The sequence below is a fragment of the Sorex araneus genome, chromosome 1, assembly GCF_027595985.1.
Source record: "Sorex araneus isolate mSorAra2 chromosome 1, mSorAra2.pri, whole genome shotgun sequence".
In the NCBI taxonomy this organism is placed as follows: Eukaryota; Metazoa; Chordata; class Mammalia; order Eulipotyphla; family Soricidae; genus Sorex; species Sorex araneus.
This window is the reverse complement of record NC_073302.1, coordinates 142,527,513-142,599,601: the sequence shown is the minus strand read 5'-3', so window position 1 is coordinate 142,599,601 and position 72,089 is coordinate 142,527,513.

Genomic DNA, 72,089 nt, shown 5'->3' with positions numbered 1-72,089 from the left:
AGTTTTTGAATTTTCTTTTTGGGTCACACCCAGTGATGCACAAGGGTTACTCCTGGCTCTGCACTCAGGAATTACTCCTGGCAGTGCTCAGGGGACCATATGGGATGCTGGGAATCAAACCCGGGTCAGCCACGTGCAAGACAAGTGTCCTACTCGCTATGCTATCGCTCCAGCCCCTGTGTTAACATTTATAATTTAGGCAAATAATATTATTGTACCATGCTTGCCACCAAAGTGCCAATAACCCCTTACCACTGTCCTTATGTCACTTCTGATTTGCTTACCTGCATCCCCCACCTCTGCCCCAAGTTGGCAAATTCAGTTCTGATGTCCAGAGAGAAGAGTTTGTCTTCATCGAGCATTATCTATTCTTCTGCTTTGTTACTTTTTTAGTCCACATAAGACTAAGAGCACCCAGCATTTGTCTTTCTCCTTTTACTTTATTGATTTTCTCATGACTCTTTCCAGCTGTTTATATCATAGCAAATGCAATATTCCATCTTTTTTTTCAAAACTGAGTATATAGCTTTTCCATTGTGTATATGTTCCATGATGTTTTCAACCACTCAGAGTTGTTGGAAATTTGACAAATCTACCAAATTTGACGAGTCTGGTGTGTGTGTGTGCGCGCGCGCGCACACACACACACACACACACACACACACACAGGTCTTACTGAGATGAGGATTGGAAATTCAATCCAGATCTTAATATTTGTAAACATACAAATGAGCCGTATGGTGAGTCAAATTAGAAGAACAATAAAAAATATAATAAATCAAGATTCACTATGCTCTCTGGGTAGCAGTCCAACAAATGGGCCAGGGAACTGTAATGACCTTTTGGTTGACCTAGTTCAGGGACAGGAATTATCACAATTAGTACTTGTTAATTTATTTTGTATCCGTGTGTGTGTGTGTGTGTGTATGTGTGTTTATGTCCACTTGTGTGTGTTTGGTTCGCTTGTTAGTTTAATTTCTGTTTAGAACTCAGCACAGAAAAGCCAAAAGGTCTTGGAATAAAAACCGAAAATCAATCAGAAAATAGCATAGCTAATTTGTTTAGAATGTACACCATGTGACATTTTCCCTGCTCTGTTTTCTTTTCTTGATTTCTTGTAAATGTTAGAACAGATTTTGACTGTGTGTACATTGTAGGCTCCCTCCTGCTCTGTGTATCACAGTCTTCTTTGTTTTTACTTTCAAAGCTCTCTGCTAAAAGTCCCCCTTCTACAAGTCACCTTATTTCTTTCCCCAGGGTGGGTCACCATGGAGCGTTACTCTGTGTATTTCCTTCTAACACACATTCTTTTACTAAAATCCTCCACGGAAAGAGTCTAGCTTTAATTCTCTCTGTAATACAAACTTACTTTTTCTACTTCATGAACTCCCTGGCTTTATATGAGACTACTGTCCTATCCCCACCCACCCCCATCCACGTTCTTATCTCTCTTTGACATACCAGAAAAATAATATGTGTATTTATTGAAAAAAACTGTAGTAAACCTGAATTTTGTTTTGAGATGTGTACAGAAGCCCATGGGATTTAAATAACCTTCCTGGGAAACAATAAATATGATTGCATCATTAAAATGATGAGGGATGGCATGAACCAGGGTTGCTTTCGACATACATGTGTGAAGAGACAGGAGTAGGGGTAATCTTTCTCTTCAGAAGGTTCTGTCACTGCCTTGACAGCGATGGAAAGTCATAGCTGGACATACGGATCTTTGTATTGCTTTACTGATTCACACAATAGCAAGGTTTTGGGATTCTTTAAATCCGATCGAATGCGGAATATCTGACAAGTTTGTTTTGGGATCCTCATTTATTTCTTCTTGTAAAGCCCAATACAGGAATAGGGATGCTGAGATCCATGAGATTTCTATTTATTTTCTTATATTCTTATAGCTCTTTTCTAGTTTTGAGATTCTGAATGCTGCTTTATTCTTCAAAATGTCGTTGATTTCTTCTGTGGATTTTTAATAAATAATTGCCTAAATCTTGTAATCATACTCTCAATCTTAACAAAAGAGTAGAAAAGTGCAGAGTATCACACTTATCACAGTATTAGGAAATAGAATTTTAAGTACTCAGTCGCCTAGGAATCAGTGGATACAATATGCCAGGCTACCATCAAACTGACTTGAAATCTGGAGTACTCATTAGCTATTATATAAAGAATCTTCTTCCAGACAAAACCACGAGCTCTTCTTTGTTGGTTCAGAATACCAGGCTTTTTGTTTGATGTAATTCTAATGGGGGAGTGGGGAAGATAAAGGACATCTCTCTCACACTCTATGTAGAAGAGGGCTTGGCTATTGTCATTCTGTATCTGTTATTCCCAAGTCTCTGTCCTTCAATCTTTTATGACCTTATAAATCAACGTTGGTTCTTGAAAAGGACTGGAACTGGTGCTTGCCTAATCTCTTGAGATGTTATTTTCTTGTTACTTTTTCATTTCTTATAACGTGATTTCTCTAACCAATCCCCCGCCATGAGAATAATGGTTTATTAAGACTTGTTATCTAGCTTCTATCAAGCAGTATCCACTTATTCATTTTTTGTTTACTAATTTTGATTTGGAGCCAAACCTGGCTATGTTCAGGGAATACTCCTGGATCTGCAATCATGAATCACTCCTGGCTGTGCTTGGGGTCCATATGGGATGCTGGGGATTGAACTCAAGTTGGATGCATGCAAGGCAAACACTTTACTCTCTGTACAATCTCACCAGCCCCATCCACTTATTATTAAAAATCAAATTTTGGAGTATCTTTGCTTCAAACAATATACTTGCTTCAAGTATATCTAATGGACTCACTATGTATATTGCTCCCATCTGGCTTCATGGGTTGTCCTTCTTTCTTTTATTTGGCATATCAACTTATACTATTGCTGGTTTCTGTAGACTCATATATTTGTCTCTCACACTCTCCTAGTAGTTGTGAACAAGCACTGTTCTTTATACTGGCACAATCAAGAAAAGAAAGAATACCTGAGAACGTATTTCTTATAAATTATATTCATTTAAAACTCAAAAAATGCTACTTTTATTTAATGTTATTTTATTAACATTATTTTATTTTATTTAACACCATTGGATAATTGTGGTACATCTGTGTCCCTCCTAAAATTTTGGAAATTACAAATTAACAAAGACTATACTTATGGGTCTTATTCTCATATTTTAGAATTTCCTGAAAATGTTCTAATTCTCAGTAGCCCACACCACACCTCTGGAGATCTGATTCAACCCAGTCTGGGGCTTAACCTTTTAGAATAACTGCAGGAATCACTGCAGGGAAATATCAAGCAATGATGAGGTTTGAACACATATCATTATTAAACAGAATACTTTGGAACTGGTTGATTTGTCTTTTTTGATTTCTCTCCTAAGATTTAATTACAAAATGTGGTTTATTTCATGGGGTTTCTTAATACTTCCAAACCATGATTTAAAAAAAAATTAAGAAGGAAAATATCATTTGAAAACAGAGAAATATTCACTAATGCCCTTTCTTTGAAATGTAAAATTCTCATCAGTAGTCTTTTCCTTTTTGACAGAATATAACGGGAGTTTATATTTTATTTAGAAAATGGTTCATCTGAATTTGGAGCATCTATAGAAATTAAAAAGAACATATTATGACCCAGTAGTTGCATTTCCTGGAATCTTTCTTGCATAAACATACATATGTGTGAGGATTTTTATGGGAACATTGAGGGCGATGCAAGAAGCTAGACCAAATGGCAACTAAAGTCAAAATGAGGAAAAATAAAAGTTATATAAGCATACAATATACTTAGAGAAAGTATATAACAAGATTCAACAGCCATTCATGATTTTTTAAAAAAAGCCTCTCAATAAAATAGGGATAGAAGGAAACTTCCACAATATTGCAAGAACCATTTATCATGAACCCACAGCAAACATCACACTGAATGGTGAGAAATTAAAAGCCTCCCCTCTAGGATCTGGCTCAAGACAAGATTGTCTACTATCACCACTATTATTCAACATAGTATTGAAAATCTTGACCATAGCAGTTAAGCAAGAGAGGCTTCCAGACTGGAAAAGAAGAAGTCAAACTATAATTATTTGCAGATAATGGAATACTATGCCTAGAATTCCTTAAAGATTCTACAAAAAAAATACTCTGGAAACAATATACTTGTATAGTATTATGACAGGACACAAAATCAACACACAGAAATTCACAGCATTTCAATATGCAAGCAATGAAATAAAATAAAGAGAAATTAAAAACATAATCCCATTCATAATTGTGCTTCCCCCAAAACCATGCATCTGAGAATTAGCTTAACAAGAGGTGAAAGATTTATAACAAAGGAAACTCTAAACCATTACTAAAAGAAGTAATAGAAGGCACAAGGTAATGGAAACCAATCCCTTGTTCAAGTATTGTATTGAAAATATTAATATTATCAAAATGTCAATCTTGTCATTAGCATTATACAGAATCAATGCAGTCACTATAAAAAATACGTTTTAAGAAAGACATAGATAAAATGATGTTGAAACTTACAGGGAGTAATAGAAGTTCCAGAATGATCAAAGATATCAGAGGGCAAAAATATGGGAGGTTTTTCTTTCCCCAATCTTAATAAATTATAGTAAAAAGTTATAGTAATTAAAACAGTGTGGAATTGGAATAAAGATAGACTCTCAGACCAAGGGAATGGAATTGAGAGCACAGAGACAGAACTCAATCCCCCTTTTCACACCAAGTTCAAAATTTAATTAAGTGCCTCACACTAGTGAGACTGACACACAACACAACAAACGAGACCTCAATATAAGTTATATTGAGGAAAATATAGAATTTTTATACACTTAATCTAGACATATTCAATGACTTGATGCTGTTGACCAAGCAATCAAAAGTAACAAATGGGACTCGGTCTACATCAAACTAAGAAGCTTCTGCACCACAAAAGAAACAGTTACCAGAATAAAATGGCATCCCACACACTGGCATACTATATTTACCTATCACTCATCTGACAAAGGGTTAGTATCCAAGATATAGAAATCATTGGTTGTACAAAACAAATAAAAACAAAAAATAATCAATTTTATAAAAAACTGAGGGTAAGAGATAAACAGAAACTTCCTCAAAGACATACAGATGGCAAATGAAAAAAATGTTCTGTATCATTTGTCATCAGAGAAATACAAATTGAAACAACAATGGATAACCTCACACTAGTGAGACTGGCACACAACACAACAAACAAGAGTAAGAAAGGGCTTCCATGTGTCACTATGTCACATCACAGTATTCTGAATAGGCTCTCACAATGGAGATGTTACTGGTGCCCGCTCTAGCAAATCGATGAGCAACGGGATGACAGTGATACAGTGATGTGATTAAAAACCAGAAGGAAAGGGCAAATACCAAAAGTAGAAACAAAGGTCCTTCAAGCTGTAGTCTCGGGTTGAATTCTCCTTCTCAATGCTCCTACAAAGGGAAAAATGCACCATAGGGCGCAGTGACTATGACCTGCAGAACTGCATCACTCCTCCAGACTCTCATTCCTTCTACTGCATTCCCTCCCACTGATTTGACGTCACAATTGCCCATCTGGCAGCCTGAGCAGCAGTTCTGCTTGTGGTGGCCTCTGGTGAGGGCGGTCCAGCACTGAGTACGGGCGGGGGAGCAGGAACTGGCTCTGTTGAGATGGACTCTGTTGGGTCAAAGGATGGATGAGCATCTCAGAAATTAAACTCTAGGTCACAGCTCAGATTAGGGCAGCGCTTGCTGTTGCCTCATTCATTGATGCAGGCATCAGACACCAATTTCCCAGAGAATTAACAGAGAAGAGCCTGATCCATCAATCTTAAGTCATTGATTTCATTCTCCATATATTCCACTGGCCAGTGGAATAGCTACTTTCCAAGGAATGTTTATTTCAGCTTATGTGGATCATTTAAATACTCACAACTATCTATAAAGTAAATAGTATTTGTTACTTCTCTTAGATAAGAAAATAGAGACACCGAGAGATTAAACAGTCTGCTTGTGTCTGACAAACAACAGCAAAATTGGGATTTGAATCCAAGTGCTCACACTTTCTTCATTCCAGACCCACTTCTTCACTCTGTTCCGCACCTCCCCCACCCCTTCCCACCCCTTCATTCAAATGATAAAGTTACTAAAGAAGATACAAAAGAAACTGCAGTAATGAATGCATGATTTCTTCCTTTAGGAGAAAAATGACTTAGAATTTAAGGCTAAGAAGATAATTACCTTGAATTAAGAATTAAAGGAATCTTTATTAAAATATATGAAGGCACACCCTCTTTCCTGAATTATAGTTTCATTGTCATTTGTTTTGATAATAAAATTTTCCTGGTTCTGTTGGAAACAGCCTCTCAAAAATGGCCAGCATGGTTTTTAGCACATGTAAGAGAAGCTGTGCAGGATGGGGATAATATTGGCAACTACAGCCAGACTTACAGAGCTTGAATTTTGTCCTTACTCTTCTGTGTGACCCAATGCAAGTGACTTCTCTGTGACTTGCCCCAGCTGGAAATTCTTTCTTCTATAAAATAGCAGTACCTGCCTCTTAGGGTTGTTAAGACAATCCAGTCAGGGGTATTGTGAAAGCACTTTAGGGCAGTGGCTGGCATACGGTAAGAGCACTTGTACTTGTTAAATAATTAGAGCAAATGTACTTGTTAAATAATTAAAATAACTAAGAATAAAGGAAAACACAACCAAACTATACACATATAACCCATTGATTAATTTTTTAAAAGGTGAATAAAAAAAGGAAACACACCCATATTTCTTCAATTTCTCCTTTGGCATCTAGGAACAGCTAGCATTAAATGTGGCCTTTAGAATTTCCAGGTAAGTGAAAATCTCCCTCTAATTTAAGCAGATGATCATGAGTCTCAAGAAATAGATTCTGGGTCCACAGAGAACTGGGCTTAATAACAAGCAGGAAACAGGCCCCAAAGACAGCGAGCTCTTAGCAAGGTCCTTGGGCTTCTGGGGTTTGGGGCTTGGGGACCCTGGAATTGGATGCTCGCTCAGAGTTGTTAATGTGGCTATTAGCCTCGAGACTTTCCTGCTGTTTCACACTATACATGTCTATGCTTTTCTCTTTTCACCCCTTTCCTCATTTCCTCTATGTCTCTTACTTTAGACCCTTACCTTGTGTTTCTTTTGTGCTTTGCATTCTGAGAGCAGGCATTACAGTTTTAGTGTCTTTAGGGCATTAAAATCTATATTTCACTGTAACAAACAGGAGCAAATCTTAAGATTTCTAGCTAGAATTCTTTGCAGCCTTTCCCCTATTGATGTTTGCAGTTTCATTTTGCTCTAATTGTCCCCCATGGTGCAAATAGGCAGGAACTCAGCCTTCACCAGTGGATGCTGAACTGACACCACCTGGAAAATGGAATGGATTATGTGGGCAAAGATTACCTGCTTTTTAACACTGAGCAGGGGTGGGGAAAAGAACTATAACGTCTAAATTTTGACTTCATCCATTGATCTTGCTACTGGCTTGCCTCTGCCGTGAATAAGTGGTTCCTTGAGAGGGAAGAAAGAGCAATGGCTACATGAAAGCAGTATAGCCACACACAGTGAGTTTGTAAAAACCCTTCAGGATCTCTCAGGCTACGAAGGAGCTATAAAATGTAAAATAGCATCGTTAATAATAATACTTTTATGGTCATAAAAGGAAACAAGTAAGATCAAGCTGCTGGTTCTCTGAGATTTTCATCCCCAAATAGCTAGGTTGCGGTGCCCTTCCTCTGCTTTCTCTTTATTGTTCATCTTGTATTCTCAAACATGGATCTCTGCAATTGCCATAAGCAAATCACTGAACCCAGTGGAATAATCCTGCGAAGGTGAGGTCGAGGCAAACAGAGCTGTGACTGTCAAGACAGTCACACCCAAATGCACAGACATTCAAAGAGGAGAACTTGCAAATACAAAGGGCCATACCATAGCCAATAACACGACTTATTGGGAATAGCAATAGGCACACAGAGCCCAAAGCACATTGGGGACTGTTTATTGGAAGTCTAGGCAAAATAAACCAGGTCAGGAGGAAGTGGAGAGTTAGAGTTCTGAGCTTGGTCTATGCAGCAGGATTTGGAGCACAGAGTCCTTTTGCCGGTGGTATTAGGACAAGTACTAGTGAGGGTGTTGGCCTGTGGTCTTAGGTTTGATGTAGTTTGTTGGAGTATTGACTAAGTTCTAATGGAAGGCAAAGAAAAAGGAGGTCCCTGAGAGAATGGCTATGCTTGCTGTGGTAAGCAGAATCTGCTCTCCCTCACCTCAGGCCCACAGAAGACTGCCTTTGCAACGCGCCCAGCATTCAGGGAGTAAGGTAAAAAAAAACTGTGGGATGACAGGAAGGGAACGAGTGTGAACTAGCAGCTCACAGCATTGCTGAGATCTCAGCTGTGGCTGCACAACTTACCTCTTGTGAAACCCAGATAAAGTTACCACTTCCTTGTGCCTCAGTTCCCTCTGTCAACACCTACCTCTTTATGGTACCTGAGAATTAAATGAGTAATACTAGTTCAAAACAAGAGCACCTCCTAGCACAGAGAAGCATTTGTTAGCAATTATACTTCTTATTCCCATCTTGTTTAGTTGTATTCATTGTTTGGGCCTCCCAAGAAGGGCTCAGGTGGCCCAAGGTCAGCCCTAGAGATTCTCTGGCTACCAGGCCAGATAGTTCAGTGCTTGATCTCAGTTATCAGGTACTGTTTGGGCCATTAGGGCCACACTCAGCAGGGCTCAGGGTCTCCAGGGTTACACCCAGGGGTGCTTGGGTCCCTGCACATGCCAGGCCTCTATATCTGATCTTTTTAAGTAGCTCCCTCGCCCCCTAAAATAGCCCTTTAGGAAATTTGAGTGTTGGTTTCAAGTGTCCCAAACAACCTATCTTATGAGACTAGAAGCATGATATAAAACCATCTCTCTCTCAGGGATTCCAAGTAACTGTCTTAGCTGTCCCTCTCAGCCAGTATTCACCTTCCCTGGTTCCGTGCTGTGGAATTTAGTCACCTTGGTGAAACTAGCACCTAGCCTGCTGCTAGAGCCAGAGCTTGGGCCCACTGCTAGGAGCAAGGGCCTGCATTTTGCTTAGGACAACACAGCCCCACGTTTCAGACACAGCAAACTTACGAAGTTGAAAGGTCTCTTGTCTCTTTTGTTTTGGGGCCACACCCAGTGATACTCTTGCTTAGTGATCACTCCTGGTGAGATTTGAGGACCATATGGGGTGCTAGGGATCAAGTCCAGGTCAGCATGTGTGGCAACTGTCCAGCCCACTGTATTATCTCTTCAGGACAGATTTTAAAGAAAATTCATCTTTATAGCTGCTTTTTCAGAGCATGGCATTGATCCAGAACCTCTGTTCTTTGAGTTTTAATTTTTTTTTTCTTTTTCGGTCACACCTGGCAATGCACGAGAGTTACTTCTGGCTTTGCACTCAGGAATTACTCCTGGTGGTGCTTGGGGGACCATATGGGATGCTGGGAATTGAACCTGGGTCAGCCAAGTGCAAGGCAAATGCTCTACCTGCTGTATTATCGCTCCAGCCCCAACTCTTTAATTTTACATCTCTTTTCCAGGTTGATTTTCTGCAGTTGTCTCATTGTTGTCACTGAGCCTTAATTTATGGAGTGAGGTTGGGAGGGGGGACACATCTAACAGCGTTCCATAATTAAATGACCAGAGAACAGCGTATGGGTTTGAACCATTTTGTCCCCCAAGAAAACCTGTAGTTTATAGAAATTTGTCTACTCATCCACAGTTCTGAATGTCTACAATTTGTTTTTCTGATAAAATAAAGTCTTGCCTTTCCAAGCACTTGCTGCACTCTATTTTTAAGGGTTTCTTTGCCTGATAGTAATTTTTATGGGTTTCTGGGAGTGAGCAAATGTTTTGAGAGCTGTCAGCTAAGTGTCAAGTAGAGTGAGTGAACAGCACCCATCATTTCCTTGTGACCTTTATTTGATTATGGATTTGAAGAACTCTGCTTTCTCAAGAGAAGGAAGAGAGGAAAAATACTTTTCAGGAAGAGGAAACATCTTTATCAACTACAGATATTTTTGAATGCCTCAATAGACTTTGAGTCAGAAATATTTTAAATGTTTTACACTACAGAGAATTTACATAGAGAAAGGTACACATGGTTGCCTTTCTTGGCTAATGCTTTTTGTATTTTACAAAACCTTAACTTTTTACCACCAATGGCCCACATCCAGGGACTTAAAACCACGCTCCTGGAAGAGAGCTGTTCAGAGAGTGTCTTGCCTGTCGGAGGTGGGCTCCAGCTTCCCTCCCCACCCCGAGCATCGCTGCCGAAGACCTCCGGAGCCTAGCCACAGCCATGCTCAAGGACCCTCTCCACATGTCCGGATGAGCCTCACACATAATGGTACTGGCAGAGGAACCCAGGTGTGTGGGACCCGGGCCTGAGACCTCCAAGCCTGCTTGGATCAGGACTGGGCCTCTTCCATCCAGATTTCCCATTTTCCAGTAGCTAGGCAGTCACACCCAGGGACTGCCCCCGGTGCCGTGTAATTCTATCAAGGGCCAACATCCAGAGCCTTAAAACCAAGCTCCCAGAATCAACATCTTATAGCCTAGTTCTTCCTCTGGGAGAACCTGGCAAACTACTGAGAGTTGCCTGCCCAGGTGGGAGAGCCTCACAAACTCCCCATGGTGTATTCATATGCCAAAACCGGTAACAATACTGGGTCTCATTCCCCTGACCCTGAAAGAGCCTCCAATGTGGCATTGTTGGGAAGGATTAGAGGCTTCTAAAATATCAGGGCTAGGACAAATGGAGACATTACTGAGACCACTCGAGAAATTCGACGATTAACGGGATGATAATGATAACTTTTCCAGGTCCTAGAGTTGCAGTTAATTGCTATTGTATAATGGACCAACCCCACACTGAATACCCAAAACAATTGTCTTAAGGTAATTATTTTATTTATATTGAAAAAATATTGCCTTGCAAGACTGTATAGTTTGAGTCTTCATTGACATTTATATTGCCATGTCAATATCCACCACCATAGTACCAATAGCTCATTCTACCACCATCCTTTGGACTTCACTTCCTCCACTTTTCAAACTCCCTCCTTCCTCCCATTCTGGTAACTTCAGTTTTATAGTCAGAATCCAAAGGTTTATTTTCATTTGATTTTATCTGCTCTTTCACTTCACATCTGTATATCCAGATATGAGTAAGGTCATTTGATACTGCCTATTTCTGGTTTATTTTGCTTATCATGACTCCCTCCATTTCTATCCTTGTTGTTGCTATGGTTCAGTTTTCATCTTTTCTCACAGATGAGTAGTATTCAATCCTGCACACACATCACAATTTTATTTGATGCTCATCTGTCACTGGAGACTTGGATTGTTTTAGGATCTTAGTTATTGCAAACAGAACTGTGATTAACATCGGTATGCATATTACTTTTTGAATTACTATTTTTGTGTTCTTTGGATAGTTGTGAAGGAGTAGTATTACTAGATCCTATGGTAGCTGTATTTATTGTTCTTTCAGTTCAACTCTATTAAAGTTAATGCAAATAATTCAGTACCTTACAAAAGTTAAAATTGAGATATTCCACTTGAGTTTATTATCCATTAGTAGATCATTTGTTTAAGATACTGACCGTCTTGCATCTGTCATCACACCAACCTTTGGGTTTTATTAACTTTATTTTCTGGTTTGTAGAGTGTCCATGACCTCCCAACCCGCAAACTATAAATGGAATAAAGATATAGACTTTTCCAGATAAAAAGAGTTGTTCTTTAGTAAAGTGTCTGGGATTGTTGCTAGATATGTTTTAATTTGGGGGGGAGAATCTCCATGCCTTTTTTTCATAGATGATAAATCCATTTACATCCTTACCAACAGCGAGTGAGGATTCATTCTTGTCTGCCCTCACCTCTCCTTCTCACACTCAAAAACATTGGCTATTTTTCATCACTCTGTAGACTGAGGGGGCTCAATTGGGAGCTGCTTTTCCATGTGATGTCAGCTGGGGCTGCTGCATCTTATAGCTTAGCTGGGCCCCAACATCCAAGATGCTTATTTTCCTCACTAGCAATTGATACTGGATGTTGATTGGCTTCTCAGTAGAGAGATGCCTTTGTCCCCCTCTCTGCAGTCTTTCCATATATTTTGAGTTTATCACAGCAAAGTACCTGGATTTCAACAGGACAAGCCCTAATGCACAAGCCTTTAGTATGCTACTGCTTTTATTTTGTGTGACAAAGTCCCCTTGTGGGTGGGGATTACAAAGGCCTGGATGCTGGACATTCATGTGGAGGTTTAGTAAATTAAAAGTCAGCCATACCCAGGAGTTCTTCTGAATTCCGACAGAACAAAATGGCAGTAGTCCTGGAACTTTGGAATTAGTGGGTTCTTAGAAAATTTAAAGTTCAACTTCTCAGTTTTATTGAAAAAGAGACCAAAGTCCAGAGAAAGTGACTTACTTTCTCAATGTGACCACCCAAAGCAGTATTGTCAATTTTAAAAGTGATCCTGAGCCAGGCCTTGGGGAAGGGCTACCTAACCTACTCCAGGCAGGTTCAGTCTCTGGCCCCACGGAGCTCAGTGCCCTCAGTGCACATCTGCTACTTAGATCTCCAAAGGCCCGATGCCAATTTTAACCATTGTACTCCACTGCCTTTCCATTGCTAATTAAGTGTGTAATGACTATATTAAAGTTAGTTTCAGGTTCTAATTTATGACAGAGCAGTTATATTTTAATGTACACTTTATGGTACATTGGAGTCCCTGAATAATCAATGTGTACTCCCTCTAATCCTGTCTCGTTTATAATAACTTGGAGAAAGTTTTATTATTTTAAACAGTGATCAGGATTTATAGTTCTTGAATCTTTGCTTTTGTGAAATATTTTTGTTCATGTCAACTATTTACATGAAGCCAAGTCCTTTGTCAGGAATACGGAGTCTAATTATAACGTTGTTCCTGTGGGAAAATGTAATTTGCTTTTCAATGATCCACTTTATGACATGGTCTCCAGGAATGTGCTGTTCTGCAATAAAAAGCAAGTAGAGACTGCATACTCCTGTAACTTCTTGCCAATTGCCTGGCACGGTAGGGCCAGTGTTTATAAAGTAGTTCTGTTTTTTTGTTGTTTTGACATGTGAGATCAGAGCTAGGAAATAATGACAAGATTCACTGAGATGGAGTGAGGACAGACAGGGAACAAAATAGAAAATGAGAAAGTTCTAGGGTTTTCTCTTCCCATCCTGTCAGCAACTAAGTCCAGTCTGTTGTTCACAATGTCTGTCCATCAGGAATAAATACTTTACAATAAGGAATGGTCCATGCAATAAGGGGGGACCCTTAAGGATGTTGAGGGATGACCAGAGAGGAACTGGTTAGAGTGGGTGGAATGAGGGCCAACAAAGGGCAGTGGGGTGAGTGAACCAAACATGGGACCCTCATGACTCTGGACATGACCCCCTGGACATGTGGGCACTGGGCCATCTCAGAGATGCCCCATTGGTGGGGTCTGGATACTGGGACGGGACCTGTGGAAGAGTAGACCCAACTGGAAATGTTGAGCAGAGGCAGAGGCTTGCTGGAGAAGCCTCCTTGCTGGAGGGTGAAGGGAGTCACAAGGGGCAGGTACTCATGGATGGAGCCTAGGAAAGGGATGATCTGTGGGAACAAGACCATGGATTGCTAGATCAAAGCTTAAGAATAGGCGGAAGCTCATTTAAGTGGGCTGTGAAATGGGGTAGGGGCTTGCGGGTGGTACCTGGGATCAGGGTCCAGTCTACCAGGGGTCTTTGAGAAACCCTCCATTTTCCCCAGTGCTTCAGAAAAGCAGGTGAAATAGCAGGAGTGGGACAAGCCTAGCAGAAGGGAGACCTGGATCTTTGAGGATGAGGGGCTGTTTCAGGGGGCCTCCAACTAATTTTCTATGATTGAGTCTATGATCCTCCTAGGTGAAGATTCAGAAAGATGGTTATCTATCTGAAAGGGGGGGAAATTATCAGTCATTGTGGGGTGTCTTCTTTTTCTCTCCCAAAAAAGCATTCACTGGGTTCCAACTTTGGGTCTCATATTATTTAGCATCAGAGGTGGGGGTGGAGGGGTAGATAGTCAGAACATTGACAGATGGAGTTCTCTTCCTCCTAGATTTCACAGGTAAGTTCATGTACTCCACTCATGAGGCACTCACTACTACATTCCAGGGCTGTGCTAGGTCCAGACAAGACCAGGATGCTCCATGAGGGTGCTATTCTCTGCCACCACCTCCAGAGTCACTGAATATGGATGTAGTTTCTGCTAGTTAAGGGCAGAGTCTACTCCGTAGACTGTAACATCACTTCCCAACACACACACACACACACACACACACACACACACACACACACACACTCTCACCCTACAGCTCCATTTACATATTTACATTTACATATGGTGCTCCAAAAATAACTAAAAGGTTAAATGAGTCTTGGGACCAGAGGGATAGTACAAAGAAAGAAGAAAAGAAAGAAAGAAAGAAAGAAAGAAAGAAAGAAAGAAAGAAAGAAAGAAAGAAAGAAAGAAAGAAAGAAAGAAAGAAAGGAAGGAAGGAAGGAAGGAAGGAAGGAAGGAAGAAGAAAGAAAGAAAGAAAGAAAGAAAGAAAGAAAGAAAGAAAGAAAGAAAGAAAGAAAGAAAGAAAGAAAGAAAGAAAGAAAGAAAGAAAGAAAGAAGGAAAGAAAGAAAGAAAGAAAGGAAGGAAGGAAGGAAGGAAGGAAGGAAGGAAGGAAGGAAGGAAGGAAAGAAGGAAGGGAGGGAGGAGAAAGAAAGAAAGAAAGAAAGAAAGAAAGAAAGAAAGAAAGGAAGGAAGGAAGGAAGGAAGGAAGGAGAAAAGAAGGGAAGAAGTAAAGAGAAAGAGAGAGAAAGAAAGAAAGAAAGAAAGAAAGAAAGAAAGAAAGAAAGAAAGAAAGAAAGAAAGAAAGAAAGAAAGAAAGAAAGAAGGGAGGGAGGAGGAAGGGAAGAGGAAGGGAGGGAGGGAGGATGGGAAGGAGGGAAGGAAGGAAGGGAGGAAGGAAGGAAGGAAGGAAGGAAGGAAGGAAGGAAGGAAGGAAGGAAGGAAGAGAAAAAAAGAAAAAAAACCCTTTTCATTGGAAAGGTAACATCTTTTATCAAGACCCAGATCCCATCTGCTATTCTGTTCTTCAGAATATGCTGGCTAAGCTTCTACTCCTTCTGATAGTCTTTGTCAGTTGACCCAAAACATAGCCTAGTCACTGATTTCCATCTTTCATATATGAGGAACCTGAACATCATTCTGTGGAGTAGCCCCTAATAACCAATGTGGTATCACAGTGGTTTTCAACCTTTTGTGCCTGTAGATCAGTGAAGACAAAAGTCCTGGTGGTTGAACATCACTGACCTAGATCACGCCTCATGATTAAAATTTATACTCCACTGAAAAACAAGAGATTGCAAAGAAAGGACAATACTTCCTTGAATATACATATGAATATATGACTATGATTAACTATGAATATGAGTTGTAAATCTTTCCAAGGCCAGAGGCCATGTCCTCTTACGGGACCCCCACTAGCACTTTCTCTTTAGTCCTTGGTCCGCATTAAAATGTTTTGCAATGCTCTGATGACCTTCCCTAATTAAGACAGGTTTAGCTGACCTCACCTTCTGGAGTTCAGACGACTATGCATAAGCCCTGCTAAGAGAGGATTGAAGAACTAGATTCCTTCTCATACCTGGTTTCCATCCGCTTGTTTCACTATAAACATATTTTGGGGACAAATTTGCTAAAAACAAAACAAAACTGACTTTTGTACAGCACAGACAGATCCTTGCTGGGGATTAGGTTCTAAAGGCAGCATGTAAGGCAAAACCTGACGTAAGGCAAAACCTGAGAGATTAATTTGGAGACTACTTAGAGGAGTCTCATAATGCTTCAAACCCCCTTTCACAGTAAGCCTGCTGACTTGCTATAGGTCACCGTTTCCTCAGCAGCATGCCAGTTTGTCATTTGACCTCTCTGGAACACTTCTGCTTTTAGTCCCTCACAGCCTTCATTCTTCCACCACTGACTCTTCCCAGCTTTCAATCCCTGGATTAGGACCTCCCTCTATACCACCCAACCACAATTTCCAATGGTCTCTTTTCCTTTCATTTATGGTACCACCCATGTCCTTAAGTCCGCCTAATTTTATATTGTGTCCTATGTATGTTTTAGGCACTGTTCCAAGAGTTAAAATTAGCATGTTTACTCCTTACAACAATAGGTGTTTTTTTTTTTTTTTTTTTGCTTTTTGGGTCACACCCAGCAATGCACAGGGGTCACTCCTGGCTCATGCACTCAGCTCAGGAATCACCCCTGGCAGTGCTCAGGGGACCATATGGGATGCTGGGATTTGAACCCGGGTCAGCCGCGTGCAAGGCAAACGCCCTACCCGCTGTGCTATCACTCCAGCCCCAACAATAGGTGTTTTTATGATCCCCATTTTACCAACGAGGAAACTGAGGTATCTACTATTAGTCAAATAATAACTTGTCTAAGATATCATGGCTGGTTAATAACAGGATTGGGATTTAGACTGAAAAAGTATGATGCCAAAGCCTGTTCACTATGTTATACTTCACATTTGATGCAAATGCTATTTCTTGTATTTTTATATGCCATGTCTATTTCTCACTTTGTTTATCACTGTATCACTCTCATCCCACTGATCATTGATTTGCTCTAGTGGGCACCAGTAACATCTCTGTTCTAGCTCTGAGATATTAGCAGCCTCTCTTTATTTGTTCTTCCCAGCAGTGCCACATTGGAGGCTCTTTCAAGGGTAAGGGGAATGAGATGCATCATAGTTATGTATTTGGCATGTCGAATACACCACAGAGAGCTTGCCAGGCTCTGCCATTCGGACAGGATGCTCTTGGTACCTTGCCAGGTTTTCTGAGAGGGAGAACTAGACTATAAGAGGTCTTCCATTGCTGGCACTCTGCTCAGGGCAGGGAGGGAAACTCAACCCGTCTCCTTCCGAGGGTCCCCAGTGAAGCAGCCAGGCATGAGGATAAGAGAGTCTGCAACTCTCTCTTCCGGGAGTTTTTTTTTTACAATCTTTGAATCTTGGCCCTTGATGGGATTACACATGCAGGGGCAGTTTGTGGGTGTGGCTGCCAAGCTACTGGAAAATGGTGGCTCTGGGTGGAGGAGTTCCAGTCCCGACCCTAGCAGGCTTGCAGGCTTGGAGATCTCAGCCCCAGGTCCTGCACACCTGGGTTCCTCTTCTGGTTCCTTCATGCATGAGGCTCATCTGAACATGTGGAGAGTGGCCTCGAGCATGGCTGTGGCTGGGTTCCGGAGGTCTTCCACTGCCAGGGCTTTGCTTAGGGAAGGAAACTCCTTTAAAGTACAATCTCCTTCCATAGCATTAAAGATTATGACTTGCATCAAAGAGAAACTCAATAAATATTTTTTTGACGAGAAAATGAACAAAAGCAAAGCACACATCCTTAAAAATGGTATGATTCTTTGAATATGTTTTGGGTTTACCAAAAGACATTTCATTTCTCATGAACATAGTAATGACAGTTTACAAAACATGTGAACATGAGTTGAACATCAAACACCAACATCATCTATGACATGGATAGAGCAGATATTATGCCCATTTCACTGTTAGAAAAATGGAGACAGACACAAAGAAGTTGACTTTCCTTGACACAGTCGGTGGTGAGCTGAGATCAGTGCTAAATAATCAAATTTCTTGTCCTTTAATATATTCCACCTCAAATTTTGATCAACTTTGGTCAAATCTAACACAGGTCCTGATGGCCTGGCTCTGGGTTTATCCACGAATGGAGCCTAGACAGTCTCTTGTAAATGTATATAAACAGGTATTATTGGGTGTATTCGAGCAAGGACACACTACATTTACACATAAACTCAGTCTATGGGGAGGAAAATATTCTCTGGAAGATCCTGGAAATAGGCTTCAATGAATGTCACAATTTATGGTGATAACTTAATTGATTACTTAAAAATTCAGTTGAAAATTAAGTGCTGAGAAATAGGTGAGGGCTAGAAAAAAAAAGAAAATTATTTTAGAGAAAGAAAAAAAGGTGGAGGGGCTGGAGTGAAAGTACAGTGGGGAGGGGGCTTGCCTGGCATGTGCCTGACTTGTGTTTGATCCAGACCCCCCAAAAGGTCCTTCAAGTTCATCTGTAGTGATCCCTGAGTGTTGATCCAGGAGTGAATCATGAGCTCTACCAGGTGTGACCCTACAAGAAAACAGAATAACAAAATAATAGGATTTAGTTTTAGAAATGTTTCCAGAATGGAACTCATAGGATTTTTACTATGGTGGGAAAAGGTAAGAAGAAAATATTTGTTCTAACAAGTGAAAATTCAAATTAAAGCCAAAATTTAAGCTGGCAGGCCTTGTTTGGAAATTCCTTTTGTTTATAATGTAGGTTTTTTTCCCCCTCTTTATGAAGCAGATGCTTATATAAGCATTACCAGTGTTGTCAATAATACTGTAACATTTGCCTTCCATCCCTTTGTTGCTCAGGGAACATGTTGGGTTTCGGCACATTTAGCTTTGCCATTTACTTCACAAATCGCAGCTGTGTAGTGCTACAACTAAGTCGATTTTACTGAGAATAAAAATTGAAGGGGAAAAAAAATCTCCTAACAACCTTTCCAGTAATCATAGGCCTGAAATACTTTGGAGTTTTTTTTTTTTTTCATAACTTGGTTTCAGTACAATGATGCTTCAATAAGAATCTTCTTGCAAATTTAATTCAAAAGGGAAGGCTTTGTTGTTATTAAACACAATGGCAGTTTGTACATCTCCACATCATTATGTTGCTTCTCATTATGGTAATTCATTTGCTTCTGCTTTGTATGGATATCAAATAAAAATCACTCTCGCTCCTGGCAAGTGATTGCCATTATGGAGACACTCTGGGATCCCAGCTAAGCGGTGCTTGGTGTCATAGCAAACACAATTAGCAAAATGGCATCCAGAGTGGCTTTATGGAGTTGCCCTGTGGTAGGTCTCTGCGATTTCTATTTAGCAGGCCTGTAGGTTACTAGGCTTTGCCATGTGTCTTCTCTATTTTCATCCTCATACTGTTTTCTATTCAAGTATAATAGCCTGAGGACTCGGTGTGAATTTTACCTTATCTCTCTCCTCCCTCCCTGTCTCTCTGATGGGGCAATTTTTCAGCACTTGCTGAGCTCTGAGTTATTTTACCTTCCAAGAATCCCCTGTTCTGGTCAGTGACACAGTGACAGCATCTACAAATATCATTGTGACTTTCTTTATTCCCTCCCCTTTTTTCTTCCCTTTCCTTTTTTGTTGTTATCTAGTACTACTTGGGAAGTCTTTGAAAGGTCCCAAGTTTTTATGAATGAAAAATAAAAGCACTGGAATAATCATTGTTAATTACCTTCAGATTCTACAAAAAAAAAAAACCCAACATTTATACTCTTTTATAGTGGAAGCATTTGCAGTGGGGCCTCTAGTATGGTTCAGAGGTCTCTGCCAAATTAGTCTAGAGGGCACCAGTCACATCTCTGCCTATAACAGACTAAATACAGATGTGCTTCATGGCTGAGCCAGGAAGAGAAAAAAATGTCTGGATTTTGTTGAAGAGATTCTTTCAAGCAGACACACAATATTGGGCCTATATTTCTGGTCCACTTGTACAATCATTTAGCACTTCTTTCTTGCCCTGGAAAACCTTTCCTGATGCCTCCAGACAGAAATGAAATGATTACTTTGCCTTTCAAGCCATTTGAGGCATAACTTATTGATTCTCAATGACCACTCTACTTTTCCTTTTTTCCTTCTTATCTTCCTTTTTCTCTTCCTTGATGCTTTACCTTCTGGATAAGAGACTTTGTATTTATGTGCTTTGGAAAAATAATAAATACCTTCCTTCCTTCCTTTCTTCCTTCCTTCCTCCCTCCCTCCCTTCCTTCCTCCCTCCCTCCCTCCCTTCCTTCCTTCCTCCCTCCCTCCCTCCCTCCCTCCCTCCCTCCCTCCCTTCCTTCCTTCCTTCCTTCCTCCCTCCCTTCCTTCCTCCCTCCCTCCCTCCCTCCCTCCCTCCCTCCCTCCCTCCCTCCCTCCCTCCCTTCCTTCCTTCCTTCCTTCCTTCCTTCCTCCCTTCCTCCCTCCCTCCCTCCCTCCCTCCCTCCCTCCCTCCCTCCCTTCCTTCCTTCCTTCCTTCCTTCCTTCCTTCCTTCCTTCCTTCCTTCCTTCCTTCCTTCCTTCCTTCCTTCCTTCCTTCCTTCCTTCCTTCCTTATTTTTATCGGGGGGCACACCTGGAAGTGTTCAGGAATCAATCCTGGCAGACTCAGGGAATCATGGATATGGAGTGCCAGAGATCAAACCCAGGCTGGTCATGTGCAAGGGAAGCACTGTATCTGCACACTCTCTCTCTAGCCCTCCTCTTTCATCTTTTAACTTTGCAGTGCCGGGAAAGGAATTCAGGACCTCACACATACAAGGGAAGTGCTCTATTACTGAGATACATCCTTGACTCTAGTTTTTCTGTCTTATTACAAAAAGACATATTAAGAGAAAACATTTTTTGGTGGGGGAGTGAGTGCAGCTGTGTAAGGGTGTGATACCTGAATGTGTGAAAACAGCCCTGTGACAATGAGTCAGTCTTGAGCTTAAGAATCAGCATGCTTGGTGCGGATGTGGGGAGAAAGGGACTTTCTTTCACTTTTTTGGAAAGCAATATGAACATTCCTCCAAAAACTAAAAGTTCCCATGTGACCCCACAATACCACTTCTGAGAATATATCCTGAGGATGCAAAAAAAGCACAATAGAAATGATATATGCACTTGTATGTTCATTGCAGCACTGTTTGCAATAGCCAGAATTTGGAAACAATCTGAGTACACGAGAACAGATGACTAGTCAAAGAAACTTTGATACATCTACACAATGGAGTACTATGCAGCTGTTAAGAAAGATGAAGTCATGAAATATGTTTATAAATGGATGGTCATGGAGAGTATCATGCTAAGTGAAATGAATCAGAAAGACAGGGACAGACATAGAATTAATATACTCATTTGTGGAATATAAAATAACATAATATGAGACTGACAACTAAGGACAGTAGACACAAGGGCTAGGAATATTGCTCCATAATTGGAAACCTGCCTCATGAGCTGGGGGAGAAGGCAGCTGGAATATAGAAGGGATCTCTAAATCAATTATGGTTGGAGGGAACTTTTGGAATGGTAGATGTGTGCTGAAAGTAAATAAAGGATCAAAAGTGATAGCCTCTCAGTATCTGTATTGCAAATCATAATGTCCAAAAGTAGAGAGAGAGTATGGGGGAAATTTTCTGCCATAGAGGCAGGGGGAGGACTGGGAATGGGTCAGGGATTCTGGGGACATTGGTGGTGGAGAATGTCCACTGGTGGAGGGATGAGTGTCCAATCATTGTATGACTGAAACTCAAACACGACAGCTTTGTTACTGTATCTCACGGTAATTCAACTAAAAAAAAAAGAATCACCATGCTGGAGGGCCAGAAAGATAGACCAGTGGAAAAGTAATTTGCCTTGCTTGTGTCCCACCTAGCTTCAATTTCCAGCACTGCATATGGTCCCTGAAGCACTGCCAGGAGTAAGCCCTGAGCAAATCAAATGTGGTTCATAAACCAAAAAGAAAAGAACCAAAATGAATAAACATGCTGAAAGTGGCCAAGTGGAAATATAGAAACAATCTCTTTTAAAATGATGTTCTTTTCTTTTTTCAGGCCACAAGGGTGATATTTAGGGGTGATTCCCAGAACTTTGCTAAAGGACTGCTCTCAGGAGTACTTGACTCCATAGGGCACTGGTTTGAACCAGTCTTCCTGCATGAAAAGCATGTTCATTAGCCCTTTGAGTTATTTTTCTCACCCAAATAAGTTTTTTAGTAATTCAGCTCACCCTTCATGAAGTATTTTTTTACTTTTAAATTTCTTTTAGTGGAGATAATAATATTAAAAAATTGAGTCTTAGTTAGGTTTTATCCCATTTATAACCAATACATGATTACTACTTTGTACTTTTAGAAATGGACTTAGTGGAGATGTTGTATTCCGTTTCTTGTCAAATTTCCTAACTAGATGGTAATTATTTGAATGTAGGTTTTCTTCCTTTAATATACTCCATGCCTAGCATAGAACCTGCTATGTATAGGTGCTGTACAAATGTTTGTTGGATAAACACTCTGCTAGTCATTAGACAATCTAGACTACTGGCTGAGCACATTTTCACGTTAATCCAGAGCTGTCAACAATGAAGAAAAGACAATTGAAAGTTTCTTGCACATAAATGCAGAAGTAACAGGTCAAGATGAGCTCAATCAAGGAACACTTTGCTTTTATTCCCTCTTCAGAAACTACATTCTTCAAGTTGTTTAAAAACACAAGTTTATTATGGTTCAGCCAATATTTAAAGGAATTCTGTGTGATTTTCTTCCCTAAGTAATAAAATACAAACAAGGGGAATCTAAAGAATTTTTAAAAAATTTATTAAGTGTGGACTTAATATCTCTATATTCTTAGCAATGGAGAACTATCAAATGCTTCCTGGGCAATAGGAATGTCTTTTTCTTTTTGGGGGGAAACCCCAGCAACGGTAGTGAGTTGTGTGTTGAAACATGGAATGTAATCGAGATAAAGCGTAAACGAAGTGAAACTTATCACTTACAAGGGTGGGGACTGGGGAGGTGGGAGGTGGCGGCAGATATACTGGGGGGGTTGGTGATGGAAGATGGGCACTGGTGAAGGGAAGGGTGTTTGAGTATTGTATAACTGACATAATCCTGAGAACTATGTAACCCTCCACTTGGTGATTCAATAAAAAAAAATTTAAAAAAATTTATTAAGTGTTCAAAATTTTGCTTATTTGGGCCGGAGCGATAGCACAGCGGGTAGGGCGTTTGCCTTGCACGCGGCCGACCCGGGTTCGATCCCCGGCATCCCATATGGTCCCCCAAGCACCGCCAGGAGTAGTTCCTGAGTGCAAAGCCAGGAGTAACCCCTGAGCATCGCTGGGTGTGACCCACCCAAAAAGCAAAAAAAAAAAAATTTTGCTTATTTACTTTTGGACATCTCAATCTCAAGTGGTACCTATGCAAATTTAGGACCAAGATGTAGAAGGGATATTGGGATGCACTGCTAGCATGATCCCAACCTGGGCTTGATTCCTGGTACACATGCTCCCCTGAGCATCACCAGGAGCTCCTGTGGAAGCACCCAACATTAGCGGGTCAGTACCACATCCATCCTCAGCACCACAAGTCCTGAGCAGCTCTACATCCTCAGGCCCTTGAACAGAACTGTAAGCCAGCAAGGTTCTTCTCTCCCTGACAGTAAAAATAAAAATGCTTCTCCAGATACATTCCTTTTTGGACAGGAAGGACAGAAAGTTTATTAGGTCTGTTTATTAGTTACAGACCCTGACTTTGTGTGTCTTCCTGCCTGGCATCTGCACAGTCAAAAGGTCTGGAGACCAAGTGAGTTCTCTCCTTCTCTGCTCCCATTTCTTGGAGTTTTCTTTAAAATTAAAAAAAAAATTAAAAAATATATTTTTTGTTAAACTTTTAAGTTTTGAGAATCTTTGTTTTAATCTGCTACTTTGGGTTGAATTTCCTTTTCATAGTGGCCTGGGTACCTGTCTTGTTTGCTGCATCATTGATATTCTGGACCATTTGGGGTGGACTTGCCAGGAGAGATGAGTGTGAGATGAAGGTAGGCCTGCCTTTTCTTCCTGGAGATAGCAGAAGTTTCTGTGTTTGAGCTTCTACATGCTGGCATCTCATCGTCCTCTTCTGTCTTCTCTTTGTCTCTCTCTCAGACTCTGCCTTTAACAGGCACATGAGATCCTCCTGGTATCCTGTATAGGATTCTCTCAAGAGCAGGTGAAGCTCTCTTCTTTTGAGTGCAATTAGAACATGGTCAGGGCTTGGGGTCCGGGTTGAGGCAGGACTGGCCTTCTCTTTCTCTACTGGTTCCCTTGCTCTCTCCTCTCAGTGGGTGATTGGAGGAATATGAGTGCTGCTGTGTGGACATGGGGCTGATGCAGGGCTTCTGAGCTGTGCATCTGTGTTCTTCATAAAGACTCTAGACTAAGTAAAATAGCGTGTGAGGTCAACATATAACTTTGTAATGTGCCCATCAAGCCAGATGTCTGACATTTCCCCATCTTCATTGGTTGGAAAACATGTGCATTTCCAAGGGAGAGAGTCTTGATGGCACATTATTGGCAATGACTAAGAATCTGAAGTTCATTACCCACCAGTTGCCTTCTTAACATCTTTAATTCTTAAAAACAAGCAAGTGAGTTCTTTTAATTTGGGAATCCCACAGAGCAGAGACTAGGTCTTAAATGAAGGAATAGTTGCCAGAAACAAGAAAAGGAGCAGGCAGGCGAGAGGAGAGCAGGATAAAAGCTCTATTGTGTGTGTTATTGAGTTTGTCAAGATGGGCCATGGCATGCAATTCCTGAGCGACACAGAGAATTCGTACAGTGACCACTGGCAGGATGGGCCATTGGGGCATCTGTTCTCCAGCTCCTGCTTTCCACTGGTTGACAGTCATTGTGAGAGCTGCTAATCCCTGGCTCACAAGGATGGTGATTCTGAACAGGCTCCGGAGACTGAAGAGGGAAGACCTGTAGCACAATGAGGCGGCAGCTGTCCAGATGTCCATAGGAACTGGCTACTCCAGCCACACTGTAAAGCATAAATGCAACAGAGGATGTGGCTTGGAGCATCATTGTGCCAATTACATAACCAGCAAAGTGAATAGAGGGGATCTCAATTGTGGTCCTTTATTCTGGCCTAGAATTCATCTTTAACTGTAAGGAATGATGACTGTTTTGATTTCAGTCTCTTCTATGGCTTTTCTGAAGAGTTCCTGATCAGTACATTTCTGATTCAACCATGGTTGATTTCAATCTCCCAGATAAAAATTAAGAAATAAAAACATTTGAAGAAATGAGCTTTGAATGTAGCTGAGCATTTTGCTTTTTTGTGGGCCTACGTTATGCATTTTGAAGCTAGAAAAGAAAGAAACAATAATTTTAAAAGGAATTTCTTCAGTCCTATTTAAGAATAGTGACTGTGTAATGAGGGAGCTGAGCTTTGTGGGTATGACAGAGGGAGATGAAGTTACTCCTTGGAGTGAGCTATGGACTTCTCATGATCATGATCTCAATGTATAACTTCTGTCATGAGGTTAGATGAACATTAATATACGGATGTTTTCAGAGAACAATATCTGGCTAAGAAGGAGATATGTGCATGGATGCTTAGAAGAGACAGAGATTGTTGTTTCAGAAAGGAGAGAGAGGGATGGGCAGAGAGAGAGAGACAGAGAGAGAAAATGTTATTGTTGGTGGGAATGCTGACTGGTCCAGCCTTTTTGGAAAACAATATGGACATTCCTCCAAAAACTAGAAATTGAGTTTCCATATGACCCAGCAATACCACTTGAGAATATATCCCAGAGATGCAAAAAACACAGAAGAAAAGACATCTGCACTTGTATGTTTATTGCAGCACTGTTCACAATAGCTAGAATTTGGAAAAAACCCGAGTGCCCGAGAATAGATGACTGGTAAAAGAAACTCTGGTACATCTTCACAATGGAATAGTATGCAGCTTTTAGAAGGGATGGAATCATAAAATTTACATGTAAATTGATGGACATGGAGAGTATCATGCTATGTGAAATGAGTCAGAAAGAGAGGGACATAGAATGACGGCACTCATTTGTGGAATATAAAATAGCATAATGAGACTAACACCTAAGGACAGTAGAGATAAGGGCCATGAGGAACACGCCATGATTTGGAAGCCAACCCCACATGCTGGGGAAAAAGGCAGTTGGGATGGAGAAAGGAACACTAAGTAAACGATAATTTGAGGGATCTCTCGGGATGGGAGATAGGTGCTGAAAGTAGACGAAGGACCAAACATGATGGCCTCTTAGTATCTGTATTACAAATCATAATGCCCAAAATTAGAGAGAGAGTAAGAAGGAATGTACCTGTCACAGAAGCAGGGAATGGGATGGGGTGGGGGTGGCTGGGAACATTGGTGATGGAAAATGTGCACTGGTAGAGGGATAGGTGTTCGAGCATTGTATGACTGAAATGTAATCATGAAAGTTTGTAACTGTACCTCATGGTGATCCAATAAAATTTGTTGAGCGAGAGAGAGAGAATGTGTGTAAGTGTTTTCTTGTTTCAGATCATGTGAGTGTTAGTCCCACATGAAGGTCTTCCCATTGATTTAAGTTTCTAGTTCTCTACTCACATAGTCTGTGAGAAAGGAAGTGTCACAGGAGAGCCATCCTCACCAGAGGACTTGACTACCAACCAGTGGCTGTGGCACCGATGAAAAGTAAGGCTATTCTTTTCTTTCATTCATCCCTTCATTCTTTGTGTAAAAAATTCCACTGTATCATTATCTCTTTGCTAATATCTACTCTCTCTCCCACTAAATATTTTTCTCACATCTGTTTTTTTTTTTTTACAGATATCTTTGAAGCATACTATTGTAACCTTGTATACACTTGCTTTAAATCCTTCAAGCTCTCATGGTTGCTTGTTAGATGAATTCAAAACTCCTTGGCATGAAATAATTAAGATCAGGAGGTCAGGAAACATGTTCTTCTACCATATGTCTTTGAATTCAATACACTCGTTAGCAAATAATAGAACTTAGTGTTCTTTTTAAGGTAACTTTATCTCTCCAGAGCAGCTCCCTTATAGGAAGTGGCTCAAACAACCAGTCCATGTATATCTGGAAATCTTAATTTCTATATGGCAGAGGAAAAGAGAGATTGAAGATTATAAAAGGAACTTTTAAGTATTAGCCAGGAAGACCACACTTACAGGCCACTGACGAGGCTAGATATATGGTTCCAGCCTGAGTGCAAAGGGGTCTGGAAAAAATTACCTTCTTGGGTGTCCAGGAAGAGAAAAATGAAATTAAACTTTGGTGCTATATATATAGTTGTATCTGCCATGGAGTTATCTAGCAATGGACAACCCAGACTTCAAGGAAACATACTGTGTGGTAATAATTTTTCTATGTCATGGAGGCTGGGAATCAAACTGTGGGTGGGAATGAATGATTCCCTTGCAGGTCCTGGATGTTTGAACTCTCACTGTTGCTGATAGAAGAAAGAGTTTTGAAAACAGGGATAAAAAGAGTAAACTTCTCTATCTGAGTCAGAGGATTAGAAGCTCGTAACAATGGGTATAAAGCAGTCTAGAGTTGGAATGAAAAATAAATGATGAATTGACCTCACCATTCTACTAGCATTACCTGAGAGTAAGACAGGAAGTCTGAAGTTGGCTTTGGGGTCTGTAACCTCTCGGAATGACAATAAAATGGAAGAATAAATTATTCTCAGCACTAACTTCTATACATGCCAACTTTCATTGTATCTTAGGTCATCACCACTAGCGAAGGGTCTTAGTTGGGCTTCTAAAGCCATCAGGGAGAGAGCAAAGTATGTTTGGATCAAGTCTTCAGAGTGAGCAATCTGGGAGAATTCATTCTATGGTGACACAATGAGACATGAAAGCTCTAGCTTTGTAGAATTTGGATGATTTGGAGGAAAAGGGACAAATAACCACTAGGACTGATTTGTAAAAGAAGTTCAATGTCTAAACAGACCTAGAAATTACTTGGGTTAGGGAGAAAAACTACAGAAAGTTGTGACATTTAAGAGCCTAGAATCTTTATGGTTATGACATGAAAAGAAATATGACCTTATTTTGCAACAGAGTTGGTGGAGTGGGACATTTAAGTTACAAATATAGTGAGCATTAGAAGGATGCTTCACAGCTTCCTCTGACATACATTAGCCCTGACTTTTTCCCCCTGTAAACAGAAATTATATTTAGCAAAAGAGATAGCAAAGCACTTTGCAAGAAAAGTTAAATAATGTTATTCATCACTGCTGATGATAAATATTAACTACAACAATAACACCAACAGCAAACTTATCATGACAATAACAGACACTGTAAACTTCTTTGCTCTTGATATTTTCTGAATGCCCTCCTCTTTTATTTTAATCTTTGTTTTGCTTTAAAATTATCCAACTCATTTTAGTGTCAACTTTGGTTGCTGTATTCATCAACTTGGAAAGCCTGTAGCCTTGGACAAAAGTGTCACTCGATATGTTTGATATATTCAGCTCTGCATCAGTAATCTATTTGCAAAATTGTCCAATTTGAAAGTGACACAGTTGATTCACTTGACTTTTCTTTTTCTAGCACAGTAAAATTTGAAGGAATTCAGGAGGCACTGGGCACAAGTCACCAAGGAGAAAAGACAATAAAGGCATGTGTAAAGTTCTCAAGACAAGATTGTTGTGTGTCATTAGCACTTGACCTGGATGAAGAGTCATATAATGTTGAACTTTCCCAATCAAAAGACAATGATAGCTGGGTGAATGGAATCTTTTAAAAAGTTATTTTGTATGTGACCTGTTAAAATTAGTTTTTTTAAACTATTAAAATGTGTATTTTTATTTATTTAGGAAGGGGTTGTGCCATACCAGGCAATGCTCAGGGATTTTTCCTGGCTCTGTACCCAGGGGCTTGGATGTGGTGCCAGGAATCAAACCCAGGTCAGGTATGTGAAAGTTGAGAGCTGTACTATCTCTCCCGTCCAGATTTTTTTAAACCTTTAAATGTAATTTATTTTAATTGTGTAACCATGCCTTCTTATTATAGGAAATTTTCATGTATGTAAAATAAAATTAGAAAATAAAAAATTATCTTTATACCTGACATCAAAGAGAATTACTATTCATTTTTTGGGGTATAATTCCTTCCATTTTTTGCAGTACATGTATAAGTTATTATTATTGTATTATTATTCTTTTTAGAAAAAGGAAATATGCTTGACATAAAATGGAAGTATTTATGTTAAGAAGCATATTGGTGAAATAAGTAAGGAAGTGAAAACAATTACTGAATGTCTTTAAAGTGGCTTAAAGCAAAACACAGACTTGGTAAAAACTATGGGGTTATAAGAAATAAAGGGAGTACAGTATGGGAAGAGTGAGTAAAGGGGTGCTCTTGGAATTTTGGTGCTAAGTGTAGTGAGTATTATATAAATATCAAGGTGTGGAGATAAAATCTTGAGATTCCATAAAATTGTAAAGTAATGATGAGTCAATTATAAAGGAGGCAAAAAGTGTAGATTGCACTACAACTGTGAATTAATAACTTAACCTTTGTTAGTCACCTGAATCTCTCTAGGGTAAGACATTAGCACTGCAGCACTGTAGCACTGTCATCCTGTTGCTCATCAATTTGCTCAAGTGTGCACCAGTAACCTCTCCATTGTGAGACGCTGTGCTTTAGGCAGAACTCAAAGCAGATAAGCATTCAACTTAAATTAGGGAGCACTAAAAAAAAAATGGACTGGAACAATAGCACAGCGGGTAGGGCGTTTGCCTTGCATGTGGCCAACCTGGATTTGATTCCTCCATTCCTGTCGGAGAGCCCAGCAAGCTACCGAGAGCATCTCACCCGCATGGCAGAGCCTGGCAAGCTCCCCGTAGAGTATTCGATATGCCAAAAACAGTAACAACAAGTCTCACAATGGAGACGTTACTGGTGCCCGTTCAAGCAAATTGATGAACAACAGGATAGGACAACAGTGCTACGACAGTGCTGTCATCCCGTTGTTTGTCGATTTATTCGCGGCCACCAGTAATGTCTCTATTACACCCAGCCCTGAGATTTTAGCAGCCTTTCCTTACTCGTCTTTCCCAATGATTGGAGGCTCTTTCAGGGTCAGGGGAATGAGACTTATCTTTACTGTTTTTGGCATATCAAATACACCATGGGTAGCTTGCCAGGCTCTGCCGTGTGGTTGGGATACTCTTGGTAGCTTGCTGGGCTCTCCTAGATATATATATATATATATATGTATATATATATATATCTTTTACTGTATTGGGGATATGAATATGCCATGGGGAGCTTGCAAAGCTCTCCTGTGTGGGTAATTGACTCTTGGTAGCTGTCAGGTTCTACAAGAGGAAGAACAAGGCTATTAGATGGCCGCTTTGTGGCCATACGTTTCCGGGAGCTTGGTCTTATAGTCTCTGGATATTGGCCATTGGTGGGATTACATGGCGCTGTGGGCAGTTTGTGGGTGTGGCTGCCAAGCTACTGGAAAATGGAGGGGTCTTGGTGGGAAGGCTCAGTCCCAATCCGAGCAAGCTTGGAGATTTCAGCCCCGGGTCCATCACACCTGGGTTCCTCTGCCAGTCCCTTCATGCATGAGGCTCATCTGAACGTGTGGAGAGTGGCCTTGAGCATGGATGTGGCTGAATTCCGGAGGTCTTCAACTGTCAAGGCTCTGCTTGGTGTGGGGAGGGAAAGGCAACCCATCCCCTCCAAGGGACCCCGGTGAAGACAGCCAGGCATAGAGGGCAAGAGACTCTGCGTTGCTCTCTTCCAGGATCTTGGTTTTATAGTCTCTGGGTGTTGGCCATTGGTGGGATTACAGGGTGCCGGGAACAGTTTGTGGGTGTGGCTGCCAAGCTACTGGAAAATGGGGAGGTCTGGGTGGAGAAGACCCAGTCCCAATCTGAGCAGGCTTGGAGATCTCAGCCCCGGGTCCCACACACCTGGGTTCCGCACACATGACAGTGCTACACTGCTACAAAATAAAATAAAATAAAAATTAAGGAGCACTTATAAGGGAATTGTGATGGGATTGGCACTGCATCAGTGAAGCTTTTTTCCCTCAGGTAATTTAGTTCTATAGAACAAATATTTACCAATACCCAATCTTTTATTTTTTATTTTTTGAGACAATTTATGAAAGAGACTCACACCAATGTGAATATGTAAGTAAAACACACTCCTGGAAGTTTTAAAGAATAAATAGTAATTAGTGGCAGAGAAACCAGATTCTGTCTCTAACTGTGTGACCTTGGATAAATTGCTTCAAGTCTTTGTACTTCAGTTTCCTCATCTGCACCACAGGAAAAATGTTTCTCGCTGTGTGAGATCATTGTGAAGATACCACATGTATATATACACATATGTATTTATGAAAATTTCTGGCATAAAAATCTGTTTAGTTATCACTCCTACCGTTATAGACAGAGAAATAATGAAGGGACTTCCTTATAGTTTGCCACTGGATTTCTTAAGCATTAGACTGATTGGTAAGTATAGCAATTGGAATGTGCTGCAAATCCATGTGAGCAGTGTTCTAAAATGGTGGCTGAGTCAATATAAGTCTGAAGAATTGTATAAACTAAGGAGTAAGCATTAAACTCTTAAATATAAACACACTGAATTCATAACATTTTAGATAGTAAAGGAAAGTTAACAACCCTCAAAGTATTTTTTTATGTTTTAGGATTTATTTCTTATTTCATTGTTACAATAGGAAGAAATTTTGAGGTTATATGCTAATGAGAATGTTTATGCTGGAAATTAAGTAAAGATAAAAAGTGAGCTATTATATACTAGCTGAGCTATTTGTGAATTTAGGTTAACCAGCAATGCTGCCAAAAAGAAAGATCAGTCCATCGATGCAGAGGTGGACTGGAGAATTTTGAATTTTTTTTTATTCTGCCTCTGTATATGTCCTTTGCTTGGATACAACACAAATCATTACCACTTCCTGTTTAAACAAACCTAGTTGACTTCTGTTTACCCTTTAGGTGCACTTCTCTCTTCCATCAAACCTTGGTTTGGGGCCTTTTTAATGTATGTATGTTCACAGCATTGTCTTCTTTAGTTAATGTTACTCTTTTCATATTTATGGAGGCTAAATAGAGGGAATGTAGCTGAATGATATAAACTATTTACACATTCATACTATAAATATTTAGTATGAAAGTGCTTTTAGCTAAAAGAATGATTCTCCTGTCTCCCAGGTCCCAGCTGTTTCTAGCCTTTAGTAAAAATGTAACTTTTGCAATTCAAAAAAAGGTAAGATCAAAAATGTTCCCAGCAGTTTTATTATGCTTTATTCCCATCCCTTCAGAAATCAGCTTTGGAGTCTAACAGCAGTGGAGTTTCCAGATGGTCCGTATAATTCAAGTAAATCATGCATGTCATAGAACAGAACCTAAATAGGATATTTGAAAGAGTTTTATGGACTCTACCATGAAATCCTCTGGTCAGACCAAGTCTGATATCTTGGAATTGTTTTGTTCTAGTACAGATGAAAAGTTGCTCACTTACCCACCACTGCAATGGGAACAGCAGGAATATTTCCCTGGTACTGTGGAGTAGAACTGCTTGTTTGGGTATTTGTCTTACTTATGGGTCCTTGAGAAGGGTCAGTTTTTTCTTTGCTATAACCTCTGAGACTGGAGCAATAGCACAACAGGTAGGGCATTTGCCTTGCACGTGGCTGACCCAGGTTCATTCCTCCATCCCTCTTGGGGAACCCGGCAAGCTACTGAGAGTATCCCGCCCACACGGCAGAGCCTGGCAAGCTACCCATGGCATATTTGATATGCCAAAGACAGTAACAAGTCTCACAATGGAGACATTACTGGTGCCTACTCGAGCAAATCAATGAACAATGGGATGACAGTGCTACAGTGCTATAGCCTCTAAGTTGAGTATAATGCTTATCATATAGTATTTGTTCACAGACATTTGTTGAATGAAAGAATAAAAAATTCATCAGGAAGGAATTAGATGATTCTTCTGAGAAGCTGGGGAGACCAGAGATAGTGCAGCAAGTAAAGCACTTGTCTTACACTCTGCTGATGCCAGAGAGATCTCTGCACCATGTGGGGTGCCTCCTACCACCACCATAAGTGATCCCTAAGCACAGAGTCAAGAGCACTTTTGCCCGGAGCACTTTTGGGTGTGGCCCCCAAACAAATCAAACCATAACTCAAACAAAATAAAAATCAAGTTTTTAGAAGCTGAGGACTGGCTTTTCTTTCTTAATGGTTGGGATGGCTCAGCCTTTAATACATTATTGTTTCTCAATTTCTTTCCCAGGGAGAGGATGGTAGCTGTTTGTGTTGCCCACAAGAGTGGGCCCAAAACCTTTCAGTGCTGCACAGGGAAAACAAAACAAAACTGTTCTTTCTGTTTAAGAGATCAGTTCACTTGTACCACTTGTAATCCCATTGATCTTCAATTTGCTTGAGCGGACGCCAATAAAGTCTCTATTTGTCCCTGTCGAGTGCGAGTGTAGCCCAATGATATCTGCTCGCTCCAGGAACAGAAAGAGCCTCATGTCATTCAGTCAGGATTTTGAGGAAGAAGTCTGATCATCTCGTTGGTGGGCAGCCATGTAGTCTTTTGATGTCCTGTGGAATCCAGTCAGTTTAAGAGTTACACTTTGGATTAAAGATCTTCTGAAATAGTACACAAAATGTGCCTTTTTTTCCTTCAGAAAAAGTGGGTTTTTAAAATCACATTCTCCAATATTTTAAAAATCAGATTAACAAACTTGTCTTTGACCACCTTCTATCCCCCCAAAAAAATCATTACTCCAGAATTCTCCTTAAAATGGACTCCAGGTTTTCACTTCTTCTATTATCATCAGGTTGAAAGCACTGAAAATCCCTCTGTTGGAATACTTTTTTTTCCTCCAGAGATCAATGCTATTTCTGAGCCTGCTAGTGTTGACTTTGCCAAAGAGGTCTGCCATACATCAATCAGCTTTCTTCAGTTTGACAATAGAGGTTCATGGCTTGCTTATCCTGCCCCGTATACCCAATTCTATCAACTTTTACTGAAAACTGAGATGTAGGATTCTGGTTTCATCATATAGAAGTTTTGTGCCTCAGTAAATTGTCTATCTTTTTGTTTGTTTGGGGGACACACTCAATGGTGCTCAGGGCTTATTTCTAACACAGGGCTTATTCGTATTCTTAGGGATCACTCCTGGTGTGCTCCGGGTACCATATGTGGTGCTGGGGATTGAACCTGTGTTGGCTGCAAACAAGGCAAGCACTCTGCCCACTGTACAATTATTTCAGCCCTGTATACCTTTTCTAAGACATGATTTTTTTAAAATTTATTTTTTAATTGAGTCACCGTGAGAACAGTTATAGGGCTTTTAGGATCGAGTCTTAGTCATACTATGCTCAAACACCCACCCCTTCATTAGTGCACATGTTCCACCACCAAAAACTCCAGCATAAGACATGATTTTTTTATTTTTAGACATAATGTTCTTCCCTTTTATAATTTTTATATTTCACATGTTTTTTTTTTATTGAATCACCATGTGGAAAGTAACATAGTTCTCAGGGTTATGTCAGTTATACAATACTCAAACACCCTTCCCTTCACCAGAACCATATTCCATCACCAACCACCGCAGTATACCTCCCACCTCCCGCCCCCTCCCATCCCCCCAGTCCCCCCCTTGTAAGTGATAAGTTTCATTTTGTTTGCTCTTTATCTTGATTACATTCCATGTTTCAACTCATAACTCACTATTGTTGCTGGAGTTACCCCTCCGAAAAAAAAAAAGCAGTCCTACTGCCAAGGAAGCATTTGATAGTTTTCCATTGCTGAGAATGTAGAGATATTAAGTCCCGCTGTTTGTTACATAACTTTTCTTCATTCCCGCCCCCCTCCTTCCCGCGCCACTGAGTTCATGCCTCCTTAGTAATCTTCATAGTATGATTGATGCCACGCTGCCTGACAAAGGGAAAAGAAAACCTAGAAATATGGTTATTTCCCATCATCAGCCGGCGTGGGACATGTCTGCAAGCAGTTTCTGGAACCAATAGTAGTGCGCTGGTATCGGCCCGGCTCGAGACTCCACCAGCGTCCCGCTGTTCCGTGTACATATTTTTTTTTCCTTATATACCGTTCCCACGCCACCAGGTTCGTGTCTGCTTAATGGACATCATAATATGGTTAACGCCACGCCACATTTCTTCTCGAGAAAGAAATATTTCTTCCCCTCAGCCGGCGTGGGGTTATAGCTTAGTTCAGTCTAGAGAGATGGCTACCACTATGATTGCCTTCAATATTTCAACAAAAGACTTACTATTCTTTTTTTTTTCTTTTTGGGTCACACCTGGCGATGCACAGGGGTTACTCCTGGCTCTGCACTCAGGAATTACCGCTGGCTGTGCTCAGGGGACCATATGGGATGCTGGGATTTGAACCCGGGTCGGCCGTGTGCAAGGCAAACGCCCTACCCGCTGTGCTATCTCTCCAGCCCCCAAAGACTTACTATTCTTGTTAGGATTATCCCTCCAAAGTCCAACCTGTTACAGAGGAACCATTTCATATTGCTGATGATTAGATGACATTAGGTCGCGCGGCCGCAGCAGCGGCCACGCAGTTTTGGGTTTCTGTATAAAGTCCAGGGAAAATTCTGCCAGAAATTCTATCGCTACAATCTTTTACCCTTTTATGGTGCTCATAAGATGGGAAAACCTAGAGAAATACCGGGCCCCTGCAGGGGCAGCCTGGCAGAAACACTCAGTTCACATACTGCAAGTTTTTCAGTGGGCGGCTGGTGTCCAAAGTAGCTCTTTTGGGCTCCTCAGTAATGCTGGAGTGGCAGCAGCGGCGAAAGGGCTCGCATGGTTTTTCATTCATCCATTCATTTATTCATTCATGCAGTACATGTTAATGGAAGGTCTATTACATTCTAGATCCTGTTTTAGAATAGTACAGAGAAGGGACAAATAGATAAACAGGACAATAAGAGTTAGTGATGAGTGCAACGTAAAGAATTTAAATGGCATGATGCAATGGAGAGTGACTGATGACTGGTTCAGACTGGGTCATCATGGAATGCCTTTCTGAGGGGTGACATTTAGGATCTAAAGATCAAGGCAAAGGAAGTAGTGCTACAGCCCTGTGGCAGGCCTGGGCCTGATGTGTCTGAAAGAATGCCAGTGGCACTGATGGAATCCCAGAGGTCAGCGGGTATGACTTTGAAAGTCACGGTACGAAGCTTGGAATGGATTTTCAGAATACAGTGGGAGACTTTTGGAAGCATTTTAAGCAGGGCAGTGATATGCTTAAAAATACTTTATAAATGACAGTTCCAGCTGCTGTGTAGAGAATGCATGCATTGTAAGGCTCCAAGTATGAAAGCAAGGAAACTAATTAGGAGGCTACTCCTGAAGTCCAATTTAATAGACAATGGTGGCTCAGGCAAGGTGTGTGTATAGATAGACATAGGAAGAAGTGGCAGGTTGTAGAACAGTTTGCATTATACCTGGAACCCTCGTAATGCAAAGTGAGCACTAACTGCTAACCATTACTCTTGTTGTTCTTGTTATTATCAGAATTATTGCCATTGGCTTATTAAAATGAAATTGGACCAAGTAATCAGGTGACATAACCATGGCTTTAGAAATATTACTAAGTTTAGAGCAAATTAGGTAGGATGAATCAAATATTATTTATATGCAGAGATTTAATTAGTTACTTTCCTGGCACATTCTCAGATGTGGTGTTTTCAATACTTTGTTCTTTGTTTGGAGAAAAAGAATTCATCATTTACTTCTTCCAGGACACACTGTTTAATCATTTTGTAGTGGAAAAAGTCTGATTATCTTCAAATGACAGATGTGAAATAGTGAATTCTAAGTTGTGTGTAAGGTATTGTATATTGCATTGCTCTGGGATTTATTATGATTAAGGAGTTGGAAAAATTAGGGAGATAAAATCCAGGAATAAAGCAAAACTAAAAATGACATACATAGATTAATATATTTATGAAGCAAGTCATGCAGTTTGATGCCAGGAGAGCCAAATGAGGAAGTAATGTTCTGAAAACAACTCACAATTACCAAGAACACTAAGCTCTGAATCAGAGAAACATGAAGACTAGTGATACTCATACATATATAGTTGCTATGGAGTTATTTAAAGTTGCAAAATAATGAGTGTGAGAGAAAGAGAAAAAGAATGTTCTCTTTTTCTTCTTTTTTAAATCTTATCAGAAGTAAGTCTTTGGTTCTAACCTTGAACAAAAGCTGAGATCTTTTTCAGTCTCCATTATCAAGTAAGTGCATATTTATAAGTTAAATTATTCTGACACTCAGACATCTTAAATGAAAGACACACATCATTGGAATCCTTTAAAGCTACACTGATCTCTTCAAATGTTAGAATTCACTAGAGTGCGGTTGGCTTTTCAGATAAGTGACCCTATCACTTTAGAGTAATCCCTATAATGAGTAAAAATGTGTCAACACTTTCTAAGAAAACACTAGGTTCCAGATGATAATATTCTACTAGGCCAGAGAGAGTTTGTTTTCGAAGTATGGACACCAGTATTCTCCAAACACTGTGGGTTTTTTTGGCTTTACTGAAATAGTTATTCTTTAAAAGAATGAACACAAATATTCTTGAAGCAGTGTGGATTTTTGGCTATACTAAAATAGTTATGTAGGTTTACTGAGCACTCACAGTGGGATAATAATTTTGGCAGTGCATTTTTGTCACAAAATTTTTCTATTTGGGGGCTGGGAGAGGAGAGCTCAGAGGGTTGGAATATAAGCCCTGGATGTGGTTCCTGGTTCCCAGAACTTCTGAGAATGACTCCTCATCTCCATACCGCCAGCACTGTGCCAGGAGTAGCCCCCACTGCCAGGTAGGCTTTCAAACAGTAAGATAAATACATTTTTTTCTGTTTTTTTCTTTCATTTTGAAAATTTAAATGATAGAAATAAAAATACCAATCATAGTATAATAAAGAGATAATTGACTCATTAGAGGTAGATCTTTTCAACGAATGAAACCAATCATTTAAAATGCAAACAAAAAGAGCGTTCCCAAATCATATGCTATGGATCACTAGTTCTTCAAAGCATTACTTAAAAGTAAGGAAGCTCAGACATGCAGACACTTGCATTGCTTGGACCCCACTTTTGCCTCATTCTGCTGCACTTTATGGCACGGTCTCTTTAAGGTTATGGCTAACCACCACAATCATTTTGTTTTGTTTTGTTTTTTTGGGTCACACACAGCAATGCACAGTCGTTACTCCTGGCTCACGCACTTAGGAATTATCCCAGCGGTGTTCGGGGGACCATATGGGATGCTGGGAATCGAACCTTGGTCGGCTGCGTGCAAGGCAAATGCCCTACACGCTGTGCTCTCGCTCCAGCCTCAATCTCTTTTGAATAATACAAGGATGTTGGCAGAACAAGTAGCCGCAGCTGTAGCTGCTCCTTAGTCTGTAAGTAGTTACTATCTCTCTTCTCTACCACCCAATCTAGATTTCCTCTGCTCTAGGCCTTCCCTTTATAGCTCTAGTTTGTTTATCTAATGAAATAGCTCATGCCTTTATCTCCAAGGGTTTGACTCTCTGGTTTCCATGTCTTGTGAGGCCACACTTGCTAGAATCTCCCACTCACCATTATCATCAGAATTGGAAACACCAAAAACACCTTCGTGAATCTCATGAGCTCCAAGCAAACTCCTCCCTGCTCCATTGTAGAATGGTGACCTTAGTGTGGACTGGAGAGATAGCACAGCAGGTAGGTCTTTTGCCTTGCACATGGCAGACAGGGTTCGATTCCTCCCTCCCCCTCAGAGAACCCAGCAAGCTACCAAGAATATCCCCCTGCCAGGGTACCGAGAGTATCCCCCCGCATGGCAGAGCCTGGCAAGCTACCCATGGCATATGCGATATGCCAAAAACAGTAACAAGTCTCATAATGGAGACATTACTGGTGCCCACTTGAGCAAATTGATGAACAATGGAGCGACAATTTTTTAGGAGCAGTGCTACTATTGGGGAAAAATATGTTTAAAATACGAGAAACAGAATAACAGTTGTGGAAGCTCTTTGCAATTTTGGTGATTTTTAAAAATATATATTTTATTCCACTATCCGTCCCTTTGGCAGGCACATAAGACATTTATTTCATATTATTTGATCCAAGAAAACTTAAATGAATGGCAAATGGAATTTTCAGAAAATAAATAAAATTTAGTTTGTGATGATTAATTGTCACATTGTTTTAGTCTTTGTAAGTGAAGAAATTAAAATTTTTAGAAAAGAAAGCCTTACTGGAGACTAGCACCTCTAATCCAAAATGAACCCAAAATTCAGTAAAGGAAAATCATAGATATGACATGAGTTACTGGGAGGGATAAGAGATGCCAACTTTATTTTCATTGTTTAATTTCTAGATACATCTATTTTAACTATTGAACTGTAGCACACTGAATCAGCTGTTGGTTCAGTGATTCTGAAGATGCCCACTAACCTGGAAGAATCTTTGAATTTTTTGGTCTATCGGAATCTTTAATAGGCTATGCACATTTTCTCAGATCTGCTTTTTCTGGAAGAATTCACTTATGGAAGGACAAGTGTGCTCTGGCATCATGTACTTTCCCACTGATATGCATCCTATGCCACAAAATGTGTTCTTCATCCAAGGTAACATTTAAAAACATAAACCAGGAATTCTAAAAATCTGCAGGTAGTGGGCAGGTAAAGCAAACACATCTAGGGCAGCTTTAATTTCAGCTTTATTCAGAGTACAATGTCTCAAAACATGGAGAATGGTTTTAACCTCTACTATTCTAATTAAGGTGTAGGATGCTTCTAGTTGTGTCTTGGTTTATAAGGCATTTTCAAGCCTTTGCTTTTCTTACCATGATTTATCCCATAGGTCATTGAACCAGTGTGAGGCCCTACTAGTTAGTTGCTCAGCATATCTATGCTAATTATACAGCCAGGGTCTAGAGAAGTACTCATACAACGACTCTAGTGACCCACTGGATTTACTATAAAATGACTTAGGGTTGAAATCAATTTGCTTGACCTCTGAGATCTCTGCTATAATTTCCCCTGATATAAATGCTCTGAATTTTCCATTCTCAAATTGTTTAGATGATTTATTTTTCCTAGGGTAAAGTTAATTTGATACATGCCTAGAGGTCCTCTTGGGCATGTTCAGAAGCAATATTTTTATATATACTACTATCTTCCAGGGTTTGTCTCCTCAAGAGGACCTTCAGTAATCTTCAGCTCATGGGCTTTGGGTCTGAGAACTGATTTCTATTTGGAACCTAGTTGAGGGCTGTGATTTAAAATAGGGATGGCTGTTAGCTTGCCAAATCTCAATTTCTTTTCTTTCTGATTATATAAGTTGAACAATACCTTACCTAGCTTCTCATCTATTTTACCCCAGGAACACCTGGCTTCTCATCTACTTTACCCTCTCATTAACACTTCCAAGGCAACTCCATAGATTTCTGGCCGACTCCATCATCCTTATAATTTCTACTGCCTGCCGATCCCACCCCGCTGAACCACAAAATTTAAGGCTAGAACTTCTGAACCACCAAATTCTTCTTTCACCGAGGCCTTATCCCTGTGACACAGGTGAGAGTCTTTATAATTATAAAGTTCCATTATGTTATAACTTATCTCTACCTACTTATCGCCAGCATTGGGACCTTGTGTCCATTCACCTGCAACTAAGCCAGTTTAGGAATTCCCTCTCCTGAATTTGCTTTCTGGGTCACTTCCAGAATAAATTTAATTTGTGGTCTCTACCCCCAGGGCCAGGGCCCAGCCACAAGCAGAGCTTGAGATGAGCACTTTTTGTTCAGATAGTTTATTAGGAAGGTGGTCCTACAAGCAAATGAGAACTAATAAAGAGTGGGATTGGGAAGAAGGAAAAGCCAGCAGTAGTGTACATTTATGGAGGATGAATTTGTAACTGATGAGTTTGGATTCCACCAGGACTGTGTGGAAAAGCATATAGACTCTCTCTGCAAATGCCAGACTGGAGAAAAGGAAGCTGAGGGCAGTTTCCCTCTTATTCCCATCTCTCACTGATTGAGAAGTGCTCCTGAACTCACCACCATCCCTTACCTAAAGATCTCTTTTGTCCCCTTTCAGCCTGTGAGTGCAGTCACGAAAACCAAAAAATTTCTCACAGTGAACTTCAAGGCATTAAGTAAATCACTTGCTTTGGATGCAAGCAAGTTGCTGAGATAAACTTATAGGGACTGTCTAGTGCAACTGTGGCTAACTCAGAGGTGTGAGACACCAACTTATCAGTCAGAACAAGAACATCAGAGAAGGGGCTGGGGAGAAAGTACAATGGATAAGGCACTTGCTTTGCACATGGCTGACCCAGATTTGATCCCCACTACTGCATGCATGTGGTACCCCAAGCACTGCCAGAAGTGATTCCTGATCACAGAGTCAGGAATAAGCCTTGAGCACTCAACACTTTTTGGTATGCCCCCATCCCCCAAATACTGAAACAGAATGTTAAGTGGAAGTTGGGTCATCATTCCTTATAGAACTCTTGACTTGATTGCAATGTCTGCCTCTGGGCTTTTCTATGTAATGAGACAATAAATAAATTATTTATTTAAGCCAAGTTGATGAGGTATTTTTTGTTCCTTAAAATTGAATACAATTCTGATACTTATATTAACATTACATAAAATACTGTAGAACTTCATTTGAGAAATCCTACTTTATGTGAAAAACTAGTAAAGATAGTTTTTTCTATAGCCTAACAATCTTCCTTCATATATTATTTTTTCCATTTAGCATTCTTAATTTTGAATTCTGCCATCATTCTTAGCATGATACATTTATCCTTTGAGAGATTTGGCATTAAATATGACATAAAGGAATGAATATTTCAGATTAGGACACGGGTAAATTGTGAAATAGGGGTCAGTCTACTTGGGATCATTAGAATTCAACCTAATTCAGAAAGTTTATTATTTGCAGGATTTGTGGTGGGGTAAAGGGTTAAAAGAAAGGATCTTTAAGGGTTTCCAAACTAGAAATGCTGTATAATAGTGCCAACAGTTGAGAAAGCATGGGGACAGAATTTCATGCAGTATGAACTATTTTTAAATTAATACAACTATTTATTATGAATAAAAAGGAAAAGAAGCATCAACATATTTAAGATAAGAAAAAATATTGCTCATATTTATAAAGATTTATTTGGACCTACCCATAAAGAAGTGATCTTGATGCATTTCTTTTAGTTTTTGATTTTGTATATTTCTGAGATAATCTGCAATTGTGGATGTGGTCATTATGCATGTTCAATTTAAAAAATATCAGAATTTTTGTCTGAAATATATTGTCTACATAATCAGCACCATATTATTTGTAGAGGAATCACAGGTATTGATTTTCTGCTAATGTAGGTTGTAAGATGCAAGGGAAAAATATGGGCCAAGTTATGTTTGAGATCATTAATATTCATCAGCATCCTTCCCCTAAGAGAGAAAGTTGGAGGGTGGAGAGGAAAGGTGGGTTGGACCCCATATATGACATTTCAGATCAATTTGGATGACCGACTTCTGCTTAATTGATTCACACTTATTGTTTTATAACTAGTATAAATGTTATAAATGATTGTCCATGATATGTTAAATTTTCAAATTTTATGGAAAATGTTTACATTAAACAATGGACTTTTGTTTCTAATACTCAGATTGCAATGATACAAGTACTTTTGCATTTTTGAAGATGCTGTTTTTGTGTAAAGTCACTATAGGAAATTAAGGATCTGATAAGCAAATAAATAAATAAATTGTTATTTTATTGTCTGGCGAAACTAATTAAACACATAAATGCACAAAAAGTCAAATCAGTATGCTTCTCTAATTCATCCAAGATATCCCATGAGATTGAGCTCTGTTTCTATTGATGTCTTAATTGCTATAACTCACCCTGGCTCTTTCAAATCTAGGAAAATAATAATCATAATGCACCAGGGTTTTTTTTGCATAATTTTCTTAGGCTATTGATTCAGAACTCACTTTTTTTATACTGGGGAAAGAATTAATATTTCTATATTTAAAAATACAAGAACACATGGTATTAAGTAGTATCTTTCTATGGACATAAAATTAAGAAATACTGAAGATGACATGGCATTTGAGGGCTAGTGTGGAAAATCAAGATATGTCTGTGTTGCCTCATAGAGAAATCTATCTTGACAGGCAGACTCATATTTGTTAATTTGGGAAGGAAATGGGGACTGATTTGAAGACATATATTACAGTGTAGGTAGTTTCTTCCTGTACTCATTCTTCTCAATTTTGGGTGGATAAAAACTATTCTCAAAATCAGAAAGTACAAAACCAGGTTTTAGTCTGACCACTTACAGGTCTTTAGAGCAGAGAGTGAGACTAGAGTTAGAAATGGTAGAGTGGCATTTCTGCTGACCCAACTCACAAGCAATTTAATCTCCTTGTCTCAGTTTTCTCATCTGTGAAATCAGGACAACATTAAGTTATCAATCCAGTGATACACTTAGTTCTGCAGTCTTAAGAAAAGTATATGGAAAGTGATAGGGAAAAATACTAATGAGAAGGGTAACACAGCACATGGACTTAACCTATCTGGTCCTTGGAAGCTTAGCTGTTCAAATGTTGAAGTTATCACTTTGTTTTTTCTGTTTTAACAAAGTTTTACCAATCTGATATTTATCTACCATTTGAATTTATATCCAAGGCCTCCTTTATTTGGAAAAGCTTTCTTCACCATTGCATAAGTGTTAGGCTTATGGACATACACTTTTTCCTATCAGATATTTGAACAAATTATGTGCTGTGAATAGTTGTTCTTTCATTCATTTATTTATTCATTCATGTGATTTTGCATCATAACAGTGTCAAAATAATAGACAACTTTATTTAAATTGCCTGAATCAGATCCATACCTGTTGTTAGAAATAAGGGAGAATATCTAGTGTTTTGTGGTCATTTTTTCACCATAACTTTTCTTTCTCTCTCATCCAATTTCAATACCACTAATTATTTTCAGAAGAAAACTATTATATTTCTGTGCTGTGATAGATCCTTCCTCTCCCAGCACCTCTTATTTTATATCACTTACCCTGATGACCTCTAAAATTATTCTAGAATTAACAAAATGTCCTATTATTACTTTAGATGAATGAACAATCATATTCTAAACCTCATATGTGTGTCATCTGAAACCAATAAAAGATTCAAAGTTTATAAAACTGTCTCTAGCTCATTAGTTAACTTGGCTCTTGACTTATGTTTACTATCTCTTAAATTCTACGTAATGATTAGGTTTTGTTCAAATCACCAGGCATATTTTTTTAGTGGTAGTTTTCATGGCCATTCCCCAAAATCATGCTCCAAAAAATTGTAGTATTACATCCTTTTAAAAGCTTATTTATCATGGTTTTTGCAATATTAAATACTATAAAATTTTAGTGGTACACCTCTACATGAGTGTATGAACTATCAAATTCACCATCAGAGTTCTGGTGCTGCCTCTCGCTGAAAAGACCTGTTCCTCCCATCTGCCCTCCTTTTTCTCTGGCAACCACCATAGTTTTCACCAAGTCTAGGGGTTACTTCTCTTTCTCTCTCTTTCTAGTGTGAGTTTGTTTTAATTATTCATATTCATATATGAGTGGAAACATCCACTGACTGTACTTCACTTTCTTATTTCACTTAACAGCATGATCTGTTAGGTGAAATAACTAAGCATTACACACTTTTCCATAAATGAAAATTAATGACTGCTTCTCTTCATTCCACTGTGCAATTTAGTAGCCTATATCCAATACAAAAGTGGATTTAAAAATACAAAGTATGTTTTCTCTGAAATTTTAAGCAAGGGCATGAACAAAGGAGTGTGCCTATGCATCAAGAAAGAGCCTGCTCTGTGTATTTTAAAAAGAGAGAATTGTTTGAGGAGCTCTAGTGCCTTCTGCTCCTTGATTAAATCTTGATTAAAATCAGTGCTGCAGTTATAGAAAGGAAAGCAGTCTTCTTCCTCCTTTCCCTGCTGTAGGTAACATCACTTGATTGCTTGAGACAGTTAAAGGTGCTTTGGTAGTAAAAGGACAGCAAGATTAATGGGCAAGCATTTCCATAGTAACAGCAAAGCACTCTGGGAGATGGAGCCACATGGGGGTGGAGCTACACTGGCCAGGATTTCTGCTTCCATGGCAACAACAGTGTGGGGTGGGGATGAACATGCTGCAAAACTTGCAGAGGTCTGTTTAGTAGAGACAATGTATAATCAGAATTGTCAATCTATTTTAAAATCTAAAGTTAAATCAAATTTGAGACCACAAGTTGATGCAAAACATTTAAAATATACTGTACAGTAACTGAAAATTTCTGAAGCATAAGCACAAATAGTTTAAGAACTATCCAATTGTGACAACTTGTTAGTTAAAAAAATCCAATTACCAAGATTTTTGTCCCAGAGTAGTTGCAGAAAATTACACAATTAGAGCAATTTTTCTCAGCTGCTCCTCTACAGAAAATGAAAGTAATTATACAAAAATAGTGTAAAATACTTTTCACAACTGCAAGTTAGATTTCTCTTTCTTTAGAAGAAATTCTGTTTTTCTCTGTAGATAACCGTCTCAACCAAAGTTGAAGAGAGACATAAGTAAAGAGAGAAAGCAATTAAAAAAAAGAGCAAAGGGGACATTAAAGGTGAATGGCATACTAGATAATTCAGAAGTGGACAAAAATGTGAAATATCTAAAACTCTTGCTTTCCCAATAAATGATAGAAAAAATTATTTTTCTTCTGCTTTCATTAACATCAGAATTAATATTTTTAAGGTTTCCTTTGTCCTATCCACAGTTGTAATGTGTTCAGGAAACTCACACTATACATTTAGGATTAGACATTATTTTCTATTCTAGTCTGTTGAGTCAGGCTCTCCAGCCAGTGAAACGGAAGACTGAAGACTACACGGTGAATGGGTTTCATTGACATAAATCTGTAAATCTGAATCTGCTCTGTCCTATGACACTTATTAAATGGCAGTATTTAGTAAGTTTGTTCTATAAATTTTGAAAATATTATAATGATTCAACCCAGCTCCTGTTTCAGAGTCTCTTTTCTCACTGTACTTTGTGCTCAGTTGCATCTGAATGCCTGTCACTTAAGCATGTTAAAGCTTTGGTCCCAGTATCTTAGAGAAGAGTAATGTCATTTGGTAAGCATATAACATTATTATTCAAAAACTCTGTGTCGGGGGGAGTTTACTCTCAGGAATATTTATCAGCCTACTTGAGTATCAACCCCATGATCTTTTTCTACCATTAACATGGTTATCATTGTTTTATTGTGGTCCTGATTCCATCTACAGCTGATTGGCTTGTAAATAGATGTTTAAGTTGGACTTGGTAAGTCTGAAGGGTCATTCTCCTAGTCACAGCAGCTGTAAAATGTAAATTTCTATAGCTATTAATGACCATGTTTTCTGTCATATGATAAAATCTCAAGAGAAAAGAAGGAAAATAAAAGAGAAAAGCAGATATTATAAGCAGAATCTGAATTTAAATGCTTTTCTACTCACTAGTTCAGTTGTTTCTGAAGACTAACAGAATCTGCATTCCTGGTTATTGATTGTATCAGGTCAGTAAATTTCTTTCTCTCCTTTTGATTCTCAAGGTAGCTCAAGTTGAATTTTTACCTCTTTCAACTTCTAATGAGTCTTCCTTCCTTCCTTCCTTCCTTCCTTCCTTCCTTCCTTCCTTCCTTCCTTCCTTCCTTCCTTCCTTCCTTCCTTCCTTCCTTCCTTCCTTCCTTCCTTCCTTCCTTCCTTCCTTCCTTCCTTCCTTCCTTCTTTCCTTTCTTCCTTCCCATACCTAGTAGTACTCAGGGCTTCCTCCTGGCTCTGTGCTCAGGAATCACTCCTGGCGGGACTCAGGGGAAAATATAGAGAGAGACAAATAAAAATATATGATATGTCTTTAGAAAGGAAAAGAAAAAGGTCACATGCAGCTACAGAAATCAGAATTTCTTCTATTATTTCAAGTGTATTGCCTTCAAAATTATTTTTAAGCTACACTTCTATATCCAGCCCAACTACTAGAGTATAGAATAATATATTGCAGACAGGCAGAATTTGAAAAATATAATTCCTATAATTCCTACATGTTCTTTCTTTTAAAAAATTTAAAAAAATTTTAAAAATTGGATCATAATAAGATAGTCAGAAAGTTGTTCATGATTGATTGGGTTTCAGTCATACAATGTTCCAATACTCATCCCTTCATCGGTGTACATTTCCCACCAGCAATGTCCCTAGTTTCCCTCCTCCCCCTCCACCTGATTCCATGGCAGGCACTCTCTCTCTCTCTCTCTCTCTCTCTCTCTCTCTCTCTCTCTCTCCTTTTGGGCATACTTTCTAGGGAAAGAGTTTACATCCTTCTTTGAAGGAAGAAAATCAGAAGGATAAATACATGGGAAACAGGAATAAGAAGTTAGAGGGATCTTTAGAACCTGTGAAGAATATTAGGATGATGATTATGCATCAAACTTAAATGGTTTGTAATTCATATTGTGCTATTTAAACACAGTTAAATATTACACAGCTATAAGAAAAAAGATAAAATCCTGAATTTTGTTTCAACTTGGATGAAACTTGTCTGGGGGGTCATGCTAAGCAAAGTAAGTCAAAGGGAGGAGGATAAATGTGAGTTGATTTTGCTCATATGTGGAGTATAAAGAAATAAAACAAGAGAATAGACAGTGCCCAATGGAAACAGAGATTGGGGTATTTCCAGTCTTACAGAGTACTGAAAGGGCTGGAGCGATAGCACAGTGGTTGGGCGTTCGCCTTTCACGCGGCCGACCCGAGTTCAATTCCTCCTCCCCTCTAGGAGAGCCTGGAAAGCTACCGAAAGTATCGAGTCTGCAGGGCAGAGCCTGGCAAGCTACCCGTGCATATTGGATATGTCAAAAACAGTAACAATAAGTCTCTCAATGAGAGACGTTACTGGTGCCCGCTCGAACAAATAGATGAGCAACGGAATGACAGTGACAGTGATTGAGTACTGAAACTCTGGGAGCTAGGGGGTAGGAAGGGACCTAGGGACATTGGTGGAGGATATATTGGTGCTCTCGTCATCAGTGTGGTACACTGCTGTAAACCAAGAAACCTCTATAAAAACTGATTAAAGTTATGAAAGGCAAGTCAAAGCATAAGACATGATAATTATATGCAGACAAACAATAACAGACTCATTTTGAGAATATAAAAAGAGCTCATATAAATAAATGAGGAAAAGACAAGTAATCTTTTACAAAGAAAATCACAAAAGAGTTAAACAGGAACTTAGTTAAAAAGAATCTTAATGGCCAAGGAACATATGAAAATGTGCTTATCATTACAAATTAAAAAGGTTTTGGTGTAATTATAAATCAAAGCTATGAAACTGCTACACATTCATCATAAGTACAAAACAGAACAAATCAAAACTAAGGCTTGCTTGTAATTTACAAACAAGCTCCCAAATCAGTGGTAGTTCAAAACAGAAGTTCTCAAAGTTATTTGGCCTACCGTGCCCATTTCAGAAATAAAATTACTCAGTGTCCCTGTAGAAATCTTTAAGAGAAAAACAGAAAGCACATTCTACCTGCACTTGAAGCTACTATTGTACCATTCCCCCATACTCCTTTTTTTTCTCCCTCTTGCTTTCTAGTGCTAAAACAGGCAGTATTCCCTGCTTTGGGAAACACAGCATACAATAGAGCTTAGCTTTCTAAATTGTTTGTAGGTCATGGGGGATTGCATAACTGAATGTAGGCTTGTGAAACATACATTTGTTTTAAAATATTTTCTTTAGTTATGGAGAAAGAGGAGAAATGGGAAATAACTGCTAATGAATATGAGAATGCTGGCTGGAGGGTGATGAAAATGAACTCAAATTGACTATGGTGCAGTTACACAAGTATTTGAGTGTACTAAAAATTGCATATTTTATGTGGCTGAATTTTATATGAATCGTTAATTAGTAAAGACTATTTTAAAAAATTTATAAAATAAAATAGAATGCATTTGTTTATGATTTATTACCAGTGAATGCTTGTATGCCAGTTTGACATGCCTATATACCTGGGGTTGTGGAAAATTTTCTTGGGTGGAAAAAGGTCTCTTGATGGGAAAAGTTTAAGCAGGCCTGCTATAGAGCAACTGGAATCTCCATGCATTGCTTGTGGGAGTATAAACTGGCACACACAGTGAAGCCTGTTGGGCAGTAGCTAATAAAATATATGTGTATCCAATGAGCCAGAAAATTCACATAATGTAATTATGAATAAACCCAACCCTCCAAAAACCCCATTCATATGCATGCTAAAGTATTTTGAACTGGGTTAAACTAATTAAGAGCTCATTTTTACACATTAGATGGATAATACATAGATCTAATCAACAATTCTTGTGTCCTGGACCATTGACAATAATCTGTTACGCAAACATTTCTCTCAACTGACTTTTTAGATACAAGATACTAATCCCACACCAGTCATAGTTTTGGCCTCGGGTGTGAAAAGAATGGAAACATATATACATTTGGCTTTCTTTGCTCTTCAAATTAATTTTATGATAGGTCTAATGCCTGGAACCTAACTCAGAATTGGCAGAAGAGAAAGTATAAAGTTGTAGATTGATCAATGAAAATGAACTTGGATATAGAATGAAGAAATCCCTAGTGGTTTGTATGGAGCATTTGGTGTGGATTATAAATAGCTGGCATGTTGTAAGAAATTAAGTGTTCTAAATTTCTGACCCAAATACAAAGTTTCCTGAGGGGTAATGGTTTTACCATAAGAGTCAAACTAAAAAAAAAAGAGTCAAACTAAAATCTATAGGGATAAAAATAATAAAAAATACAATGGTTCTGTTAATGAATGGTGAGGATGTTTTGGTGGAGGAAGGGGTATTGGATCATCATATGATTGAAATCGGTCATGAACAGCTTTGTAACTGTATCTTGCACGGTGACTCAATTAAAAAAAAAAATTCTGCTTTTAGGGTCACATCCGGCATTGCACAGGGGTTACATTACACAGGGCTCATGCACTCAGGAATTACTCCTGGCAGTGCTGGGGGGACCATATGGGATGCTGGGGATGGAAGTAGGTCAGCCACATGCAAGGCAAACATCCTATCTGCTGTGCTATCGCTCCAGCTCCCAAAAATAAAAATTTAAAAAATAGTATCACTTCACACTTGCATTACTTGTCGTCCCGTTATTCATCGATTTACTCGAGCAGGCGCCAGTAATGTCTCCATTCATCCGTGTTGAGTGCTAGTGTAGCCAATGTTGTCTGCTCTCTCCAGAAACACGAAGAGCCTCAAACCGTTTATTCAGAGTCTTGGTGAAGAAGTCTGACCATCTTGTAGATGGGCAGCCACGTGGTCTTTTGACATCCTGTGGAATACAGTCAATAACAGCTCTAGTCCAGCGGTCATCTCTGAATCGCATTACGTGTGCAGCCCATCTGATTTTCAACACCTTGGCAAATGAGACAACGTTCCTGATTCTTGATCGTTGACGTTGGTCAGAAGTCCGAATTCTTCTCTAACTTGAGTGGAACATGATATTTCAGGCATAGCTCTTTTTATTCCTTTTCGGGATACCCAAATAGCGTTCTCATCCTGTTTTCATAGGACTCAGGTCTCTGAGCCATATGTTAGTGCAGGAAGAATGGTGGAGTCAAAAAGATGTGCCCGGAGTTGGAGGTTCTTCATTCTCTTAACCACTTCTTCGACACTCCTGAAGGTGTTCCACACTGCTCTCTTCCTCCTGCATAGTTCAGGTGCCAGGTAATTTGTCATGTTGAGTTCTTGACCTAGGTACATATAACTGCTGCATTCAGAGATGTTCGTTCCATTGAGGGCAAATGGAACATCAGGAACTAGTTCATTTCTCATGAACATTGTCTTCGTGAGATTCAGCTGTAGTCTGATCTTTCCACGCTCACAGTCAGAGTTGGCCAGCATTCATGCCGCTTGGCTGATATTTGGTGTTATTAGAATGATGTCATCATCGAAGTAGAAGTGGTGTAGTTGCTGACCATCTACCTTCACTCCCATAACTTCCCATTCCAGTCGTCACATGTTGTTCTCGTGGGTGGCACTGAAGAGTTTTGGTGAAATGGTGTCGCCCTGCTGGACCCGTCTCTTTACATTGAACACTTTTTTGTAGAATGGTGGATCCCTCAAATGAGTCTGTTATTGTTTGTCTATAATTATCATTTTTTATGCTTTGACTTGCCTTTCATAATTTTAATTAGTTTTTATAGAGGTTTCTTGGTTTACAACAGTGTACTATACTGATGACTAGACAACATAGACGAGGAATATGATCAGCTGATTCAGCACCTCTAAGATTGTTTGAGGAATGCAGAGACAGAAAGCCACAAAAAGTCACCTGTCTTCAGAAACTCTCGAGCTCATTCACCAACGTGGTTTGGCGCAAGCCTCAGGCAATCACAAGCTAATGTCCGAGCTCGCAAAGCTATGCAGAGAAGCGATAAAGGAAGATCTCAAAGAGAGAACATCAGCAGTGCTGGCCAATGTGGCAAAAGCCAGGAAAAGTATTCGCAACACCCGCATGTCCTTCACCAACTATAAGACCAAGATGACTGTCCTCTGATGTCCTGATGGATCTATCACATCTTCCAGAAGGGTAATGGAAAAGGTTATCCATGACATCTACTTGGATCTCTTTGATAGCCACGTCCACCTGCCCACATACCAAATTCCGCAGGATGGATATGTCTTTTCCAACATCCTCCCTTCCGAATTCCAACAAGTTATTTTGTCAGTAAAGAAGCATACAGCGCCCGGTCCAGACAAGGTCAGACCTGAACACCTGAAGAATCTGCCACCAGTACTCGTCAATACACTGGCTCAGTTCTTCACACACTACCTGTCCATATGCAAGGTTCCGTTCCAATGAAAAACCAGCAGGACCATCTTGTTGTACATGTACCATGACATCGGCAACTATTGCCCGATCTGCCTGTTGTCCGTTGTCTACAAGTTGTTCACTAGAGTCATTCTGAATAGAATAGGCAGAACACTAGAAGAAGGACAATATGAGAGCAAGCCGGGTTCTGAAAAGGATTCAGCACAATCGACCATCTCCACACAGTGATCAAGCTCATTGATATTTCATGAGAGTTCAAGATGCCGCTCTGTCTAATGTTCATCGATTTTTAAGAAGACCTTTGTTTCTGTTGAGACTGAAGCAATCATCGAGGCCCTAGCCAAACAGGGTGTTCAAACTTAGTACATCAAGATCTTCTGCGAGCTATATTACGGATTCAAAGAATAGTATAAGTAACAATATTGTAAATCACAGTACCTAAATAAAAATGGTTATAAAAATAAATAAATAGGGGCTGGAGTGATAGCACAACGGGCAGGGCATTTGCCTTGCACGTGGTCCGACCCAGGTTCGATTCCCAGCCTCCCAAATGGTCCGCTGAGCACTGCCAGGAGTAACTCCTGAGTTCAGAGCCAGGAGTAACCCCTGAGCATTGCTGGGTGTGACCCAAGAAGCAAAAATAAATAAATAAATAAATAAATAAATAAAAATTGATAATCTTTCATTGTTTCTGAAAACGGTTAACAGAGAAATCTAGAAATGAATGAATGTCATTTTATACAACTGTTTCACTTTTTTTCCTTTATTTTCCTTAATATTTTGTTTCCTCAAGGGTCTATTCAAATCATGCAACTTTACATTGACTCTTACCTTTTCCCTTTTTTCCCCAAATAATATTTTGCCTTATTATGAGTATTTGGCAGGAATATGGAGGAGCAGTTTTTACTCAATGTATCTAGCTTACTCAAGGCATCTATTTCAACCTTTGTTTTCTACATTCTCTTCTTTAGGGGCTTGAAGGAACTCTCCATTAGTGCTCAGGGGACTGGGGTCACTCCCAGAAAGAGAGCTGGGTTCAGGTCTGACAGCTACCAACTCAATCCTTTTAGTGCTTGGGGTCACCAGGGCCATATCAAGGGGGTGCTCAGGGGCCACCAAGGCTATCTGGGCCATGTGGCACAAAAGATGCACCAAACGAGGGGTGGCTTGCACATGAAAGACATGTCCTCTAGCCTTTCTGGGCCTTCTGCATGGCCCTACACATTATCTTCTTACCTTACCATACTGCCATTCATCTTTTCTCCATAGAAATCCAGTCAGAAAAGTTTGACAAATATACTTCTTTTTTTTTGAAAAATGAAACAGTTTATTGAGAAAAGTGAAATAGGCAAGAAATAAAACCTATTTGAAAATAAAAGTGATAATGCAGTGAGAGTTGTTCTACTTGATATTAAGTTGATAAAGCTGCGAGAAGTAAAATAGAAAGCTCATGGAAAATGGCTAACGGTCAGTGAACAGAACAGGGAGACAACTCAGGAATTATCCTTCACAAAATGATCCCAAGAACGGAAAGGTAGGGGCTGGAGAGTAGTACAGGACTTAGGGTGTTTGTATAGCACATGGCTAACCATTGTTTGATCCCCAGAACCACAGGAGTGATCACCATGAGGAATGACCCATGAGAATCTGTTGTGTGGTGCTCCAGGTATGTGCTCCTCCACTTGGAATCATATCTGGTTCATATCAAAGACAAGCCCTGGTCACATTCACCTTTAAAAACTTTTCTAGGTTTCTAATGCACTTCTTCTCCTTTTTGCTATTTAAAAATATATAATTAATTGTAATCCATTGGTCAACTCTATTTTGTTGTTGCTCCCATTTTTTAAAAATTGAATTTATATCTTTTAATTCATTTTGTTCTTTTTTTGGGGGGGCATACTCAATAGTTCTCAGGGATCACTCCTGGAACGATTGAGAATTGAGAATCAGATGGGGTTCTGGGGATTGAACCCACATTAACTCTGTACAAGGCCAGAGCCCTCCCTACCCAATGAACTATCTCTCCAGCCCCCCTCTCTTATTTTACTTAATAGGGAAAGCAAGACAAATATACTTCTTGAAGGAAATTTTTTTCTGATAAGGTTTTATGGGTATATTATATAAATTGTACTCAACCACTAATAAAATATAAAGAATATAGCTGCAGCATATCAAGATTTGTTTGTCTCATGTAATGAGAGACCAGGAAGACAATAGTTGATGTTGGGTACCCAAGTTCTTTGTGATTATCTTGAGCTTTTCCTTGTGGTCCTAAGAAGGCTGCTGCTGCTCCTGACATCATATCTGTTTCCTGAAGGATAAATTAAGCAGGTGTAAGGGCAAAATAATAGCTAAGTTAGGCCCTCTGAAGAACTTTTCCAGAAATTCTACTTAATGATTCCTGTTACATGGGTCTGCACAGGAGATCATTGCTTTAAATGAGGGCTTGGTGCCTTGTCTTTTGTTTGGGCATATTGACAACGAGAATAATATTGGGGTTTTATTAGTTTTACATCGGGTTGGCCACCACTGGAGGTGGAAATATCTATGTGTATGAAAATGGACCCTGAGTACTATGCCTCAAGATGGGAGATTCTTACTGTTCTGTTCACAAATTGAATAGAAAAGTTCTTCCCTTTATGTTATGCTTAGCTATAGAATGTCCCACATTAAAGACCTGTCCAAATATGAGGATTAATATGCCATCTTTTAAAATAATTTTGATTATTAATTACAACTTTGTGATTTATAAAGTTGTCTTGAGACTCTCGAAACAATAATAGTGAGTTTTGTCGAAATATTGAATGCAATCAAAGTGAAAGTAAAGTGAAATTTATTAGTTACACAGGCGGGGGGCTAGGGGTGTGGGGGGCCTAGGGGCGTGCAGGGGCTAGGGGTGTGGGGATGTGGGGTGGAGCTATACTGTGATTCTTGGTGGTGGAATATGTGCACTGGTGAAGGAATGGGTGTTCGAGCATTGTATAACTGAGACTTAAACCTGAAAACTTTGTAACTTTCCACATGGTGACTCAATAAAAATATTAAAAAAAAAGTTGTCTTGGGTATATAACATTCCAACACCAGTCCCACCACCAGAGCATGACATTTTAAAGCTTACACACAAAACTCTTTTCTAAATGTACATTCCAGCCTCAGGGGATCATATATACATGCATCCTGGCATCAGCCATTACACTCAGTGAAAAGGAAAACATACCATTCATAATCAGTATCTGCTGCTGAATCTAACTCTATTTTACGTTTTGGTAAATTCTGTCAGGGGAGTCCCCTTTTTCCTAGTCTTCATTGGATTAACCCAAAGATGGTTGTAAGAGTCTGACCTATATGAAGAACTGAATCAAGTTCTTTTCAGTGGGGACGTCTTTGTTTGTTTGTTTAGAGGCACATCCAGAAGTGCTCAGAGCTTACACGTGGGTCTGTGCCCAGGGATCACTCCTGGCAAGGCTTAGAGGATCATATGGAGTGCCAGGAATTGAACCTGGGTCTGTCACATGCAAGACAGGAGCCCTACCTGCTGCATTATTGCTTCAGTTCCTAAAGTAAGGACTTTAGGTATTTTATAAACCAGGAGATTCTGATGGGATTTACCCAATCTACTAAAATTTTTAAAGCAATGAAAGTATGAAAATAGTTATTTTTTTCTTCATGCCCTGTATTTTCAGTAGAATTTAAGCTCTGCATGACTGACTTCTGACTAAAAAACACACACCATTAGTGGGATAAAGTTCTGGAAAGAAGTAATCTACCTTAGTTACTCCAAGTGGGTGCAGGCTACTACTAATGGATCAATGTACCTTGCTGAATACCTGTTGTCCTCCAATAATTCTAAATAATTTGAGGTAAAAAGAAATAAAAGGGGGACCAAATTGATAGTACAGTGGGCAGGGCATTTGCCTTGCTTGCGACCTACCCAGGTTTGATCCCTGATATCTCATATGGTCCCCTGATCACCACTAGGAGTAATTCCTGAGTGCAGAGCCAGGAGGAACCCCTGAGCATCACTGGGTATGACAAAAAAAGAAAAAAAAGAAATAAAGGAGAAGATAGAAAACTAAAACCATATCTATCATACTTTATGCTACATGTACTGTCATGATTATAGGCATTAGTTGGAAAGGTATAACTTTATTTCCACTAATAAAGTTTCCACTAAACACTTTAGGTCATTTTGGTAGACTAATTTTGGTGTACTTACCTACAGAGTCATGCCAGTGCTGGGTTGGGTTTGGGAAGAGAAGAAATGGCATTGACTAGCTCAGCATGATTGTCTCACTCTGCCTCACTAGGGCTGGTGTGAAGAAAGGGCCCTGGGCAGCCTCATGCACATTTGGAAACCACTCTCAGCATGGGATCAGTAGTGGTCATGGCCTTCCTTTCTCACTCCTATTTAAAGCGGGTGTGGCTTTCCTACCATCCTCCTTCCTTATGTGTATTCACCGGTTTGCTCTTCTATCTTATTTCCAGTTTCCTGCCTTCAGTTCCCTCTTCAGGGCCTGAGAATCTCATTCTCAAGCTTCCCTCATAGTCATCAAATGCTCAGTTGTTGAAGTATGGCTTTGAGGCTGGGGGACACCATCTTCTCAAAATATTTTCTCCCTCTGAGACTTATAGGAGAAAGAATCCCATTTAGAATGGAGCACCACAGTGGAGGACGTTGTAAAGTGGATTAGCAAGAATCTGCAGGGTCCCTAAGTAACTGCACTCCACTTCAAAGACCATTTGCCTACTGAACTCTCCTTTCATTCTTGGCCTTGCACGTACCATTATGCTCCCCTAGAATATTCTGAAGTACTACGGAAGAATCTTTGTGAAGTGAAGACACAAAGAGCCATTCTGTTCTCAGAAATGCCTGCATTTATACTACGGAGAGTCTCGCACTTACATATTGTATCTTCTGCACTCTATCCTGCTGATTTCAATCTGGCGGGACTGCCACATGTCTTTGTGCTCTGTACTGCACATGTGCATATGGTGCGTGCTAAATATAAATACTGTTTGGCAGCGTCCTTTCTCTCTCTTCCTTTGTTTCTGAAAATGTAGTGAAGAAAATGTGGAATGCCCTCTCCAAGACGAGAGACTTTCAGGAAGTGGAATTATCTTAACAACAAGCCACACATTTTGCATATCATTTCTGCAGTGGCAGCAGTGACTATTTGGAGTTTTGTCCGGTCAAATTTGAGCTATGGCTGCAGCACTATTTAAAATAGTCTGGCAAAAGTCCAAGTGCTCTACAAACTAGTGAATAAAGATGTGGTATACACACACTCAATGGAATACTACTAGGCTATCAGAAAAGGTTTTTGGCAAGCTGACTGGAATTGGTAGGGGTTTGTACTAACAAATAAAGTCAGAAAGTAAAATACAAATAACAGAGTTTTCATATGCTTCTATTTATATGAAGTATATGAAGTATATTTTCTATTCCTTCTCATTGTATGAAAAAACAATGAGAAGGAATAGATCAAACCAACAAATACAAACTTGTGAACTCTGACCTTAGAAGTGAGATTAATAATGGGAGAGAAAAGTTTCAAAGGTCAGAAGGGTAATGGGTGGACAGTGGTAAATGGTTATTGATACTTTGGTAATGGAAATTGCATCAGCAACATAAATCTTGAAGAGCTATAAAATGTATATTTAAAACATACACAGTTGTGGAAGTCAATGAATGTATGTATAATGAACTGTATATGTGAGGATGTGTATATACATATATATATTCTATTGTATTATATATATACACCAAACAAACCCACTCTCTCAAAGTTTCTCAAATATGAGCTTCTGAATGGATTGGTCAGTTTCTTGCATTGCAGAATCATTTAACTGAGATTCCATGGCTAGTTTTCATTTCCTGCATATTCCTTCCTCTACTTATGTACTGGTCAGTTTCCTCTACCATGTATGCTGCAATAACAAATAACTCAAAGCACTCACGAGCACAGTGTATCTTTATTTATCATCGTTATTTCATATTAGGTGTCAGTTGTCATCATGGTCATTCAGGTGGTCCGGGCTGATGAAGACTTTGACTTGACATATGCCTCCACTTTCATGCAACCATAGGTCAGGAATATGGAGAGTCACACTTTAGCAATGAGAGCTTCCCTGGAAGTGACACAACAGTTCTGTTTTCATGCTATTGGATAAATTAAGTCCCATGCCATGACTAACTTCAGAGAGGAGCATGATACATAATTTGAGAGGTAACGATTAGTAAGACTGTAGCTACCCACAATAATAGCTGCCATACCTCTAGCCAGAAGTATGGAAAAAGTATACAATTGCTCAAATTCCTATTACAGCACCCATGTACTCTTTGGTTGTACCAATAGTGCTATTGAAGGAAGAGAGTAAGATGCCATATTTGAGAGTTATTCCATAATGGAATCTCATAGAATAGCACTGTTTTAAAATAGTTCTTTGGCTTATAAGGCAGTGCCATAGCTTCACTGGAACTTTGATGATGGGTGGGCCACTATATGCACAGAAGTATAATGCCATAGTCCTAAAGTTCTAAGTTTTATAAGCAAATGATAAGTCAAAGTATTTTTAAAATAGTGTGACATAGCTTAACATGCCTGAATTAAGAATAGTGAGGTGGAAGACATAAAACACAGAGGCTCGGGGGCTAGAGCGATAGCATAGCGGGTAGGGCATTTGCCTTGCACGAGGCCAACCCGGGTTCGAATCCCAGCATCCCATGTGGTCCCCTGAGCACCGCCAGGGGTAATTCCTGAGTGCAAAGCCAGGAGAAACCCCTGTGCATCACCGGGTGTGACCCAAAAAACAAAAAACAAAAAACAACAACAACAAAACAGGCTCACCTTTCAGTCGCTGATGCTGGACCAAGTCACTCTACTTCTCTCTCTCTCTCTCTCTCTCTCTCTCTCTCTCTCTTTCTCTCTTTCTCTTTCTCTCTCTCTCATGCACACACACATTCACACAAACAAACACACAGTGTGACTTCTAGAGTAGAACAAATGTGAAAACCAGTAAAATGCTATTTTGAGTCTTTTAGGAACTGGAGTGCTTCCTGACCCTTCTGCCAGGCTTCCAGGCATCCCCACAGCTCTGCACCTGCCAGTCAAGCCTGCTCTCACTTCTTTTGCTGGCAGCAGGGACCTCAGCAGAACTGTGATTGCAGGGAGCATGGTTTGTTAGATCTTAAGGACTGTGGAAAGTCCCAGAGCCACTTAGCAGGTGAAGAATCATGACTGTGTCTGTGCCAACTTCAAGGGCCTAATGTCGCTGGACTGATTGCAGTGAGCATAGGAGAGACCCGAAGGAGGATTTCAGATGCAGAGGGCAGTTGGGAGGGTTTTGCCTTGTGACACTGATCATAGTTGGCAGGGACCACTCGAGGAGAGGCAGCAGGCTTGTTGCTTCTCATCACTTGGCCCAGACAGATCACCACTTGTATCAGCAGAGGTGAGTGGAGGAGGAGAGGGGCAACCTCCTGGGAGAAGCCAAAAGAGGCAGCAAGATTGATTGGGCCGTCCACAACTGCTTGGTGCAGCATGAGTCTCAGCAATTTTTAGCAGGAGTTTGCTAATGAATGTGAAATCAGGAGACCGGCAGTTCCATTTCCTTTGATATTAACATTTTTTTTACATTATTTTAATGAGAGAAATGAGATTCTTCACAAGTTTTTGTTTTTTTTTTAATCACTGAACTCGGTTTGGGAGGGTATGACATTTAACAACAGTGCTTTGAAAAATATTAAATATTATACAAATATGAGGAATTGTTGCTCTTATTATTCTGATAAAGCACACATACAACTTTAAATCAGCCTTAATATTGAAGGGATATTTAAAGGATTAGGAGGGACTCTGTAACTGGAGGCTAGCAAGGCAGGATGGCCTTCACAGAGAGGGGCAACTAATCTGGTCATATTAAATCCATATTTAGAAGCTAAATACCCAAACTCTGAATCAATAAACCACAAACTCAGACATAGATCATAAAAGTTGATTATCTCACATCAGCGGTGACACTCTCATAAATTATAAAGCATGTCAGACAATTAATTCTAATTCAAGGCCATAACCTGATTATTTTCCCAGAGCAAAGCGGATATAGCTTTGGACAAAAGTGGTCCCCAATTTCTGAATAAACAGATGAAGCCCAAGTGAAGGGGTTGGGAAAAAGGCTGTTAAATAATGAAGTTAGGGTTGATAATTTAGTTTATTCATGAGAAAAAGATGGAGGTGTGTGCATTTCCAAGAGAAAAAGGCAGGGGGACAAGGAGACTCAGTGATTGGTGGCCGAGAAATGTTCCCCTGGCTGGCCCATGGCGACGAGGACGAAGGACCAGGGAAACGAAGAAACTGAGCCTCAGCCCCAGGCTGGTCAGTAGGCAGTTTATTTCTCTCTCCTCCCCAGCATAGTCCAATCTCTCCCCTTACAGCGCAATTGTTATTGCAGTTTTGGTCATAGTCCCAGTCATCATAGTTCCTTCATCCTAGTCTCTTTGTAGATATCAAAGTCCTCTATCTCGTTAAATTTTCTTGTCTCTAAGTAGTCTCCTAACCCTCTACTTCCAGTCATCGTTCATCATCTAGTCCTCCTTCTAGTCTTCTAGTCCCTCAATTTCTAGTCCCCTCTTACCCCTTACCACATAGTAATATAGAAGGGTGGGGGTACACATAGGTGGGGTTGAACATTGTCATCACAACAAAGAGGTAAAGCCACTCCTTCAGGGGAAGTTCTAGGAGATTAACTCAAAGACAAAAATCTCATTTGAGGGTTCAGCACTCCAGATTACTAGGAGATCTGCTCAAGCGCAGAATTCCATCCATGCTGTATTGCTTTATCCTTTCCTCAGCTAGTGATCCATTTAAACAATCATAGTTCATAGTAAATTTGCTTCTTATAATATTTCTAGTCATTTTGTATGAACACAGTAAGATATATATTAAGCTTAATTTTGGCTCTTCCTGACAACATCTTGCTATATATTCCACACCAGAGTCCTCAAGCCAGGTTAGTCTTTCCTAACCCCAGCAGAGTCAATAAGGACCTGCTGTTACTTCTTTTTGGGTCATGACAGAGTTTGGTGTATGGAGCTTCTGGTCATCACATCTCTATGATCTCTTGAAAAACTGTTATCATTACTTTGGAAAGCAGGTTATTTTCAGCTAAGGACAGTGAAACTCTGGAGGCTGAGAAGTTCTTGTTCTTGGTCCTGTCTCATTTCTTGGCAATTATCCTTATTAATAAAGCAATCTCTCTTTCCCTCTTTTTATGGCCTAAAAGAATATATTTGGTGGAGGGAGAGAGAGATAGTAAAGCAGATAGGGTCTTTGCCTTGCACTCAGATGACTGGGGTTCAATCCCCACCTTTTCATACAGTTTCTTGAGCACTCCCAGGAGTGATTCCTGAGTGCAGAGCCAGGAGTAACTGCTGAGCATCACTATATGTGGCCCAAAAGCTGGGGCGGAGGGATAAGATAACTTTAACATTATAGAGGTTAAGGTTCATGCCTGGCATGCAGCTGACCACAGTGCGATTCCCAGCACCATTTCGTCTTCTGATCAGTTCAGCATATGGCTTTTGAGGGCCTAAAGCACAGATTGTGGCACTGGAGGACTCGAGTTACTTTCATGATGACCTGGGAAATCTCTGGCACTGTAGGGCCTTAACTGCACCCCCTCCTCAGGCTGCAGATGGATGCCATCACCAGGGTGACAGAGTCCAGAGGAGTAGCCCTCAGGTCTCTTGAGAACAATTTTGGAGATCCCCTTAAAAATGTAATTTGGAAGTATCATCTAGGTGGAAGTTTGTCAGTGAATATGTCCTTCCTAAATCAGGGAAACTTTCATTCTACACATTTTTGGTTTGTTTTCAGGTCATATCTGGTGATGCTAAGGGGCTATTCCTGGCTCTGCACACAGGGATCACTCTTGGTGATGCTCAGGAGACCATATGGAATGTCAGAAATCGAACTTGGGTCAACTTCTGGCAAGGCAAATGTCCAACCCTCAAGCATACTATCATTCTGACCCCCATCTTTCTACTATCAAAGAACAGATGTAATAATTTCCCTTCTTGCTGCATGAAAGTTATCTACTCTTTGATATGCCAGTTCCATTAATACAGGGTAAATAGACCAAGTCCACCATTTTTTCTTCAGAATTTTCTGTCATGTAAATATCCATATATTTTTTATTAAATTGATTTTTCCTTTACTACTTTGTCTTGCATGGCAGAGTCTGTTTCCTGCGCGCCTGGCTGTCTTCCCCAGGGCCTCCTCACAGGGGATGGGCTCCGGCTTCCCTCCCCACCTCGAACAGAGCTCCCGGTGGCTGAAGACCTCCAGGGCCTAGCCACAGCCATGTTCAAGGCCCCTCTCCACACGTTTGGACGAGCCTCACGCACAAAGGAACTGGCAGAGGAACCCAGGTGTGTGGGACCCAAGGCTGAGACCTCCAAGGCTGCTCAGATCAGGACTGGGCCTGCTCCGCCTAGATTTTCCATCTCCCAGTAGCTAGTCAAACCCAGGGACTGCCCACCCCCACCCCACCTGCGCCGTGTAATCCTGTCAACGGCCAGCATTCAGAGACTTAAAAGCAAGCTCCTGGAAGCATGCGCCCGCAAAGTGCAAAGCGACTGCGAGATATCTTATAGTCTACTTCTCCCTCTGGGACAACCTGACAAACTACTGGGAGTTTCCTGCCCACATGGGAGAGCCTGGCAAGCTCCCCATGGTGTATTAATATGCCAAAACCAGTAACAAGTTGGGTCTCATTCCCCTGACCCTGAAAGAGCCTCCAGTACGGCATCATTGGAAGGATGAGTAGAGAGAGTCTTCTAAAATCTCAGGGCTTGGCTGAATGGAGGCGTTACTGAGACAGCTCAAAAAATTCGATGATCAATGGGATGATGATGATGATGATGATGATGATGACTTTGTCTTGATTACTTACCTAGCTGGAGATGATGCCTGAGGTGTGAGGATTTTTCCCTGCACCTCGACAGACCCTAGAATAAACAGAGGTACCCCATTACCCTGGTTGAGTAGTATTTGATTCTGCTTCTGTGGGCACAATCTGTTTCTAAATAGAAAGAGTAGTCAATACTTCCAGTTATGAAGAACCTACCATAGGTCAAACATGTAATGTAACAATAACTTATTTTATGTGAATATCACATTAACTATTGAAACAGTTCTTATATTTTTTATTTACTACATATTGATGCCAAGGAAAGTCAAGTACTTGCTCAAGGTCATACAGTGGCTAAGTGTGGCTTTAATGATTCAAATTCTGAATGGTTCTAAATCAGTGTTAGTTCCACATTATTTCTCTTCATATCTTTTATATAATTGGTACTTAATAAATGCTCAGATGAGAGTGAGCTTTCCATTGAGATACCCAAGCGGAATTCCAACTATTCTAATTCCATGATAATCATTATCATCAACAACTGTCAGCTATTGAGCACCTGTAATAAGCAAGGCTCTCTGTTCTTCTAAAATAAACAGGTGCTCACATCAGCATCATAACCCATTACTGCCTTGAAAATCTGGATTGCACGTAATTTCTCTCTTTAAATGACATTCATTAAGTGCCTACTTTTCATATGAATAAAACCAGAAATCAGAAACATTTTTTCCTGAGCATGTTAAAGTGGTCATATTGTAGTCACAGCCATGGTTCTTGCTAACAAAGATATACAATTCACTCAGAGGCATATTGTTTATATTTGTAAATATGTAACAATATGCATGCATGTAAGATATATCCAGATTTGGAACTTAGAATTCAGACTCAGAGGGAATTTCATAGACTGAGAAATTGAAGGGTTTTATTGTGGAGATATCATCTGAGCTGGATCTACAAGTAGAAAGGTAGGAAGGCTTAAATTAATGTGCGGTGGAATGTGATGATTGGATTGTAGGTAAGACAGAAGACAGTCCTTCTTTCAACATCTGCATTCACTGTGGTTTCTACTTTGCTTTCTGTGAGGACCTAATCAGAAATGAATGCTCTATAGAGTACCAAAATTTTATTATGTTTTAAATAAAGTATCTTCTATTGGGCAGGATAAGCACAACATCAGTTATTGCTTCTAATAATAGCATTGTTTGCCTGGGAGTTCCAGGACCTCCTATCAGCATTCAGATATCTTAATATTTGCTCTTTGGAATTCTAATCTTACAATTTTCTTAACACTACTGGTTCTGTGCATAATGAAACATGGGAGGTGTCCTTAGGATATCCTTTTGGAAATTTGCTGTTGTTGCTGTTATTTGATTACAAATAACTTCCTGAAAGGTGGAGGATGAGAGTGGAATTTTTGCTCTTAGAAATAGGTATTTCTATTTTGCACTCAGGGATCCAGATGACAGAGCTGCGCTGGCTGCTTTAATGGTGGAATAGAAGTTATTGTCTTGCAGGCACTGCAGTACTGAAAAATAAGGAGAAGACATGCATCTTTCGGTGATTGCAGGATAGGAATGAGGCTGGGATCCTCAGAAGACAGAAACTTCAAGAAGGGGCCCTGCGGATGGGACTATCCCTCTCTCCCGCCTCACCTCTCCAAGGATGGAACATCTCCCAGCTATTTTCAGCTGGACATTAAAGGTAAAGCTGCCAAACTATAGAAACAGGCGTGGGCTTTTTACTGCCAGGACTGCTGGACGGGGCAGGAAGAGGCTAGCTCTCCAATAGGAGGAGAAGAGGAACATGGAAAACAACTGCTGCTGAAACCAAGCTTGACTAATTGGGGTGAAGGTTTGTAGACAAGCAGATTTGACAAATTGACAGATTGCCATCAGACAAACTTGGAATGATGATGTCCCTGTGATCTTTCCTTGGAATCTCTCTCTATTACCCCCTATTGGCAAAATTTAACATGCATGCAGGTAGTATAAGATAAGTGGAGCTCAGAGTCTCAATATTAGTTTGGGAGGGTGAGTGTGGAACTCTAAGAATAAGCAACAGTCTATATATATATATATATATATATATATATATATATATATATATATATATATATATGATGGGCTGGAGCAATAGCACAGCGGTTGGGCGTTCGCCTTTCACACAGAGGACCCGAGTTCGATTCCTCTGCCCCTCTCGGAGAGCCCGGCAAGCTACCGAGAGTATCAAGCCCGCGAGGCAGAGCCTGGCAAGCTACCCGTGCGTATTGGATATGCCAAAAACAGTAACAATAAGTCTCTCAATGAGAGACGTTACTGGTGCCCGCTCGAACAAATCGATGAGCAATGGGATGACAGTGACAGTGATATATATGATAATATGTTATATATAATAATGGCGTAATAATTGTATAGTCAACTATTTTCACTGTAAAATGCCCACAAACACAAAAAACTTTTGGTACATATGTCTAACAACTATATGCTTTTGCCCAATCTGGTGAAATATTTTTCCTATTAATAAATATGTTTTTATTCTCCCAAACAGGCCAAAGCAAAGTCCTGGCAGTCATTGACTCCCCTTCTGAGAAATGTTAAACATTTCCAAATTCAGTCATGGTTCCCTCTGTGATCAACTGCAACTGAAGATAAATTTATTGTCATCTATCACCAATAACATTTTTAGAAAAACACAATAAGTAAAAAGGGAAATATAAATCTGCTAAATTACATTAATAAACTTCTTGGGTTGGGGGCAGAGAGATAGTACGGCTTACTATCTCAAGGTAAGATGCTTACCTTGCATGTGGCCAAACCTGGTTCTATCTTTGAGCAATTGCAGGGGTCACTCCTAAGCAAAGTCAGACATTATCCTGAGCACTATCAGATACCCACCCCCCGCTTCCCTCACCCCCACCCCCGAAGTAAAATCTTGTTAGAAAATGTTGGGAAGTACTACTTACAACTCCCCACATCCCTCTCCTTTCCCTTCCCTTGGCTCGTATGGTTGTTGAAAAGCAAACCACATATTTGATTGTGTTGCTCAGTTTCTTGACTGTGGTGCTTTGTGGGGTAAACTCAGAGTCACAAGTGCTAGCCAGGACCAGTTCTATTTGTGGCGTTCACACATGCTTGGTTGTAGAGCACTGATGATCTTATAATCTGTTGTGGTGCTGGAGACCCCTAAAAGCAATGCCACTGGGATCACACTTGGCATGTGGAGTGATGCCAGGGTGTAGACTTGTAGTTTCATACTTGTGTGGCAGGTACTCTACCAACTGAGCTTTCTACAAACTCATTCCTGCAGTGATAGAATTTTCTTCAGGATTAGTTCATACAGCAGTCATATCAATTTTATTAGAGTCTAGTTATTTCTAGGATAAAGTAAAGAAAGAGTTGCCCATTCACCATTAAATTTCACTCCCCATAAGAAGTGTACAAAGTTTATTTAGAACACAGTTTTTTTCTAGACTATACCTGGCAGTGTTCAGGGTTAACTCCTGGCTTTGTGCTTAGGCATTATTCCTGCTGGGGATTGGGAGACCATTATATAGTGCAGGGAATTGAACCTGGATAAGCCACATGTGAGTCCTACCAGCTGTACTATAGCTCTGGCCCTAGACCACAATTTTTTGGTCACAGTTGTTTCAAATGAAAATTACCTATGTAAGGGTTAAGCAGAATCTCCCCCTTTATCCTCTGAGTTCTCAAATCAGTTTGACAATCAAATTAGCATCAGACAAATTAGTAGAAGAAAAGAACAAACTTTATTACATATATATGAATGGTCTATAAAGATATAGATTCTAAAGTCGATGGGGGCAAATTAAGATATATCCATTTATCTATTTATCATGATATAAGGAATGGTATAGAGTCCTGAGGCTCTGCTATGTGTTTGCTCTTCTATATAGACAGGTTTTCTATGTAGCACTGTAGCACTGCCGACCCGTTTTTCATCGATTTGCTCGAGCAGGCACCAGTAATGTCTCCATTGTGAGACTTGTTGTTACTGTTTTTGGCATATCGAATATGCCACAGGTAGTTTGCCAGGCTTTGCTATGCGGATGAGATACTCTCGGTAGCTTGCAGTTTCTTCGAGAGAGACAGAGGAATCGAACCCGGGTCGGCTGCGTGCAAGGCAAACGCCCTACCCACTGTGCTACCGCTCCAGCCCAGGTTTTCTATATAGATAGGTTTTTCTAATAGAAAGGTTACATCTGTAAAAATCCTAATTCTGGGTAATACTTTCAAATTTTATTCTTTTCTATAATTAAGGGGACATAAAATTTCTTTGTAAATCTGCAGGATTTCCATTGACCTTCGCTTGAAATAAGTCATATGCCAAGTGACATATCTTGAGAAGACCCATTCTGAACCACATTCTACGTCTATCTCAACATTAAGAGGAGGCATATCTTTCATTTGTAATTGATTCAGTACATTTGAGTTCCGAATATGCATGAATATATCACTGTTGTAAGGTTTCTCACTATTCCTGAGTCTCTTGAGCTAAAGCTTTCCACTGCTGATATGGAAAACCAAAGCAATAAGCAAACTGGAGACTGTTGCACTAATCTGGGTGTCAAAATATAGTTTCTAACATTGGAAGTGCTGTTTATTTAAAAAGGATGTGACATAACCTTCATAAACACACCTTAAGTTTCCAGTGCATTCTAACTTTCTTTGTGGGGGGGTGTCGGGGGTGTCGGGGAACAGAGGAAGAAGCAGATGCCTCAATTTATTTTGCAAGAGGGCCCACAACCCAGGGTGTAAGGAGAAAAGGCATAATGAGATCCTATAACTTGGTTTCAGCTATTACTGGTAACATGCCACCCCCTGTAGAGAGGAATTTGCATCTTAATACACCTCACCTGCTTTTAAAATTGATCTCAATTATCACACTATGCTGCCTTTCCCAGCACCCAGGATAGAGATATCATGCTTCTTAGGGTCACATATCCTAGGGATATACGTAGTGTTATTGGAGACAGATGGAATATTTCAGCTACAGTCAGTTTTTCTCACAAGGTTAATGAATTTTTTTTGTTGTGGCTCTAGGTTCTAAAATGACAATAGCTTTTTAAAAACTGTTAGAAAAGAATAAGCAACTGCATGACAACACAGTTAGAGCCTCTAAATCAACCACTTTATTCAATAAGTAGTTTGGATACTGTAGACCCACACAGCATACAGACTGATTTAAGGAAGAGAGGACAAGAGAACATAATCCTTAAACACACAGATCATAAAGAGGGTAAGAACTGACCCTGTGCTTTGCTAGAGTAGTTCAGAAATTTGGGGGCTGGAGTTTCAACAGTCTTCACTAGACTGGGAAGTCCTAATCTAAGTTTTGAGGCCTCTGCTGTCGTGGAGGAATTTGCAGCTCTCTCCTCTAGGGTAACTTCACTTCAACTGAACTTTCCTGGTTTAGGTCAGCACCCAGTAACAACCTAAATTGAGTGACCACTTTGGGGGGCAACTCATTGTCATCTGGAATAGTATGTCCACAGCCTGAAATACTCTGTCTTAAAACTCCCTGCTCATTTGTTAGTAGTCATTCATCATGTGTTTGTTTTATTTTTGGCATCATGATCTACAATACTGTTAACAATTGGGTATCACGCATGCAATGTTCCAACACCCCAGGCCCCCTAGTGTCCCCTCCTCTCACCAATCTCCCTCATTTCCATTTCCTCCTGCTAAACTCAGTTCTATATACAAGTTCTCAGGTTCTGTTACCTTTGGCCATTTGTTATTTCCTACGTTTCTTTATATTCCCTCATATGAGAGAGAGAGAGAGAGAGAGAGCTCTCTATATCTGTACCTCTCCTGAAAGTAGAGCTAATTTAAATGGAGATCCAATCACTCTTGTTCAAAATATGGAATGGAATTAAAATTGAGTTAGGAATGGAATTAAAATTGAGTTAGGAATGGTGTGGTTAGCACAAATAGGCCCCATAATGGGCACTTAATAAGTATTGCTGCTATAGCACATAGGCCATAGTAAAAGGAGCAGATTGTCCTACTGGCAGGACAATTGAGAATAATTAGCACAACCTAATAACTACATGGGTTTCTCCTACAAAGCCCATGGAGAATTCTTATTGCATCCCATGTAACAACTTTGGTTTACATTTTTATACATTTTTGGGGGATCATAACAGGACCTTCACTAACTTAGCCAGCCACCCTCCAAATTCATCACAGTTTACAAGGGGCTCAGGGTTGTTTGTGCATCTAAATATAGATGAACAGAAGTTCTGTTTCACAGCTACTTTTGATTCTCCTGCAAGTGTCCAGCATAAGCCACTGCCTTTGATGCACTTTCCCAGGTAACACAGCAAACTGTTTTCAATCTTCTCATACCTTTCATGTGTGTTCCTGAAGATTTAAGACTGGATAAACAAGCCGGTAAGAGAAAGGACAAACTTCTGTTTTTGAAACTATGATCTCTCATTGTGAGAATTATTTTAAACTTCACTCTTCAATCATGGTCCATCTGGAGTACTTTGATCAAAATCACAAAAGGAACTTATCCGAAGTAATAGCATGCCCTACTTATTTATTCAATCAACTCGTGATCTCTGGTTGTTGATGTTTTTTTTCTTCTCTGTTTGTCTCTCTTCCCTGCCCCACCCCCAATCCCAAGTGGCTGAATTAACAATTGTATTGAGTTCCCACTGCATCCTTGGCTTGGGAAATGAAATGATGAACAGGATAACATTTCAACCTAGTTGGGGAGACAGACAATAAGGAACCATGCATGGTGGTGGGAGATAAGAATGAATAGGGTGAGGTGACACAGAGTTACTGTTGTGGGTAGGTTGGACATCTGGAATGACCAGTGTGAGTAGGTAATCCAAAGTGAGATCTGGTTTCTGAGAAGCAACCAGCCATGTGTAGGGCAGCACATAAATGTTTTCAGAAGGAACCAAATACAAAGTTTGGAGGCTTCAGTTTGCCCCCTTTTGCCCAGTAATCCCCTTACCCCTGAATGACACATACAGAGAGATTTTCTAAAAACCCATGTGAGCAGGATAGATTGAAGAAGACTGAGAAATATCCTTTGGTCACTTGTGAATGCCTGTGGATGTAATTGGAGGTTCTTGTTGATAGATGTGCCTTATGTGCTCTATACACAGGCTGGGGACTGGGTGATTTCCTTGAAATTTGCCCCCATAGTCAAATTTTTCAAGAACTAAAAATAACAAATTGGCAATCAACTCACACATGTTCTTTTGTAACATCCAAGGACACTACCATAGCATGATGGATAATATTATAAGCTGTCTTAGTTATTTGATGTGTTGTGTTATAAAAGTGAAGCAGATTTCATCTTGGTGAAATGCTTACTGGAGGGAGCAGTATTTTCAGTGTGACTGGTGATTTTTTTTGTTTTGTTTTTCAGTTCTGTTTTTTCCTTCATGCACAGGTAAGTGCAAACAATATATCCTCTTAGAAAGAAACAAAAACTTTGTGTGCTTGCTACTGCTGAATAAGAGGGAGTGTTGGAGAGAAGGGGCTTCTCATAGCCATTTTACTGATCTTGGCACAGAGACTAGTATGAGAAATGGGAAATGATAATTTATGGGCATTTTGTAGCTGACAGAGCCAGATCTCGAACATGTCCCACAAATAGCCAACTTCCCCACAACCTTACCCCATTCCATGCAGTCTCAAAGACATAGACAAGTAGGTATGTGCGTGACCTTTATTACTTTTAAGGTGGTCAACACAAAATCTTATGGTGCCCTGGAGAGCTAGACTGGAACATGTAGTAGTAACTTAGTACCTGCTTCTCAGTGTACTTGTATTCAGCTATAAACATTTACTAAGTCTGAATGCAGGCTTTTGTGCCTTAAAACAAATGAATTAGACTGAGTGATCTCCTTAATGCTTTAAGTTATTAAAAAATAAACAGGCATATTGCAAAGTTTAAGAATTTATTTGAGCAGAAAAAGATTTGAAATAGGGAACATCCAATCTAGCAAACAGAAAGGAGTTCCAATTAGTGTACAAAATGTGAGGCTTATAGACAGAAGGGAGAGGGGAGCAAGGAAGTTAGACCTGGGCAAAAAAGGCAAGTTGGTTATTGCAGAGCTACTTTCCCTTAGGAGAGGGAATGTTCTGTTGGGTTGTTTTTAACTAATATTAATTGGTTGATTATTTTATTGACTTGTCAGGCACTCTATTTAAAAGAAAGAAGAAATTATAATACAGTGTTAATTTGATGAAATGAGATTTAGCCTAAGTGACACCACTTGGAGCCTGTCGTTTTGTTTTTGACATATTGTAAATTTTAAAACAAGCTTTTCTAGGGGCTGGAGCAATAGCACAGTGGGTAGGGCCTTGCACTCGGCCAACCTGGGTTCAGTTCTCAGTATCCCATATGGTCCCCTGAGCACTTCCAGGGGTGATTCCTGAGTGCAGAGCCAGAAGTAACCTCTGTGCATTGCCGGGTGTGACCCAAAAAGCAAAACAAAAACAAAAACAAAAAACTTCCAGTTTTATTTGAGGGTCGAGTGTTTCCCAACCAGTGTTCAGAGGGCCTGGAGGTCACTCTCACAGACAATAGGCCACCTGGCTGGCTGGTTCAATGCTAGGGCCTGGCCCTGTTGCTTGGGCCAGTGGTGCTAGGTGACATTAGGGCCATACCTGGTGATGATGCCCACACCCCGTGGTGCTGTAGCTCAAATTCATGTTGCTGCACCTTGCCCAGCATGCATACATGATCCCTCAGCTATTCCCCAGCCCCAACCTTTCTGATTCTTGCACTGTTGGTGACAAAAGGCCAAAAAAAGTAGAGAAGGAGATGGAATATTTCTATCTAAGGGTTAAGTAGAAAGCAAATCTTATTTGCTCAGTCACTTCAGTAGTTCTTCCAGCAGACAATAGTAGTTCTCCCAGCAGCAGAGCTAGTCTACTTGACGTTGGCAGCAGAAGCAGCAGAATCCTGGAGCCAGGATAGTCTGAACCTGTGTCCTGTAGCTGTGGCAGCCCTTTCCAAACAAATGTTCACATTCATATCTAATTACAGATCAGAAATATTACATTATTTTTCTTAAGGAGCATCAATCAAGACAAATATGCTGTATATAATTAGTGAGATTTTACTATACATAAGACAAAATACTGTCTGAAGTGTACTTATTAAATGAAAGGCATTACTCTAATAAAGCCACAATGCACCCATCTATATAATATTTACTCTAATTTTATGCTAATGTACCATTAATTTAATTTTATCCCTGTTCACAATCATGTACTTATTGGTTGAGAATCCAAACCCAAATCATAATAATGATCACAATCATTATTCTTTAATATATTTCTATTTGGCATAATTACTCAATTTTTCCTTTTCCTTTAAGACGTGGATAATTTTGATGAGTTTAATGCAATTACTCTGTAGCATCTCCCTAAATT